This window comes from Myotis nattereri (genome assembly GCF_964212035.1).
Source record: "Myotis nattereri genome assembly, chromosome: 4".
Classification (NCBI taxonomy): domain Eukaryota; kingdom Metazoa; phylum Chordata; class Mammalia; order Chiroptera; family Vespertilionidae; genus Myotis; species Myotis nattereri.
Genome location: NC_138079.1, coordinates 28,707,430 through 28,778,008, shown reverse-complemented (window position 1 = coordinate 28,778,008; position 70,579 = coordinate 28,707,430). Strand labels below are relative to the sequence as shown.

General features: G+C 51.3%; 2 protein-coding genes across 3 annotated transcripts; one reads left to right on the top strand and one right to left on the bottom strand.

Moving 5' to 3' along the window:
• Positions 1 to 26,745: 26,745 nt before the first annotated feature.
• On the bottom strand, positions 26,746 to 27,973 carry MRPL36 (mitochondrial ribosomal protein L36). The gene is made up of 2 exons (XM_081089423.1): positions 27,844 to 27,973; positions 26,746 to 27,176 (listed from the first exon to the last, which is right to left on the bottom strand). Exon 2 carries the CDS (start codon positions 27,161 to 27,163, stop codon positions 26,825 to 26,827), a length of 339 nt encoding a protein of 112 aa, XP_080945549.1. The 5' UTR covers positions 27,164 to 27,176; positions 27,844 to 27,973; the 3' UTR covers positions 26,746 to 26,824.
• On the top strand, positions 27,970 to 35,337 carry NDUFS6 (NADH:ubiquinone oxidoreductase subunit S6). 2 transcript variants are annotated; one of them, XM_081089421.1, is made up of 4 exons: positions 27,970 to 28,179; positions 28,937 to 28,990; positions 34,243 to 34,365; positions 35,142 to 35,337. In XM_081089421.1, the coding sequence occupies exons 1-4, from the start codon at positions 27,991 to 27,993 to the stop codon at positions 35,205 to 35,207; spliced, it is 432 nt and encodes a 143-aa protein (XP_080945547.1). In that variant the 5' UTR covers positions 27,970 to 27,990; the 3' UTR covers positions 35,208 to 35,337. The 2 variants fall into 2 exon arrangements, with proteins under 2 accessions (XP_080945547.1, XP_080945548.1); XM_081089422.1 differs by having other exon boundaries at positions 28,023 to 28,179; positions 34,243 to 34,284.
• Positions 35,338 to 70,579: the final 35,242 nt, after the last annotated feature.

The window sequence follows — 70,579 nt, the reverse complement described above, 5'->3', positions numbered from 1 at the left end:
TTCCTTCTGTATTACTCTACTGCCATTCCTAATAAGCTATATTTTAATTTAAAACAGCAGTTTGCAGTGCAATTCATTTACAAGAACACAATCCATTGTGATCACAATGCCATAAATTTATGTTTTAAGTAATTTTTAATGCTTGTAGCAGCTGGGTCTCTGAAGTGTGGAAATAGCTAACATTTTTCACCTTGTGCAGCCAAGGGAAAAAGTCTCCGCTCTTTAATTATATAACCACCAAAGACAGCATGCAGCGAGCAGAGCAGGCATAATTGCAAAATGAGAAGTGATGGGCCTGAGCACGTAGCCAAGACGTGAAAAGTAAACATGGAGCCAGGATGCAGCAGGTGAAGCCGAGGCAGACACACGCATCCTCCAAACTCACAAGCAGCTGCAATTTTAAGTCACATTGATTAAAAAGGAAGCATTGTTAGGAAGATGGATTATAGAAGGGGTGGAACTAGAGGCTCATAAGCAAAAAGACTGCATCGAAGGGCGGGTGGGGGTTGATCTACTTGTGAATGCGGACATGCTCACACCTCCTGTGCTCAGCCTCACATGAGTGTCTGGGATGCAGTGTCATCAGTGCTCTCCACCTGTCCCCAGCCCTGAGTCCAGTGACAGAGAGGGTCGCTCGTGCCCTCCACCTGCCTGAAGGCCTCTTACAAGAATATGCTAAGATACATGCACAGGAACCTGTGTGTCACCCCTCCCGGCTGGCACACTCCTCCAGAGGCATCAGAATTTAAGGAAGGAACTAAGGATTCTGGCTAAGCCCCACGAAGATGCTGGTCAGTGTTGCTCAGCCTCTCAGTCCCTGTCTCATTTCTCTCTCCCCCTCCCTCCCTCTCAGTTGGGCCTTGTTTTGCAGCTGGCCTCGTTTGTCCACTGAGTCCCAGGCTGGGTTCCCGGAAGTGGTGCCCACAGGGTGGCTGGGTCCAGGTCTCCTCACGGAGCGGAAGACAACCTTCCTTCCTGAGATGTATAGACCCTGCATCCAGCAGCAACGTAACACCAGCCACAGTGCTATTTTAGCGAGAAGAAGCAGGTCTGATTCAGTATAGTCAAAATAAGAGAATTCAACCTGTACTTAATAGCTACTTTACATCTTACTGTTTTCTGCACAAGGTCTTTGGGACCTGGCCCCTCGCGGCTGAGGCGAGGTGCATGGGGCTTGTGCCACTGTCTTGGGCGCAGCTCTAGATGCTGGAGCACAGATGCTTCAGACTAAAGCAAACCCTCCCTGGTTTAACAAATGTGCGCTCACGTAGTCCTCCGCAGCTCCTCCCCAGTGACACAGACCCCAACGTTCAGTGAGAGCTCCTCGCCTGTCCTGGGTCTCCATGGCCAGCACTCACTCATGTCAGGAACTCCACAGAGCCAGGAGATAACTATGGGGGAGCAAAGAACTACCAATACGGGGTAAGGACATGGAAATTATTTTTAAATGTGCATTGTAAACTCTACCATGTGCAAAACAATTTAGCACTTTGGTCCTGGGGGATTTATTTGGGGGATTTACAACCTGAGTGCCTATCAATTTGCCAAAGGGACCAATCACTCCTCATGGCTGAGTTCCCAACAGCCCACAGCCTCAATGAGAAAATGAAAGAGCCTAAATTAAGCTCCATACCAGGGTTAGGACTCCCTGTGCCACCACTGCGCACCCACAGCCGTCTCCACCTGTCCTTCTCCGGGCTCAGACTGAGGCCACTGCTCTGATTGGTTAAGTTTGGTCACCCCAAACCTCCACACTCAGGGGCCACGTGGGCAGGGGCTCTGATCACATGCCACCTTTCATTCCTGCAAACACGTTTCCTGTAGCAGTCTCAGAGTGGTGTGAGGGCTATGCCAGCAGTTTGCTTTCCCCTTTAATATCTGTATGAAGGAAGGAAACAGAAAGGGCTAGGGCCCCTCCATCCTTACCGACTTGAGTGTGAGCTGCCTCTGTGGTTTGAGCTGGTGAAGGATTGACAGCTTCTGGCCTGGATTATCGGGAATAGGAGCCTCCAGCCTGGGACATCAGAATACAAACATTCAGCTTGGGCCATCTGGAATATGGGCCTCAGGCCTGGACCATTCAGAATAGAATCTCAGTCCCGGACCACCTGGAATACATTCTATCTGGTAAATATCCCAGCAGCCATCTTTCCTCAACTTTTGTCTCCATCCAGCAATGTAGGCAATTGTTGAGAGACCAGGGGAGGGGAGAACGAAAATAAACCCAGCATTATGTTTTCTACCGTCCTTTCTCAGGCATCTACATAATCTGCCTAAGCAACTGTTAAGGTGGAATGACCGAACGACCAGTCACTATGATGCTCACTGACACCAGGGGCAGATGCTCAACACAGGAGCTGCCCCCTGGTGGTTAGTGCCCTCCCACAGGGGGAGCGGCCACTCAGCCAGAGCTGGGCTCATGGCTGGTGAGGGCAGCGGTGGTGGCAGGAGCCTCTCCCGCCTCCAGGGCAGCACTAAGGAGCGGCGAGCCAATCCCTAAGGAGCAAGCAGGTGGGCGGTTAGGAGCAAGGGATCCTGGATCCCCCGGGGATTGGGCCTAAGCCAGCAGGCGGACATCCCCTGAGGGGTCCTGAACTGTGAGAGGGCGCAAGCCGGGCTGAGGGACACCCACCCCCCAGTGCACAAATTTCGTACACTGAGCCTCTAGTATGCAATAAAGGGCGAGTCTGCTTTTCTATTTTTGGTTCATCCTGTCTGCACTTGGGAGCAGGGTCCTCTCCAGCTTGTCTGGGCTGAAATCCCTGCACATGGTGCCCAGAAGTGGAGTGACCACAGGGGAAATGCTGCCCTGGAGCAGGCACTGTGGGACGGTGTTGTTTTCCTGTCTCCTGCCTGGTGTGGGTTCTGCAAATTCCTGCCCGGAGCACGGAATCTCCAAGGGTAAGCACACACCACAAACGTAATGTGCTTTTGTATGTAGTAACACAGAATAGACCGCTCTCGGAGGTTTCTCTAGAATGGCCTTCGTTCTATTGGAAATGGAATAATAAATGCTTTTGAAGCATTCTTTCTTCTAACGAAGAGCACTGCTGGATCCCGCACTGGGAAGAAAGACCAAGGGCCCTGCTCTGCGCTATTACTGGCCGTTCGGCGCTTCCGCTTGTCATTGATCTATGTGGCATGGAAATCAGGAACGCACGCATAACACAAAGGCGCGTAAATGACATTAGGGAGAGCGGGCGGCGGCGGCGCCCCCTTATCTGCATTTGCAGGTCCCGATCCATCAACGCCGGCGCAGCCCCGCGCAGGGATCCGCCCGCCGCGGCCGCGGGGACAGACGCCACGCACTGTGTGTCTGATGCGGGGGCTCCATTTAGAAATTCCTATTGTGGGGCGGGGGCAAAGCATCTGTAATAATTTTAAGGACATTTCCCAAATGTTTATTTAGATAAAAGATGGATAACAGTAAAACTCCCGAACCTGCAGCCTGATAACTAGGTTTTATTAATGACCTGCCATACACTGGGGCTGGATAATTAAAGTTTTTCCCCCCAAAGGAAGAGAGTGGACAAATTTATTTGATGGTTTGATAACCAGGGACACTGGTTGAAAACTATTGATATAATCGGAGCTCATTCGATTTGCTCAAGACAGCCACTCCTATCAGCTGACTTCACCTGTGAATAGTTAATTATCCTCTGAATGCATATGGGTGAGCCATTAATAAAATTTGACTATGTCATAGTTTCTTTGTCACCCACATGTGCCCTTTATCTCCTGCATCTCTTTCTTAGTCTTTCCTTCCGTTTTTAAAAAATTCCTTTCCATTCTCTCTTTAAAAAAAAAAAAAAAATAAAGCCAGGGAAGAAAGATGTGGGCTTTGTGGTGTGCAGGCTGCGTTACAGACGGGGCATGGCGGGCAGGCCTGAGCCAGCAGGAGCCCAACAAGGCCTGGGTGAGGGTGGGGGCGTTGAAGCTTCTCCATGCAGCTTCTCCATGCCTGGGAGGAGGCAGCCTCTGTTTGGACCCAGCCTCCATGTAGCTGGACCGGCAGGGGGCTGACACCAGGCCCACGGGCCTCCACGCTGGATTCCTGAATGTCCGGGCCCACAGGCGAGTCGGCACAGTGCACGCTGGTGGGGCTGGAGTGGCCTTCTCACTGCCCAGCTCCTGTGCAGGCTGGTTCCTGCGACCTGGAGCTGTAGGGAATGCACCGGGACATGGCCACCCTGGATGTATTATAACATGTTGGGACTTAGTTATGTCCTCATTGTGCGTGAAGTCCTGGGCTAGGACCTCGAGCACATCAACTAATTTCTCTTATTTTCCATTTTCTCAGATGTAAGGTGGGGCTGTTACCATCCTCCCGGGCTTTGACAATAAGAGGATGGCAGCCCATCAGCCACTGCTCCCTCAGGTGCTCACCATGGGCAGAGCCAACACCCCTACCCCATGGGGGGCTGAGTCATGGCCCCACAGGGGAAGGGACTTGAGGACCAGGACTGCTCATAAGCAGTTACTTGCTCCCCATTCTTCAGTCTTCCAAATCCTCTTCCAGACCCCAAGTTAAAATAAGGTCACAGGGTGGGCCGGATTCCGTAAGACTAATGCGGCAGTGTGGAAGTCAGGGCAGAGGTTTGGTGAGTCTCCAGTGGGCCCTCCAGACCAGGAGATGGCGAGGCACAGCGCAGAGCCTCTGCCTGCAACCGAAATAAGCCCCAGTCGTGTTGGCAGGACTGTCAGGCACCAGCTATCTCGCCGAGGTGCAGGTGCCCAGGACTTGGAGCCAGTCACTAGGCTGGCTCCTCACCCCTCGCTTGTGTATAGGAGCTGAGAAGAGGCTGGCAGCCTGGAGCCCTCGCTCAGAGTTGGAGAGGTTGGAAGATCAGGGCCTGGAAGGCCTGGGCCTCGGGACAACAGTGATCGCCCCCTCTCCTGAGCTCACGGGCACCAGGGGCCGAGGAGGGGTCAGGCTGGCACTGGAAGCTGAGCTTCCTGGGCACTATGAGTGCTGTCTCAGGCCTTGGAGGGCCCAGACAACCACTGCTCCCCTGCGATGGGGAGGTGCTGTGTGTGGTCAGCCCACCCCGCCCACTCCCTAGGCACCACCTGGGTTCTGCTCCTGGAATCTCTAGCCACTCTACCTGGGTTTCCAGCACCAGGACATTTGGCCACACATGACTTTGACAGGCAGACCTCGTTTTGCAACCAATGAAAGACAACACGAGAGATCCTCAGGAACTTTGTCAGGTTCAATGTATTTCTGTGAACAGGAGTCCGGCCCCTTTAGGAATGCCTGCAATTTGCTTTGTCTTCCTGAAACCAGTATTTTCCCCAAAGACCTGCACATGAAGGCCATTACAAACCATAGTTCATATTGCATGAGCTCTGGAGTGTTGTGCACAAATGACAAATGGAGGCTTTAGTGAAGTATTTATGCTCTGCTGTGAATGAGGTATCAGATGTCCGGTGTCCCAATCAACGCCGGGAGAGTTGCCCCCCTCTCCCCCCATCCCCCCACCCCCCCGCCCCAGCACAGGATGTTGCTGGGCTGTGTCGCCACGGAGAGGCTGGGGCTGGGCCATGCCTGGGCTTTAGGCCAGCACCTCCGTGTTGCATACACTCACTATTTGTTTAGAGACTGGGTCCAGCTTTGCTTATTATTATTCAGGGCTTATTAAAGGGAGCAGCAATAACAGAACAAGAGCCACACTGATGACAGAAACAGACAATAGGCTTCAGAATATATAAGGAAAAGATAGACGACCTAATACAGAGATGCACAAAAGACTCCCAGGGCTTATACAAACACTAAATCATTACAATGTGCACTTGGGACTAACATAATGTTATATGCCCTTTACACCTCAATGATAATAATAATAGTAATAATAGTAATAATAAGGCAGCTGACAGGACACCCAACAGGAGAACACTCACAAGGAAACACACACGGAGGTTGGCTCTGTACCCTCTTCCCTGGAAATGAAAATCTGTGTCGCAAATGAAATTTTATTCATTGTTCCCTTGAAACCTGTATCGCTTCAAACCAATGTCACCCCAACAAATTCAATTACAAAAAAAGAAAAAGAAAATCAGTGTCACAGTGAAGTTCCAGATGCGCCCACAGGCAAAACCAAACAGCGCCCCCCTCCCACCCACCTCCCGGCCCAGGCACCCCCCCCCCCCCCCCCCGCCAAGCCCTATATTAGAGCTGTGCTGGGCAAGTCCCACTGATTCTGCTGGGTTCATCGCTGGAAGTTTGCAGGGTGTGAAGCCACTACAAGGACGTGGCGGTGTGCCGTGGTATAGAAAGAGCACACGTGACATGGTACACGGTGCACTTCCCAGAGGTGCTGCCTCCGCGCCCCGCCCTGCACATCCCTCACGATGGCAAGGCCACCTTTACCTCTGGCCAGGCCCCTGACTGGGAGGAAGTGACATTGGGTGACTTTACAAAGCTAAGTCACCAAAGGCCATCCACCTTGGAACCCAGGCCAACATGACGAGACCGGGTAGGGGCTCTATCCACAGCCCCGCTGAGGACCCGGGAGCCCAGCTTTCAGCACCCGGACCCAGCCACCTGCCCCCTCATCCTGCACACTGGCCAGCAAGCTGGGCGTGGTCACCTCTGCCCCGGTGCCCCGGGCATGGGAGTCTGAGTTACAGCCACGACGTGGAATCCGTGCAGGCATCCGTGCACGCTGCAGAAGGAAGCACTGGGACACTAGGACCAAAGTCCGTGACGGTCTCCCTGGGGAGGGGCGAGTCTCCCAACAGCCTGGTGTGTGCTGGCTCTGGAGTGATCTGTGCTTTGTACAAAAGAAGAAAAAACTTGAGCAAAAAGAAGAAAATGCAATCCTGAAAATGGAAAACAGGCTAACACAAAAGAACCTAATTATGTATCAACTTGGTGACAAGACCCCGGGGAGGAAAGCATTATTTTCCAGTGACTTAACAACAGAGTGTTTTGACTGTTTATCTTCCCTGAGAAATATTGTAAGGAATTATTCTTAGGGGAGGAGCCGGGGAGACCTGCCAGATCTTCCAAAAGTGGAAGGAGAGAGGAGAGGGAGATGGAGAGAGAGAGCACGTGAGCGGGACCATCTGGGGCGAGTGCTGACAGCCAGGGAAGCTGAAGCCCTGGGAGCCCCTTCCTCAGGGCACCCCCTCCCCTGCCCCCCATGCCTTCCCCTGTCCCCTGCAGCCCTGCAAAGCCTCCTTCCCCAGAATCCTGCCTTCTCCCTGGTGCCCGAGGTCCAGCCCCATCCCAGCACCCAGGGGGATCTGTGCAGAGCCTGTCCCATGTCTGAGCAAAATTTTAGAAAACACTCCCTAGCTCCCAGCAACCACCCCTCGAACCCCCACCTCTTCCCAGTTTCCTCTGCCCTCCGGCCTCTGTCCTCTAGGTCTCAGGCTCCAGCCTGGCTTTTGCCCTGGCTGCTCTTCCTGCCTGGTCTCTCTGCCCAGGTATCTGTGACTCCCTTCTCCCCTCAGGCCTCCCTCTAAGGGCACCTTCCCAGGAGCCCTTTCTGACTCCCCTGTTGACAGTGGAAAGTGCCCCCTCCCCCCCATAGCACTCATCCCAGCTAGACTGACTATTTTATTCCTCCCCACCCCTTCTAGAAAGGAAGAACAGGGAGGGCCGGATGCTCTGGTGTCCCGACCCTTAGGACTGGCCCTGAGGGAACATAGAGGAGACACAAGGAGGGGTCAAAAAGCTGTGCCTCCTTCCTCGGTAGCTTTCCTGCGGTCACGGTGGGAGATGGGGCAGTGTTGCCACAGCGATGGGCCCCTTGCTTCTCCTAGCCCCCCATGCTGTGCTGTCCCCTGGAGGCCACTTGGCTTCCTGGTCGCTTTGGAACACACATCCCATTCATGTGCCAACTGGTCTTTGCTGCTGACCACCCTCCTCCGTCCTGAAATGCCTGCTTTTATCACTAGACGGTTTGGCCCCAAATCAAACTAATATCCCAGGGAGGGAGGTCTTTGTTGTCTTAAAAAAAAAAAAAAAAGCCTGCAGGCTACCCTTCGTTTTGAGACCACGCGTCTGACCTAGCGATCTAAACTATTATGACAGTTTCTCACTCCATTTAATTTTTGTTTTGTTTTGTGTTAGTCGACGTTTTAATTACCAGAGCAGTGTATGTTCACTGTAGCAAGTCAAACCATGTGGTGAGGGGGTTCCGTCTCCCTCCCCGTCCCCAGCCCGTCTCTCTGAGGTGCACCGCCAGAAACCCGCTATTATCCTCGGAACCTTTCTCTACATGTGTGCACACACGCGCAGCTTGACTTGCACATCCCGTGGCCTTTCTCTCTTCTTCTTATTTTTAAACAAAAGCAGGACCCATTGTGTCCAGACCTTCCATTTTCCTCTCAGTGCCCATCTCGCTGCTTCTCCGTCAACACCTCCTGCTGAAAGCTGACATGTTACAGAGCCTGTTGACAACCCCCGTGTGTACCTCCAAACTATAAAAACCCGCAGCTTCACGGGTGTAAGCACACGTCTGGAGTGCTGGCTCCGTGCCAGCTCTGTTCAAATGCTTTACAGCAGCGGTTCTCAACCTGTGGGTCGCGACCCCTTTGGCGGTCGAACGACCCTTTCACAGGGGTCGCCTAAGACCATCCTGCATATCAGATATTTACATTATGATTCATAACAGTAGCAACATTACAGTTATGAAGTAGCAACGAAAATAATTTTATGGTTGGGGGTCACCACAACATGAGGAGCTGTATTAAAGGGTCGCGGCGTTAGGAAGGCTGAGAACCACTGCTTTACAGGAATGGAAGTTATTTCAAGAACTTTTCCAGTTTTTGCCAATACGAATACTGATCTAAGAGAAACCCTGAAACGTGGATCATCCCACACGAATGCTCATGTTGCTGTGTGATAATCTCCCAAATGTGGCTGCTGGGTAAAATAATACATCCACTTTCAATTTAGACACGTGGCCCCATAAACTTCTCAAAGGGTCGTTTCAACTCCTGCCTTGGCCAGAAACACACAGGAGTGCAAAAAGTGAGTTTTGTGTCACTCTCCTTGAGGCATGCTCTTTGTTTTTGGGGCTGTGTCTGGCTGCCCCGGGTGAGACCGCGCATCTTTTCAGTCCTTATTTGGTGTTTGCCAGGGAGGCTGCGCAAACGGCTTGCTCTTTTTCTTTGCTATTTTCCCATTAGATTGCTTGTCTTGTTTTAAATAAGAAGTAAGAGGGTTTTGTATAGTAAGGAGATCAACCCTTTGTCTACCATATGATCTGCAAACGATTTTCTCAGTCTCACTACTCTGTTTGTGTTTCTGTAAGGTGTCCTTGCCCTGCAAAGATACACAGCTCAACAAAGTAAAAGGTACCTGATTTTCCTTTAAGGTTTTGGGTTTTCTGTTATAAATAAGAAAAGCTCTCCCAACTTCTGGTTATACAATATCATCTTAAAGTGTCCCTCTGATGATGTTACTGCTCTGCCTGCAATCTGTGTAACCTTTCAGCCAATGCATGTTACCCCGTAGACAGAGGTGCCGTCAGCATGTTCTGTCAGGTGGAAATCACCTCCCACGTCTTCCCTGCTGTGTTTCCCTGATCTGACCCTCAGCCTCAGTGTACAGGCACCTCGGGGACTTAAATACCCAACTTACTTCACCCTTGTCTGTCCTTGATCCAAGTCAAGCCAGAAGACTACGTATGTGGCAGGAGGACCCACTGGATGGTCAGGGGGAAGCCAGCCTCCTGCGAGCCCCTCAGACAATGTCCTGGATAGCAGGCATTGCTACCCCTTCTACAAGGGCTGCTGGTGGGAGCAGGGGGCACTCAGGTAGCAAGAAAGCTGCCTGGGGTTATTTGGATCTTCCTTTCTTCCTGGAGTCCCATGGTACGGACAGGGCTGAAATGGAATCAGGGAGCTGGAAGCTGCCATCGAAGGGATCCCGTAGGACACACAGGCACGAGTAAGAAGATGTAGTCGCTTAGCCCACAGTGTCAGCGTTTCTCCAGGACTTCCAGGAGAGGAAAAGAAAGTGGGGAGAGGATAATTGAATAAATCATAACAGTTCTCAGAGAGGAAGAGAAACAAACGGTCAGCTTGGGCTCACCGAGGGCTAAGGAGGTTAATGAAGGGAGAACCGGCCTGAGGCCACCGTTAGGCTCTGGGCCAATCTCCCAAAGCTCAGAACACCAAGTGCAAGAGAAAACCCCAATATCTCCCAGAGGAAGTGAGCAGCTTACGATGAAAGGGAGGAAAACTAAATATGCATCAGACTTCTCACCAGTGACCCTGGACGCCAGAAAAATAGAGACTTCTGATGGGCAAGCTCAGCATGACTCAGTCAAACCAATCTCATCTTCAGCCTGTTTCTAGGTAACTTTCTTAGAAACATACTCAGACACGGCACAGAAGGACATGCATGCACACGCAAGAAAGATCAGAAGAACAAACACGCATCTGTCACTAGACATCACTTCTGAGGCCCAGGTGATTTGCCGGGGGTGTAAAGATGTGCTCTCACTTTTTATTAGATGAACTATATCTTTTAAATTTTATGTTGTGAATACAAACTATTAGTCATTTAAAAAACTCCCTAATAAATTCTGCCCCTTACTCTGTGGCGACTGAGCCTCAGAAGGATGTGTATCTCCTCTGAAATCTAAGACGGCTGGGAAAGCAGCTCTCGGCCACATGGTGGGCCCAAGCGGAGCAGCCCCCCCCCCCCGACCCCCAGCTCAGCGTGGCTGGAAAGCTGGTTCCTCTCCAGGACCCCCAAGGCGGAGTGGCCACAGGACTTTGCACACCTCCTGAATTAGAAGTTTGAGGTGCTTATTTTCTGCGTGTGGGCCTGTGACCACATTCCCAAGCGGGTTAGCAGGTTTCCCTTTTCCTAGTTCCCGTGTGGCTGATGAAGGGCATCCCAGGGAGTGGGTCCATGCCAGCTGCACAGCCGGCCTGCAGGACTCCAGGCTCTGCTCTCCTTGGGCCTGGGGAGCTGTGTCCATTTCCTCTCTGTGATGGTCAAAGTGGACGTCAACTGTTCCAGAGTCTAATAGAAGGGGTGATTACAAAAACATCCTTTTCCTAATTTGGATTGTCAGGAATTGTACTGGGTCAACTAGAGTAAGGTGTGTGTGTGTGTGTGTGTGTGTGTGTGTGTGTGTGTCTGTCTACAGGCATGTTTGAGTGTCTGGGCATGTGTATGTGTGTGTATGCAGGTAAGTGTATGTCTGGTGCATCTCGCTGTGGTGCATGTATGTGTCTGCATGTGCTGTGCGCATGTGTGTATTTGTGTATGCACATACTTGTATGTCTGTGTGCGCGCACACACACATGTTTCTGTGTGCTTTTTGCCACATGCTATTCCTCTTACCAGCGGTCTCTAGCTGTATTCTCATTAAAAACCCCTGGGGAGGTTTTAGGAAACACCCAGCAGCCTATTTTCTGAGCACACTGCCCGGAATCTGATGATCTGGGTCAGCCCAGGCCTGTGGCTCCCAGTGTGCTCTTGGTGTGGACTGGCCTGGCTTTGGCCTCACAGCTCATGCACGAGTCAGATTGGGGCCCATGCCACAGGGGTGGTGAATCCCTGGTGTCTTTATAAGTAACATTTCGTTGGAACTCGGTCTCTCTCACTCATCCATGAATTGTCTGTGGCTGCTTTGAAGCTACACAGCGAGCGGAGTAGCTGTGACAAAGACCGTGAGGCCTACAAAGCCAAAAATATCTGCTCTCTGGCCTTCTAAGAACAAGTTTGCTGCCCTCTCTCTGCACCCCTGTCCTGCCTGCTTCCCTCACCCCTGCCCCTGTATCAAAGGCTGCGGGGCCTGGTGAGGTCGGGGGGCCCAGGGAGAAGCCTGCCGCTCGCTAGGAGTGGGAACCTCTGCAAAGAAGAGTGACCTTATGCTGTTTATGTAAGGAGGGTCCTATGGTGGACATTTAATTATCCTAAGAAAGTGGTAAAGCTCACAATCTTCACACATTCTGACAGCGCTGTCAGCCCATTCTAACGACAGTGTGCTTATTTTGAGAAGTGCAAAATCTTATTGAAAAGAATTAAAAATTAATATGAAGTTCAAATCTGAAAAAGGTTGTTCCATGTGGTCAGTAAATTCCACATTATTAAAACTCTTGAGAGTCTCCTTTATTTCCAAATATGGTTTTCATCCAGAATATGAACAGAGTGCTAACTCTTTACAAACTGTTATATATTTTTTAAGTTAAAAAAGTCCCTTCTTGTACAGGGTTTGGCAACAGAACAAAATGAAACCCCATCCGAATGAAATGTTTGACTGTGTTCAGTTCCATGAGAAGCCAGCAGAGCCAAGGGGACAGAGGTTCGGGGTGCGGGGGGAGGGGGGGTGAGGAGGGGGGAAAGCCACATTTGGTTTAATTTATAAGGACAGAAATCCAACCCAATGCATTTTCAAATTCATGAGATCCTAACACACAGATGTGGATGCAAACTCCATGTTGACTTCACAGCCTATACTACGCCGCTGACTTAAAACCAGGACAATATGCACAGCTAAAGTGGTTTGGGAAAAGTAACAATAATTAGTAGAAGTCAGTGTAAGAACATGTTGAACTGAAAAAGGAGAACAAAATGGCTATCCCAGCAAGGTGCCCATGACAAGTGTGTCGGCCGTGAAGTGACACCTTGGGGATGGTGTCCTGGAGCAGTTTCAAGGTGTTCCTCTGTTATAGGCCTCGGGGCCACAGATGAGGGTTTCCATCTCGGAGCCTGGCTCTGATGGAAATCGATGGAGAACACCTGCCCGCATGAGCTGCTGTGAAATGGGCGGCAAAAAGGAACAGCACCTGAAGGCTGTTTAGTTTAGAAAGTGGCCCTCATTCCCCAGGTGCCCGAGCAGCTGGAGGATGGGAGGGTGGCCGCGAGAAAGCCCGTGTGTCCGTAGAGGGCAGTCTTGGTTTACAGAAGGGATGCTCAGGCCTAGACCACATTTGTTCTCACTTAGCAGAAAGATATGCCATAAATTTGCCATTACAACAAAATCAACATGTCTTTTTTATTAAGAATGTCATAGAGCCAATTATTTGTGTTTATGTCACAGCTGTGTATGTTACTCCTTTTGGAACAAACAACACCCCTGCTTAGCTGCAGCAAGAACATGTGTTGGTTTGAAATGAAACCGAGTGGCTGAAAGTCAAACATTCCTGGACAGTGTGGAAACGGTCGGTGTAGCCGATTCTGAACGGAAGAAAATGGAGACAGCTGTGTTTGCCTTGTCTGGTTTCCCGACAGGAGAAGAGACTCCCGTGTGCAGACGTGGAGACGGTGGGAGGATTCCGTGTTCCCGGGGACATAGGCAGGAATCATGGGGTAGCGAGACCTGCCCTTCTCCCTCTCAGCCTTGGGATGAGAGTTCGTTCCCCACCTCCACTGTGCCAGCACTATGCCCCGCCTGGGCCACTGCTTCAGGAAGTCAGGTGTTGCCTGACCACAATGTGAGAGCAGGTGCTCTGCTGTTTCAGGGAGGTGCCCTTCCATTGAGAAACCGTATTAGACCCACCACCTGAACCGTCTTCTGGAGGAAGTTGTGTGCACAGAAACTATTATGAGTAAAGGGAAAGAACGTGCTTGTATTATAGGTGGGAATCTGCAAGACACTTGGGTTGCCTTTGGGGAGGGGGCGGGGCGGGGTGCGCGTTGTGGGTGAGGGAGTGTCGTCCATGTCGTCACCAGTACTAGAGAAGGCAGATCATTGGCAACACTGGGGCTGGGGACTCAGCTGTCATGCTTGCTGTTTATGATTATTTGCTGTGTTCTAAACGTTGTCCCTACTCTGCTGGGAGACTTGGCTTGTGACCCGTCCTGCCTCAGAGTGGAGGGGGAAGGAGAAGGGACTCAGGGGTCTTCTGAGTTCTTTGCCGTGGTCTGCAATCCAGAGGCCGCGGGATCACAGAGGACCACAAAGTCCAAACTGTCCCCACCCCCTCCTGTGAGAGTGTCCAGGACCGGCCTCACAGGGGGGTCCCAAGAAATCCAGTGTGACTGTTGGAGCCCCATGTGCAGACTCGGAAGTTTTTCCCCAGCTGTTTGTGTTGGGTTGTTTGCAAAGTGCTGAGATAACTTGGAAAAAACACGCAGAAGCTTTCCCATTGTTTATCAATCCCCAAAACTCAATTTCTGTTCAATTCCACATGACCTCCCAAGGAATGGGGTTGACGAAGAACTAAAATCTCTTGTTCTCACAATCATCACTTTCCTCTCTAGGTAGCCAGGTTAGAAGAAACAAGAGAACAATTTTAAGAACGAAGAAAACAATTCCTGATCGAACTGGAGGCGAATTCCTAATTAAACCTGTTATGTTTCTAGATACATGAATAATTGACTCATATACATGAAATATAATATACTTGTAAATAGAATATGTAAAGTTAATTTAGCGTAGTATCGCTGAGAAACAGAAAGTCCTAGAGCTCAAAACAAATAGAAAAGATGGTGTTTTTTAGAATAGACTCCATGTTCTACACAAAGAATTTGTTAATTAAAATTATAAAAAATCAGATGGCTTCAAAAGGCGGCTTTATTATTTTTTTCTTCTGAAGCAGAAAAATGGGTATCCCAGTTTGGCTACAATGTTATTTTGGTTGGGAGAAAAAGAGATGAAAAATTCTTTATTAAAAAGCAGCAACGCCAATGGAAATGAAATCTTGTAAAAACAGAAGCCACAGCTGGACTAACAGCTCGAGAGCCAAGCAGATATCTTTGCCTACCGATGTGCACAAAGCTGCTCCTACCTGATGCTAATTCCCTTGGCTTTATGCAAAATTAAAAGGGTCCGTTGCGAGCTCCTCCGGACCCAGGGTTCTCAGGCGGTCAGGTGCAGGGAGGCCTGCATCCTTGTGAGGGCCGGAGACACAGGAAGGACCCAGGGTTCTCAGGCGGTCAGGTGCAGGGAGGCCTGCATCCTTGTGAGGGCCGGAGACACAGGAAGGACCCAGGACTCTCAGGCGGTCAGGTGCAGGGAGGCCTGCATCCTTGTGAGGGCCGGAGACACAGGAAGGACCCAGGGTTCTCAGGTGGTCAGGTGCAGGGAGGCCTGCATCCTTGTGAGGGCCGGGGTGAGGTGGCGGAGACACAGGAAGGACCCAGGGAAGATGCCCGAGGATCTGGGAAACACGCTGTGTTTTCTGCTGGTGCCCAACCATGCGTCTCCTGTCTCACAGGTGGTGGCAGAGGGGCTGTGTCCTGGCGGGTGGAGGTGGGTAGTACAGAGTCTGGGAAGGTGGTAGTGTGGGTTCCCATGGCCCATCCAGGTAGAAGCGGGGCCCTGCTTTGGTACAGGAAGCCCCATCAGTCCTGGGAGAGGCAAGGAGCCAGAAAGGACGACAGGAGCCAGGGAGGGAGAAAACACGTGTAGATGAGGGAGCTGTGCTTAGGGCTTAGGGCAGCCGTGGGCAAACTACGGCCTGGGGGCCGGATCCGGCCTGTTTGAAATTAATAAAACTAAAAAAAAAAAAAAAAAAAAAGACCGTACCCTTTTATGTAATGATGTTTACTTTGAATTTATATTAGTTCACACAAACACTCCATCCATGCTTTTGTTCCGGCCCTCCGGTCCAGTTTAAGAACCCATTGTGGCCCTCGAGTCAAAAACTTTGCCCACCCCTGGCTTAGGGTGTCAGGAGAAATCCTGACCCCACCATTGCTTGTCCAGGATCTGTTCAGACACATGGAGGGCCGGCAAGAAAGCTGGAGGTACCAGAGAGCCCTGTTTGTCTAGAGAGGAGGACAGGACCAGAAGCCTGCCCCTCAGCAGCCGCCAGGGTCCAGACCAAAGCTGGCCCCTTGGTGCGGGGGTGACTGAGTTCTCTGTCGAAATGGGAGCTGCAGTCCTCAAAGGCTCACTTGCCAAATGGGAAAGTCTGGTGGAGTGGGATTTGCATGGAAACAAGGCAAAGGTGCTGAGTGGATGAGTCAAGGTTGGCTCAAGGGCATGGCAGAAAGCAGCAGCTGCCCGGGTCCTGATATGTCGGGCAAGGGTGGCTCTGCTGTCCCCTGGCTGCCCCCAGGCTCTGGCGATCACCTCTCAGCCAGGGCACCTGACTCCCTCGGAGAATCTTGAGGTATCCAGTGGGGAGAACAAGGCCATGGGGCCCCCCTACCACAACCATAACAAGCTCATTCTGGGCAGATCACATGTGGGCAAGTGATCACCTCCTGGAGTTATTCTGCATGGAGCTCATGTCCATTGGCCACCATAGGGCTCCATGACCACATGTAGCTGAGGGCTTCACTAGGGCAATTTAGTTCCAACGAGGGCAGAGTTCTATTCCAGCTCCCACAGCTGAGCCTGTGGCTGATGTGGAGGGTGGGAGCAGAGACCTCATACTCTTGGTGGCTGAACCCTCCCTGAGGCCTCAGTCCTCTATCCCTGCCTCTCCACTCAGCACAGACAACTCAAAGCAAGACCCCTGCTGAGGACGTGGAGAAATTGGAGTCCTCAGACATGGCAGGTGGGAGTGTAGAATGGGGCAGCTGCTGCAGAAAACAGCCTGGTGGGTCCTCAAAAGATGAAACAGGGCAAGAGAACCAGCAAGGGGAAAACATATATCACCAAAAGTCTGGTAAGAGATTTAGAAGACAGAAATAAAAAGATCTCTCTCCCCGCAAAATGGAAACTGAAATAATGGAGACAAAAAAGTGAGAAAACAATAGGTATAACAGCCTATCAAAGAATACACAACATACATGTAATGGCGTATCTAAAGAGTAAACTAACACAGTGGAACAGAACTCATATTTAAGACTATGATTGAAGAAATATAAGGAAGTTCAATTCTACATACAGATTGAAAGATGTTATCATGTACCCAAGGCAATGGACCTGGAACACTAAAAACCACATCAAATATAAAATTGTTGGGATGCAACTAAAGTAGCTTTTACAGGGAAATTTATAAGTTTAACACCAAAATCAGACATAAAGAAAAGTGTAACATTAGTTATCTTTGCTTCCTCCTTAAGAAGCTAGTAAAAGAAGAATATTAAGGTCAAAGTAAGAAAAAAATAATAAAAATAGAAAGAACAATCAATGAAATATAAAACAATGAAGAAAAATCTACAAAAACATTTACAAAGCCAGAGTTTGTTCTTTGGAAAGATAATAAAATTTATAAATCTTTGCCCTGGCTGGGTGGTTCAGTTGGTTGGAGCACTGTCCCATACACCAAAAGGTTGCAGGTTCGATGCCTAGTTGAGGCCCATACGGGGGGCAACCGATCAATGTTTCGCTCTCAAATCAAGGTTTTTCTCTCTCTCTCCCTTCCTCTCTCTCTAAACACGAATAACAAAAAACCACATATCTTTGGGTGAGGATTTTAAAAAAATCATTATAAGCCTTTAACAACACAGATACAGGTCACATTGCTTCTTTTCTTTCATGTTTCACAAAATCCTCATGGAGTCTTTCCAGAATTAAGTTCGAAAAATTGTCCTGGGCTTGGGCCACAGGGGCTTGCTCTGTTTTGGGCACATCAGGTGTCCAGGATCTAGTAGTAGCCCCCATTCCAAGAGCAGGAGCCATTTCCACAGCCCTGTGGGTTTCCCCAGAGCCCACTCACCCAGGCCTGTCTGGGCAGGGGCTTCAGCTCACGGGTCTCCACCTCGGAGACCCCGAGGGAGGCCTTCTTCTTTTCCTGGGATGTATTGTCAACTGCTGTGGCAATACAGACAGCGGTCACTCCTACTCCCTCTTGGTTCCTTCTCTCCTCTGCCCCCACTTCTGGACGCATGTGGGTGGGACAAAGTGGGCAATGCCATCTGTAAGGACTTCTCCTCTAAAGCCTCTGAGCACACACAGCCATCTCCTCCAGGTCTCTCCTGGGGAGCAGTGGACACGGAGCCCACCGTGAACATAGGCCTCACCAAGCAGGAGGCAGAAAGACAGCCCCAACCACACTGAAGACCAAAGTCTGTCCACTGCTGTCTGTCCCAAGAGAGCTCTTTGTCCCTGAGTGGGCAAGTGCATGTGTGTACACATGCATAGGTGTGTGTACATGTGCAAGTGTATGCATGCATGTGCATGTACATAGCGTTTGCATGCCCACATGTGTGTATGTGGTGCGTGCAAGATGCACACGTGTGCATGTGTGATATGTGCACGTGTGCAGAATGTGTGCATGCATTGATGTGTATGTGACGTGTGCATATGGGTGTGGGTGCATGCGTGCGTATACATGGGTATATGTGTGTGTGGTGTGCATGCACTGGGTGCTGCTGTCTGTGTGCATTTTCCCAGGAGAAGCTTGGGACCAGCCCTTGTCCCCTATTCTGAGAAACCATCCTCTGGGGTCTAGGAGCAGGATGTTGGCTCCCATTCCCTAAGCCCTGGGGCACCTGTGTTCCCCAGACACGCAGACAAATGAGGCCTCCTGCACTGGGGTAACCAATTCCCCACATGGACTTGTTTGGTTCTAATGAGTGGCTTTTCCTAAGGAGAAGCAGCAGAAACAGCAGGAACGTGAGTGGGTTCTGTAAACTTGTAATCACATGTGTCAAACACCACGCGGCGTTTCCCCTGTAAAATGGTAGCAGTGGGCAGGCACACCGAGGGGACACAGGAGACGCCGTTGCCTCTGACAGAAGTTAATTGTAAACTCAGTGTCCCTGAAAGGAAAGCGGGGACCGTTTTCACATGTCTGTCATGTGTCCTTGGAGGACACAAAACAAATATGTTTTCTAACACGTGACACCAGCATTACTCTGGTGGCCTCAGGCTATGTGCCATTTCCAGTCCGAGAGCTGGAGGAGGGGCTCAGCTCTGCACTAGGGGGGACACAGTCAGGCTAGTGGCAACTGCGCGGAGCAGGTGCTGCGGAGGACGTGGGCTAGGGCGCCGGGGCCTGATGTCCCCCCCACACTTGTCCCTCACACACACTCGCCGGGGAGGGCAAGTCTGGGCAGCGAGCAGTGGCCGTGCCTGAGACAGTAAGTGAGCCTGAGACAGGAGGTGACTGGCACATGTGTGCAAAGCCCTTGCCAGAAGCTCATCCCAGTGCTTCTGGATCAGGTGTCGTTACAGGCTCCCCAGAGATGTGTGTGTGTGTGTGTGTGTGTGTGTGTGTGTGTGTGTGTGTGTGTGAGGGAAGTGCCATAGAAAGACACGAGGGCAGCTTATCAGTGGTCTACTTCCCCGAAAGACCCACCATAGCCCAGTTTGTGCAAAAGCAAACGGTGTCACCAGAGCAGCCACCCCCTTAGGGCTGGTGCCCTGACACTGGGAGACAGCCCCTCTAAAAATCTGGAGAAAGCCATGAACCTCCCTCTGGAAGGCGAGTACGGAGAGCCAACATTGCATCAAGTTCAGGGTGACAGGACTTGGGTTCCAGAAGGCACAGCGGCGTTGGTCGTGAGGGCATCTGGGGGGGACCCCTTCTGGCCCCTATTTCATGCTCCCCAGGTCCCCTCCCAAAGGCCAGAGGCTGCTCAACACTGGGTGACCGCCGCTCCAACTTTGCCTCCGGCGTTTCCATTTTGGTGTTTCTGGCTCGCTGGCATGTCCTGCACTTTTCAGAAGAAGCTCTGTTCCCGGGAGGGGCCATGGTGTGGAACTGTTGCCCGGGTGAGAGGTAGCACTGATTAGATTTAAACTTGGGGGTTTCCTCTCTTCCTAGAAATGCATGTCAATTTGCTGGCCTTGGGGCCAAACACCAGGATCTCTAAGCTCAGAGTGCCCCCGTGGTCATTGTCTGGGACACATTGGGGCCTTCTGGACAGGGATACAGCAAGAGGCCCCTTGGACCCTGGTCCTCACTGGCCTCCGGCTGCCCCTCCCCAAACCCAATCTAGAGGGAAAGGTGGCCTGGAGCCTGGGTACACCTCCAGCCCTAGGTGTACTCTGGGCCCTGGCATCGGGGAGCCCCCACTGAATGCACCAGTCCCACAGGGGGCATCAGAGCTGAGAGGGCCCCAGGCCAGGCATGCTGCTCCTTCCACCCTCTGTCAGGGGCCCCAAGCGCAGGTCTCTGAGGCCTCCTGGACTTTCTGCTGCAGTTGGGAGGGAGTCGGGAGCTAGAACCTAAACTGCATCCACCTGTGGACCTTCCCACAACAACATTCTGGGTCTCTGGCCTCCCCCTCCTTCTTTCCCAGGTGGTGGGCCTTTCAATCAGCCCCTACCCACCCCTCCCTGCCCAGTACCTCTGATGTTCCTCACATACACTGGTTCCCAGACGGATGACATCTGTCCCTCACCCTCTCTCTCTCACACACATGTGCACACACACCACAATCCACACAATACACATGTACACATACAAACACACCACACATGTACAACATAGTGCACACCTGCATGTGCGCACACATACTGCACTCACTAAACACACACATGCACACACACATGCACATACCACATGGGCATGCAGACATCATACAGATGCGTGCACACACAGCACAAACACATGCCACATGTTTGCACACATACCACACACATGCATATATATATATACAGGTGCATATAGCACAAAGAGCATGCAGGCATCATATAGATGCATACACACATACATGCACACACAACACATATATGCACCACATGTGTACACACACAACACATACACTCTCTGCCCTCCTACAGGAGACCCAGTGGGTCCCTGCCAGCTTGCTCTCTTCATTGAGGATTGGCCCTCCTCTTGGGGTGACCCTGCCTCTGAAGTCTCTAAGCGACTACTATGAGTAGGTAATCTGCACCCGGTACTCTGGAAGGTTCCTAGAGAGGCCACAGGGGCTCTGAGCAACTCTGCGTGTACAAACATATGCTTTATGACGAGGTTTTCAAAACAGTTATCCTGTTTGTAGGTCACTCTGTGCCACCCTCGTCCAGTGTGAGAAAGGGCGGGTTCATGGGGCCAGATGACTTATTAATGAGGAATTTGAGGCCTTTGGAGTGGCTTTTGTGAGTCAGGGGCTCTGAGTTTGCCCAGGTGTGCCTGTTCCACGGGTTAACTCACTCACCTATAAATAACAGCGGTGACAGGTCCCCTGTCAGCACCCGCTGATGAACAGTCCCCTCTCCCACCATTACAGCCTTGTGACTGTGGGAAAATTAATTTAAGTGGTAGTTAATTTCTAATGAATTCCACCCAAGCGGTTAATATGGTCCCTTGGTGTTATGGTAACCTTCATGGATCATTGCATTATGTAAATAAATCCTACTTTATGCTGGTTTATTAAAAAAGAGCGCAATTGGGGAGTCCGGCTAAATCTCACCTGCTCATGCACATAGCAAACATTCGACAGGAAAACCTTCAAGGGGGAAGACATAAAGACTCCAGGACATTTCCTGGAATGCTGAGCTCCTCACTTTCCACCAGTTGACTAAACATCCCACTTTCACTGCTCTGGATAAATATCTCCAGATTTGTCTTGTATTTCAAGGAGAAGAGGAAAATTTTTACCTTAAAACCCATGTGAATTTCAAAACAAACTTTAAGGAGTGTCATCCCTGAAACCTGGATTCTGAGGACAAGTCCAAGGTGGGCTTTCACTGGGGGCCAGGCCAGGAGGGTAAGGCTAGGTCAAGGGTGAACAGGGAGAGAAAACCGCTTAGCCAGGAGATGGGTCTAGGGGCACAGGCGTGAGTGAGGCCTTGGAGGGAGGACAGGGTGTGGGTGCTTCGTCAAGTTCAAGTGCATGGAGATGGACTCATTTGCTGACCATCCAGGGCTGGTCTGTGTACAGAAGTGGCATGAGGCTCAGATCAGAATCTGATGAGGGCAGTGTGCAGTCTATACCGCAAGGACGTTCTGAATTTACTCAGTGGGCTCAGGATGACCTGTCTGTGCTTCTTAGCCTGGGCAGCTATATCAAAACACCACAGAGAGGGCTTAAACAACACACATTTATTTTTCACAGATCTGGAAGCAGGACATTCAGAGCAAAGTGCAGTGGGTTTGGTTTCTGGTAAGGCCTGTTCTGGGCTGGCAGACAGCTCCCGTCTGGCTATGTCCTCACATAGGAAAGAACATGTGCTCTGGTGTCTCTCTGGACAGGGGCCCTAACCATACCAGACCAGGACCCACACCTCATCACCTCATGTAAACGGAGTCACCTCCCATTGGCGGTTAGGGCTTCCACATGGGAATTTGGGAGATGCACACATTCAATTCCATGGCACTTCCAACCTCTTACCTCGCACTTGGTTCATGCATCTGGGGTTGGCTGGGCTCAGCAGGGTGGTTCTTGTTGGGGTCTTCCATACAGTGGCCATCAGATAGTGACTGTGGCCAGATCACCTCAAAGGCCCTTTCATTTCATACCTGGCATCTGACAGGAAAGACCTACACCTGGGCTCCTTGGGCCTCTCTCCCTCTAAATGGCCTCTCCATGTGTTGGCCTCAGGTCACCAAACCTCTTACACTGCCACTGAATGCTACCAGGACAAACACCCAGAAAGAAACCTGCAGAAGGTGTATCATTGTTTGAAAGCAGGATAGAGGCTCTGACCAGAACCCCCACACTGGCACATCCCGATTTCAGACAACCAGCCTCTAGGACTCTGAGCAATAAATGTCTGTTGTTTATAAGCCACTAGTCTGTGGTATCATAATAATAAAAGGCCAAGAGGCATCACGACTGAAATGACCAAACAACCGGTCACCATGAGGTGCATGGAGCACCTCTTGCCCTCCCCCCACCCCCCACCCCCCCACTCAGGCGCTGGCAGCGTCTGTGGAGTGTGCGAGGCATTGCAGGGCGGTGGACATGGCCCTGATGGCAGGCTAGGCCTAGGGGACCCTACACGCGCATGTTTTAATCGTGCGCTGGGCCTCTAGTTGGTTATAATAGCCTGGATGGACTAAGACAGGGTTCTCCAGAGAACAACCAACAGGATGTATTTTAAGCAATTGGCTCACGTGGTTTTGGGAAGCAGGTAACTGCGGCTTGGAGCCTCTTTCTCAGCCATGTCCTCATCGTGGGGCACAGAGGGCGGTGTTTCTCCTCCTTCCTTCACAGCTAGGGGCAGCATCTGGCAAGAAGGTGAACTCCCTGGTGAATCTGGGAGAGTTGCTTAAAAGGATAAGAGGGACCAGGGACATCATTGGTTTATCCTCTAGCTCTTTTCTGTCTGATTGCCTGGAATGTTGGCTCCACCACCATTTTGTGCCATGAGGTTGCCAGGAGACTGGAAACCAAGCACCAAGAATTGGCAGTGATGGAGAGGACAGAGGCTGGGAAACCCCGACAGTGAGTGCCTGCTGATGTCTTTCCTTGGTGTAAGTGGGCAACACACTGCATATTTTGCTTAAACCGCTGCTATTTCCAGCCCCATCTCTTGCAATAGACACAATATGAGGCATGTCATCAGGTGATCAGGCAGGGCTATCTTCATGCATGAATCCACATATAAAGCATGTATTTTGCACAGAACATGATACAAAATTAAGTTTAATAACTATTGCAGTGAATGGATAAATAAATGAAGAATCAGAGTATGACTGACTTGCCAGAGAAGACTCCTTTACCCTAGACCAGGGGTGGGCAAACTTTTTGACTCGAGGGCCACAATGGGTTCTTAAACTGGACCGGAGGGCCGGAACAAAAGCATGGATGGAGTGTTTGTGTGAATTAATATAAATTCAAAGTAAACATCATTACATAAAAAGGTACGGTCTTTTTTTTTTTTTTTTTTTTTTTAGTTTTATTCATTTCAAATGGGCAGGATCTGGCCCGCGGGCCGTAGTTTGCCCACGGCTGCCCTAGACCCAACAATGTGCTAGATAATTAAACTGATAGAAGTTGTAAGTGAAAAACTATGGCTTCACTTTAGAATAGATGATTACATGTTATTAGCACCAAAAGAACAATTATACCTTTAAACAGAAATCTGAGGAGAAAGCCTCACTCTGAGGATGAAGTGCTGGAATTTCTGCACTGCAATTCATGTTGTTTCGTATAATGGCATCACTATGTAAGGAAAAAACACGCTTCACTTTCTGAGGAAAAGACAATGAATCTTTCATAGTGTGGTCAGAGGAGGAAATCTGTCTGTACCCCACACATGGGAGCTGCTTGGCTGGGCCCCTGAGGCTCGCAAGGACTAGCTTCCTGACAGCTTTGTTCTGCATATCGACACAGCCAAAGTCAATTTCTCATGCAATGCAAAACAGCTCTCTTTGTTCTGTAAATTACTCATTTTTTTTCCATGCGTTTCAAACAGAAAAATGACAAGTAGGAACTTGGAGAAAAATAACAACTAGCCTCTAATTGGGAATTTCAACCACTAATTACAAAATAGAACAAAATGCTTTATAAATCCAAAAAGGAAAAATAAAAAATTCATATAGATGCAGAAAAATGCCCCAAGTAAGAAGTGATGCCCACAATATCGAATACCAGCTTGTTGAAGAAGTCAGGGCAGAGTGGCCTGGGAAAAGAGGATGCCCTGTGGTTGCTGGCATGAGACATCAACCAGATGTGTTCCAGGTTTAGGCTAGTTGTACAAATGGGGACAGGAATGGAATCACAGGACATGACTGAATGGGTATTTTGGGAGCTGATGATCCTGTCTGCTTCTCGGGAGAGAAATTGGATCTGTGGTTCAAGAGGAAGACTTCCACTGCATTTTCAACAAAATGAATACATTATTAACAAAAATTTAAATTGATATTATTTTCAAAAATATTCTGTACCACTTGTAGTGGGTTGAATAGTGCCCCCTCCCCCAAATTTACATCTCATAATATGACCTTATTTGGAAGTAGGGCCTTTGCCGATGTTATTAAGGATCTTGAGATGAAATGGCCCTGGGCTGGGGAGAGAATACCTTTCTGTTGCTATAAGCCACAGGTCTGATCATTTGTTGCAGCAGCTACAGGAAAATAATACACCACTTTTTTTTTCTTTCCTAAATTATCTTGGTCTCTAGTAAAGAAGTCCACTTGAAATACAATTGATAAAATGAGTTAATTTCTTCCTTGCTTTCCATCTTAAGTTTGTACCCAACTAAGTAAATATTTTAAATTTCTCATGCCATTGGGTCTTGTTGCAACCACTCACCTACCACCTGGCTGCTGTGGAGGCACAATCTATACATATAAAAGCCTAAGTGACTATTTGGCCCTTCGACCAGTAGCTATGACATGCACTGACCACTAGGAGGCAGATGCTCCAACCGGTAAGTTAGCTTGCTGCTGGGGTCCAGCTGATGGACCAATCGGGGACTGGGCAAGATGGGCTGGACATGCCTGGAGCCCTCCTGTAGTCCCCCATGCACCGGTGAGGTCCCTTGGACTAGCCTGCGCCCTCTTGCAATCCAGGACCCCTCGGGGGATGTCAGAGAGCTGATTTTAGCCCAATCCCCGCAGGCCAGGCCGAGGGACCCCACTGGTGCATGAATCTGTGCCCCGAGCCTCTAGTACATTAATAAATGAGATGGTCGTTTTCCAAAAAGACTTTATTTAAAAAATGGGTGAAGACTGGATTTGGCCTACAGAATGTAATTTGCTGCCTCCTGACCTAAACAATTCTTTTTTATTGAGCTGGAATTGTGGGGTTATAAATGCTGGTCCATCCATTATTGGGAAATAGATAAGTTGTAAGAAGGCTTGGTTGGCACACATGCTATGACCTTAGATAAAACAGAGATTCATAATCCCAGGAGAGAGCGACTTAGAAATTTATCAATGCTGTGAGAACTCCAGGTTGCTAGCAATAATCACAGGTTCGTGTGGATATGGGCCGCATTGCTTCACTACACCCAGACTGCCTGTCCCCCAATATATTCATTTATGTGGACATATATACCAGCACTGTGTCCTGCAGAGCTGGATGCTCACAAGGCAAGTATACCTCATTCACCTGTCAAGGAGAAAATAATCAAAAAGGCATGTGCTGTGCCTATGTGTACACGTGTGTGTGTGTGTGTGTGTGTGTGTGTGCAGGTACATACATATATGAAACAGCTAAAGACCTAGACAAGTCCAGCATCCAACTTCACGATCTGTGCTCTAGTGCCAGAGGCATTTGGGTCTGTTGGACGGGATCACAACCACCTCTTCAGAACAAAGTTGTGGGCTTGATCTTGCAGGATGAGCTGGTTCAGAATAGCTAGAGAGGGTAAGAGGCTGCCTGCTTACAAGGTGTGATCATTTCAGTTTACATTCCCTTGCAGAGTGCCTACTGCACACCAGACCCTGTGGCAGAGTAAGAGCAAGAGTGTGACTGAGAAATAGGTCCTCAGAACCCTGTAGGGAGGCTTCAATAGAAGCTTCTTGTCCAAGGCCCAACTCGGAGTAACGAGCAGAACCAAGGCCCTGACCAGGACGTGCGGCTGCCTGCTTTCTGCTCCGGGGTCAGCAGTAGGCACAGCACCCACCTGCCATGCTGCTGTAACCACCTCCGAGCGCTCCTGTCTTCACACTACAGGAGAGGCCTCTTGCTCGCACACAGTGGGGATGTAGTACGTACATACATGCACACAGTACACATGCACATACATCTCAGACCAAAATCCCTTCATATATATAAACAATTAATTACCCTTCACTTAAGGACTCTTATCAAGGCCTTTCCTCCTCATCCTGAAGACGGGATTGCAGCAGTATGGCAGACTGCAGACACAGGGCCAATCTGAGACTGAATCTAGTTCTTTCTAAAGAACTTGCATTCTGATGTTGGGCGATAAACTGGCCTTTCCTGGGCTCAGTCTTCTGTCCTCCTGCTAGCTTGCAAGGAAGATAAAAGGATTCGCTTCCCAGCTGGGGCTCTGACTGGACTAGATGTGGATAAAGAGTGAGATGCCTGGAAAGTAGTCAACAAAACCGGCAGGTCAACAATCTCAGAAAACAGAACGTTACATTTTATTTTTCTTCGATAAGGTCACCCAAGGAAATGGCACAATCCCGCAGGTTATTTTTATATCTGCCTCTGCTTATGCCTCGGGTGCGTTTTGCAGTAGATGTACCATCGCCCACGCCTCTTCACCCGGTAACAGTCCCGGCAACGCTTCTTGAGGACGGCCTTGTCCTTGAACCCCAGAGTCGGCTGCAGGAAGGGCAGGCGCTGGCGGGAGAGAGGAGAGGCCACTGCTGCGCTGGGCTCCGCACCTGCAGGGCCTGCAACACGCAGGGGACCCAGCAGGAGCGTGGAGAGCGCGCGGGGTGTCGTTGTGTAACTTGTCATGGTGTAACGACTCAGATGTAGGAGAGGGTTCACAGCAGAAACCACCATTTTCCTTATAAAAAGAGTTGCCATATCGTGGCTGAATCTACGCGAGAAAGAAAAAAAAGTTGTTACAGCGTCTTCCGCACTTCCTACTATTATAACTTTGTTTTCCCCACTTCACTGTGGCGTGGGCGTGGAGGGGTCAGGGGCGCCACCACCCCCTGGTGCGGCGCAAACCCTGCCAGCTCCGCGGAGACCCGGGCGCGGAGGGGGTGGGGGGGAAGCATTTGGCGAGACCGCCCTTTGTGGGAGCCCAGGCATGGCTGCGAGGACCCTAAGCCTCCGACCCCGTTCAGGTTTAGGGACAGGCAGCACGGGGAAGAGCTGGCCTGGTGTTCGGGACAGGGGGCACCCGGCACCCGGGCAGGCGCCCGACCGACGGACAGCAAGGAACCCGGCGCGCGGGCCGCTTCGCGGGAGCGGACTGCGCGGGGTCTCCCAGCGGAGGCGCACTAGCTGGCGCCCGGGCCTCGACCCCAACACCGGCAGGGGACGCTCGGGGCCCGCCCACCGCCCACCAGGTTCGGGACCCGGCCCCAAGCTGCCCCGCACCCTCTGACCGCGGCCCACAGGGGTTAACTGAGGCCGCGTCTCTAGGTCTAGTCCTTCCGCAGCCCCGACCCGGCAGGCGTCTCCGGGGCAGATCCGAGCCCCAGCAACCCGCCGCCTCCCTAGCCCCGAGCCCCTCTGCATTCCCGGGGACCCCTGACCTGGGAAGAAGCGGCCCAGACCCGGCCAGCAGCGTGCCTTGCCCCGCGCCTGCGTCCCCGCCCGCGCTTGTGCAGTGGAGCGGAGACGCCACCGCCGTGAGTCTGCGCCAGAAAAAAAACCAAAACGGCGGCGGGCCCTGCGGGCCTATGCGCATGCGTCAGCGCTGGTGCGTCGACGCGCCGGGTCAAGGGTCAGCCCGCAAGATGGCGGCGGCAGTGACCTTCTGTAGGTACCTCGGCCGGAGCGGCGCCGCGGCGCTTAGTCTGCCCCGGGGCGTCAGGTGTTTCGGGGTGCGCATCGCGCCGACCGGAGAGAAGGTCACGCACACCGGCCAGGTAACCGGTGCGTCGAGGATCCCCGGTCCTTCCGCCGTCCTCAGTGCCCTAAGTCCTTCGTGTCCCCCGGTTCCTGGTCCCTGAGAGGGACCGCGGAGAACAGGCGGCCGAATGCCGTGCGGGTCCCCCGGGTCCCCCGTGTGACCGAAGCACGGTCGAGCTGTGCTTCTGTCTCCCGCACCGAGCGGCGTGGATGAAAACGGGTGCCGCGGTGCTGGGGGTGGCGGGGCGTTTGAAATTCGGTGGGAGTGTCCTTGAACTCCGAAATGAAGCGGATGCCGGTGCAGCTGTGGTGGGGCGCTGCCCGGTGGACTCCAGGCGACCGATTGCTTCTGTGGCTCGAGCCTCGTCATGTTTGTGTGGTATTAAATAGTGCATTTAAGTAACTTGAGCGTCCGCTGTAGCCCAAAACACAAACCCAGCCTTAGACGACAGTCATACGACGAGAGAGCGAGTGCCCGTGTTATTAAAGTGTTGCCAGCAGGTGGGAGGGGACCTGCGCCTCTGCCCGAACCTGCCGCCTCTGCCCTCGCCCCCCCCGCCGCGGCCTCCCGCTCACCTTCTGCTCACTGTCACCTTCGGGGTCTCGCGGGGAAATGTCCCCGGTTGCGCAGCTGCACCGGGCCCCGCATGTGTCTGGTTGTGAATGGTGTAAATGCTGAGAAAAACACTTTTCTGTAATGTTTACGATGGAGATGAACTGACCTCTTTCAGAATTAGGCTGTAAAAATCACATATGGTCTTTTTTCCCCCCCAGGTTTATGATGATAAAGACTACAGGAAAATTCGATTTGTAGGTCGTCAGAAAGAGGTAAGTAAAAAAAAAAAAATCTAAAAGAGAGGTAAGCTCTCATAAAACCTTTATGTAACCGACAAAATATAAAAATATGTATGATTTAAACAGTTCCCCCCCCAGATTGTGACATCCTAGAAGCTCTGGAATTCTGCATTTTTGTGTGTCTGTTTCTGTTTTGTTTCCCTCCCCCCCTCCCCCACACATACACACAGTATGTAACAACATTTAGTAAGTGTAGTTCTTTTTTTATATATAAATGGGAGTGGTCTTTTCCTTTATTTCTGGGCCTTATACTCCTGAGACCCTCAGATTAAAGTAAGTTTTGTCCTCCGTAATCACTTGGAGTCAGTCACTCGTCCCCTCCGTCAGCCTGTTGCTTCCCCGTGTTAAGCCTCAGCTTTCCCTAAGTTGTGTTTCTCCTTCCCTTTGGTCTTGGTTGCATTGTCCATTCCCAGAGTCTGCTCTTCTCCTTCCATCTGCTTTGTGGGTGTCACAAGGGCAGGGGCAGTGTGCTGGAGATGGAGTCAGCAGATCAGTCCCGGAGTGCACCCTGCAGCCTGGCCCCCAGCTTCCCGTCGCGTGCCAACTGATGCTTTCGCAGGCACCTGGGCCTGCCACGGACTTTCTCTGCTGGGATTTCTCTTGTGGCCCTGGGTTCTGATCGCCGTAGCAGAGGGCAACAGGGAGCAATTTAAAAACAAAGCCAAACAAGCAGAATCAGAGCTTTTGCAGGCAATAAGGTGCTGCCAGTGTTGCCTAATCCTTCACCGCTCTCCCGGCTCGGGGTCTCTGGGCCTTTTCCTGGTTGGGATCGTCCTCAGGTCGTGAAGGTGCACAGCACACCTGTGACAGAGGAGTCGGCATTCTGCTGTGGCTTTTGCTCTTACGACAGAAATTTGGTGTTTAGTAATATTTTAACATTGTTTTGGTTTCCAAGAGACATTATTGTTTTAGAAGACTGTAGGTACTAGTATCCTGGGAAATTGCACAGAAAGTACAGTTTCCTTATGCCCCGTCTTCCCCTCACACAGTTCCCTTGTGCTATATTTTTTACATTTTGACTGATTTAAACACTGGGTGAGTATTGATATATTAGTATCAACTCAAGACCATAGTTTACATTAGGGCTTACTCTTTGCTGTACATTCTGTGGGTCTTGACAAATGCATAATCTCTTGTATCCACCAATACAGTAAGATACAGAGTAGTTTTATTGCCCAGAAAGCTTTCTGTGTTCCACCTCCTTATCCCTGCTTTGGAGCGTTTTCTCCGAACTTACTTAGTTTAAAAATTAATTTGGATGAAAACTACAGTTTTTACTGTGTATATGCGTGTGTGCACACCTATGTTTAACTAATTATAATTACTTGTATTAGTGTTAAAAACACCTGATATTCTAAATAATTGAACTGGGGCTTTTAGCTTATTTTAAACTTGTAAGTTTCCATTAATTAGGTCAAAATTTTACAAAACATTGATTATTCAACTGAGTTATTATTTCCTCTTTGTTCTAGTTTTGATATTATTTTGCAGACTTATATGTATATTTTATCTTTAATGGATTTAAGCTCGGTTTGACGTAAGGGAGTAAACTTTCCATAGGAACTGTCGCTCCCAAAAACATGGGTTTAAAAAAAATAGAACAGCTTACTGACAAATGAATGATTTAAACCTAAATATTTTTAGGCCCAGATGAATTGATCAAGAGGTAACTATAAAGATAGGTTCATTTTGTGTGTGTGTGTGTGTGTGTGTGTGTGTGTGTGTGTGACCTCTTAGTGACCTAGAGGACTAATTTTTACAGTGGTTGGGCAACTTAAGGTCTGTGACACACCATGTACTTGGGAAAACACTACATTTACAGCCAAGGGTGTGGGATGCTGTGACATGTTTTCTGTACTGATCTCCTCATGAGGTCCAGTAATTCCTTCTTTCCTTGTCCCTTCCCGGGGCAGGGCGACACGCTGCAGCCCTGAATTTTAACAAAATCGAAGCTGGGCCGTGGTTGGGTGCTGTGACTGGGCGTTGACTCCTCGGCTCTTTGTTTTCTGCGGTTGAGCTGAGTCCCAGGATGTTAATCATGGGAGGTCAGGGTCGCCCTGGAGCTGCAGTCCTGAATGACAGGGGCAGTCCCGTGTCAGTCTCAGACGTCAGGCATCAGTTGCCCTTCCCACAGGAGACAGCCTGTTTCTTGGACTGCGTGATGGGAGTTTGTTAGTGTGGCCTTTGTGACACATTTGTCACTGAGGTAGACACCGTATTATTTACACCCTGAGGCTTCATTTGTATGGCGCGTGGCTTGCGCGGGCCATCACTCACCATGTAGACCGCTGTAAGGTATGGTGTGAGGGAGCCGGAGCCCTTAGCGGAGGCATTGTGCTTAAAGGAGCTTGTAAAACACCCTGGCGGCAGCCCTGCAGATTGTGGTGTTTGTTTTAATATCCCCATATTTCCTGGTAACTTCCTGTTGTCTTTCTGAAAATAGAATTTTAAGGAAAAGCTTTATAAAATCATACTCTATCACTGACAGCGCTTTTGAAAAATAATTAGACTTTTCCAAAATGTTGTCCACATCGTGTGGGTTTAGAGCATCAGAGTTCTGGTAAGGGTGTTTGGTGTCATCCGTGTTGGTGGCAGGCGGGGCCTTCTCTGTGTGTGAGTGGTGGGAGTGGCTCTGTCTCTGGACTGTGTGTCCTCTGGACAGTCGGCTGGCTTTGGAAAAGTTAACTGAGCTTGACTGTGTTCTTCTTATTTTGAAGTTTTATTAAACTTACATCCCTTATTTGTAAGACTTTATCTACACCTAGTCTCTGTGTTCTTGTCTTCCCTAAGCAGTAGGCCTCTGGGGTAGGTGAGATTCTGGAAGCCACATGGCCCTGGGAGCCAGGACTGACCTGGCCCAGCAGTCCTCACTCATAATGATAAACAAGTATTGACATTATTCCCAAGCCCAAATCGCAGGATAACCTTGGCCAACGCTTATTAATGTGATTTTTAGCCTCGCACTGCCCCACCTTGTCTCCATTAAGCATCTCTTTCTGTAAACTTGTGATGGCCTTTGGGAGACCTGAGAGGGGAAGAATGGTGTTGCCTCTCTGACTGTCCTCTGTGTGGTGTGCTCCAGTTGAAAGATCCTCTGGCCTCCAGAGGAGGGTGACTTTCAAGGTGTGGTCTTGCTGTTGTCATCCACCCTGGGTTGGGTAAAGATGTGGAAGAGATGCTGGGTTTAAGAGGCACCATCAGGCAAGCTAATCCTTGGGAGCCGAGTGTTGGGCACAGAGGGCGACTGTAATTGCTGTAGATGGCCCCAGAAAGGAGGAAGCCTGGAGAAGGCACTGCTGGGTTTCTTCACAGGATGTGCGGTGCTTGGAATAAAGCAGCCACAGCCCTTGGGCATCGGGCTGGTGACCAGGGGGCATACGTAGTGGGGCTCTGAGGCCCACTGGGTACTGTGAGGGTCCGGTTCCCTTCTTTCCCTTTACATGCAGACACTGATGCTTCGCTTCTGCAGTTTCCCCAGCGTCATGTGCTTTGTCTCCTGTGGTCACCGAGGACAGCTCTAATTGAGGCAGGTACAGCCAAGACATGTCTCCTGTCTAGTGCCCACTTTGCCACAGTGGGGCATTGACGGATAAATGACTTGCCCAGCCAGAATGTTGGAATTGCTGTTGTGGCTATGCAGTGAGGGGCTAGTTCAGCGATCCCCTCCTCCCTTGTGCCTGGTCACTCAGTTTCCACAGGTGCCTCAGGATATTTGCCAAGACATCACGCCTGTTCCTGCTGTGATCACAGCAGCCTGCTCCCCACCATCCATATGGAGTCATCAGATCTGAAAGTGACTGTGCACACCTCCAGGAGGTGTTGACAATGACAGCATCATCTCACCTGAAACTACAGAGGTTCCTTTCAATTCAGTATCTAGGTGGCCTAAATATTCTCGACTGTGTCGTATTGTTAAAAATTTCACAGCTTGTTTGATTGAGAATCCAAATAAGTCCCATGCATTGTGGTTTCTTTGATCTTTAGGTTCCCATGACCCCCGACACATACCCAGGTTTTTTTTTGCAGTTGTGATGCGTCCAAGTTTCTCTAATCTTAGGTTCCTGTGACACACACACACAAACACACACACCTTTCCTTCCTCACCTGTCACAGGACCCGGGTGTTTCTTCTGTAGGGTCGTCCACAGCTGGCTCTGGCTGACTGCACTCTTTCCGTGCTGCTTGGCACCTCTGGTCCTCTGCGTGTGCATGCTCGGGTTGGATCCAGCTGCTTTGTCAGATCAGATTCAGGTTCTTTGTCTGTGGTAACCCTACTGGGCAGAACCAAAAGTGGTGGTTCTGGTTGTAGAGTGGACAAGTGTCTCCAAATCATTAACTCACACAGGCTGTAAGGCATGCTGTTCTCTTATTAGTAGCATAAAAAAATATACAGAAAAACAACTAAACAAACAAAAACTTTGGTTATCTGGAGGAAAGAAGAAGAAATGCTAGATTCTTTTCTGATATTTACCAGTTTTAAAAATGATGAATTGATTCCCTATAGTAAGGAAATTAAAGAAGTTTAAAAATATCATTATGGAATCATGGATTCAGTATAGTTTTGTGTTCCGGTCCTCTGCTGTTACAATTCCATTGTCCCTCAGATTTCCTATATCCATTTTATTCCAGGTTGGCGGTGTCCCCAGGTTGGCCACCCTTTTGATACAGCTGCAGGGGTCCTTGCTGGCTCCGTTCTCTCTGTCACAGACACACGTCTCCCATTCATCTGGAACATCTGTCCTGGACCTGGAACCAGCTGTTTTCAGAGTCCTGTTCCTTTAGTATGAAATGGTGGCAGAGAAGGCGTGGACTCATGCCACTGGGTTGTCATTGTTCTTACTCTTAACCAGTGGACAGAGCTGTGGAACTGTGTGTGTAGAGAAAGAGCGATGGGAGGGGAGAGAGCAAATGATAAATGGGGCAGAATGTTAACAATCTGAGTCCAGGTAAAGATGAAATGAGAATTCGTGTGATATTTTGGTAAATTTGAAATTAGATACAATGAAAAGCTAAATGTGTGCATGCATATATAGATGTATTCATTAAATTATTTGTGTGTTTTGACGATCTACAGTTATATTTAAAAGGAAGTGTACAGAATATAACTCTGCCTGTGCCAGCAGTACATGAATGTGTGGGGTGGCATATTGTCTACATAGATTTAAATTTCATGAAATCATTAAGTTTTTGTACTTATCTACACAAGGTTTTATCTTCTCGTTCCAGGTGAATGAGAACTTTGCCATTGATTTGATAGCCGAGCAGCCCGTGAGTGAAGTGGAGAGTCGCGTAGTGTCGTGTGATGGCGGTGGGGGGGCTCTCGGTCACCCGAAAGTCTACATAAATTTGGTAATGTGACCCCAGTGCTCACCCATCTTTCTTTTCTGTCCTTTCCCTACTCTTACGGTGGCCCTTGCAGTGTTCCTTTGGCCACACATTCTCCCACTTGATCTTGCCTACAAAGCCAACTGCAGGGCTGAATACAGTGGCATCTTTTCACCTGTGACGTGCTGTGCAGTGTACTTAGTATTGCCAGCGCTGACTCTCCAGCTTCCTCTCAGACATGTAGGCATCTGTCTTTCTCCTGTACCACCGTTTCTAAGCCCATGTTTCTTGATAAATACACAATTGGAGCCTAGAGAACAGGAGTACTCAGGACATTAGAGCCGAGAAGGAAGCCACAGGCTAAAGCCCAGATGTGTAGGAAGGGAAGGGACGCTGGCAGGACCCACTACCTCCCCTTCTGCTGGTGGTGTGAGTGAGCTTGGACCCCAGCCCTGTGGGGACCTACCCTCTCGAGTTGCAGTCTGTGCTCCAGATGAGACCCTGTCCCTCCTGGAGGGATGGAGCCAAGGGCAAGAAGCAGCTGTGCTGACTCTTTATGCCCTGGAAGTGGTTCTCTGAGGTGACCCTGAGTTCCAGGACAGGGCCTGAGGCTGCGGGAGGAGCTAGAGCTGTGCCCAGGCCCTGGGGACTGTAGTTCCTAGCTCAGTTGTGACTCGGGTTTTACAGGTGTTTCGGGCTGACAGTGCGTTTAGGTTTTGTGTCTACTTTCGGTGTCTAATCTCTATTGGATTTGTAGTAGAATATGGAAATATGAAATCTTCCTTTTTGAATTTTTTCAGGACAAAGAAACAAAAACTGGAACATGCGGTTACTGTGGCCTCCAGTTCAAACAGCACCATCACTAGAGCAGACCATGCCCCTGGGTCTTGGGAGGCTAAGCATGTGAGCATTTCAGTGTTCTGTTCGCTAAAGTAGGGAAGGTCCTCGTGCTGCCCGGGGGGTGTTCCTACTGTGAATAAAGGGCGTTGTTAAGGACTGCCTTCACAAGTGTGTTTCTTCCACAGAAGGGACTTTTGAAAATAGACGTCCCTTACAGGTGTGGATTGAGGGGTCCCCGCCAGGGCCCCTGCCAGGTGCTTCTGGAGCACAGCCTTTGTGACCACATCAGGCGGCTGAGAGAAACGTAGAAACTCTACTGTAATCTCTTTAGCTACAGTTTCAGCTTCCTGTCATTTACAAAACCTGCAGCTGCTATGATCACACATGGTGTCCCCAATCCACCATTTCTAACCTCCAGCCACAGATTTCTTCTTAGAAACTATATGTCCAGACACAGTCTCTGAAATAAGTGATCTGGCAGCAGCTGCGCTCAGAGCCTGTGACTGTGGTTGGGTTTTCACAGTTCAGTTGAGCCCCGGCCTCCCCACTCTGAGCATCTCTGTGCACAGGGCGTGGGGTCCGCAAAGATACCATCCAGGTGAGGTGACCCCGGCTTCCCTGCACTGAGCATCACCAGTCCTGAGGCTGTTAGGAAGTCAAATCTACTTTCCCACAGAAACGGGGCTCCGTCTCTTAACACCACCCCTCCCTTCCCACTTTGTACTTGGACAGTAGGAGCCCTGGGGGCTGGAGCAGGGGCCCCTGAGGTCAGGGAACTGCCCATTTGATGTCACCAGCCACCCCACATGACTTTTGTAATGGATCTACCCTCACATCACAGAGCAGCTCCCCCAGGTCACAGTCCGCAGCTTCCAGCCCTCCACTCTGGCTGTGTAGACAGTGAAGACAGACCCAGGAGTGAGGGCTAGGCCTCACCTAGGGCGCTGATGTCACTGATGGATTACAGGGCCCCTGTTCAGTGCTATCCTAAAGGGCACCACAATGCCCATGTGGGATGCCCTGAGCGCCCTCTTCCCTGCTGTGCCAGGGGTCCCACTGGGCCAGACACATGGGAAAGCGGCTCTGAGTTGTCACTTTGTGCGTATGCAATGCTCAAAGTTGCCTGGTGTGATGGCAAAAGGTGTTACATGCATTGCTCTATCCCATAGAGGTTGGTGATTTACAGCAGCTGTGTACTGGGCACTGCAGGCACCTGGTAGTCCGGGGAGCAATGTGCTCTTTCCTAGGGCTGCCCTTACCAACCCTCACATGCCAGGTGCATCACACACAGAAATCCCTCTCATAGAGGCCAGAGGGCAGAAGTCACGGTGTCCCTAGGGCCTCATGGGCCTAGCTCCCTCTGAAGGCACTGAGGAAGGATCTGCAGGCCTCTCCAGCTCCTGGTGGCCGCTGGCTCCCCTGTAGACACATCTCTCCATCTTCACATGGCCTTTGGCTGAGTCTGCCTTCATGTGGCCTTTTTATAAGGACACCAGTCCTTGGATTTGGAGCCCACCCTAGCCCAGTATGACCTTATTACATCTGCAAAGACCTGATTTTCAAGTCAGGTACCATTCTGTGGTTCTGGGTGGACATGAGTTTGGGGGACACTCCCCTAGAATGGGGACAGGATGCACTCACCTCTGGCTCATTCACGCACTCACTCCTCCCCCTTCACATTCCAAAGTAGGTGGAACAAAGGCCTGGATCGAGTGGCCACTGCCCACAAGGGTGCGGGGAGGCTTGTTTGGGAGACCCCCGTCAGTGCTCAGCCAAGCAGGCTCTGAGGACCTGGGCCGGCAACCTCTTGAGGTAAGTGACGTGGCCGGGTCTGGCCCTAAGGTCACTGCCCACCACCTCTCTTAGGACTCAGCAGAATGTGCACAATGAGGCAGCTTCCCTAGGTGAGGGAAAATAATTAGGGACCCCCTCCTCTTTATGAACCCCCCCCCCGAATAAACACAAAAATCGAGTAATTTATACAACAGTTACACCAACCCGTTAATACTGAGACATAAAAATGCAAGTAATTATTCCTGAAGCCAAGTGGGAGCAAATGGAAACCTGTTAGAATAGAAGCATTCAAATGCAGTATCTCACCAGCCGCACCAGATGCAGCAGAGGAGAGATGGAGGCCCCGCAGTGCGAGGCCTGGCTGTGCTCCGAGGCGGTCCCTCTCCCAGCTCAGAACCACTCACCAGTGCTCATGTAATCATGTAGCCATAAGGGACAACTAGTGTCTGAGTCCAGCGAAGGGCCTGACCTCCCGACTGCACAGCAGGCACTTTGTGTCCATCCCACTATCTGTCTCCCGAGAGCCTGCCAAGCCATGTTATTTCCCAGTTTACAGGTGAGCAGACAGGAAGGTTGGCCAGGGCAGCTCTGGGGCCTCTGCTTAGGGCACAGCTTTGTCCTGGCCCCTCTGAGACCTCAGTGGGATTGGTCGCTGCACGGACCCGTGTCCCGCCCATCCACCATGTGGACTGTTCTCTTGGGTTCACTGAAAACAAAAGTAAAAATTATAACCACTTGACTTTTATGAAGAGGAAATGTATTTGTATTAAAATGACTAGTTTTGCACAAGCAAGTTTGTGTGCTGCACTAACGGGAGATGTCCCAGCTGTGAGGTCACACCAGGAAGCCTGCCTGTAGTCAGAAGTGGCATCATCAGCGGGCTCCACAGTGGAGATCGGCACCCTCCTTGCCTCCATCCCCTGTGCCTGGCGCCTGTGCCCCCAGCCCCTTCCAGGGAAGGATGCCTTTGCCAGGGCTGGACGCGGGGAAGCCCTGCTGGCCATGAATTCCACCACAGGTCCCAGTGAATCGTGCAGAGACGTGGCCCTAAATCAGAGGCCTACTTTCCAATCACAAATGTCTCTACAAAAGTCAAGTGACACTTGAGATGAAGAGAGTGACTGCTGGAGGGCCAGCTGTTTGTGGGCGCAGCCTCATCTCTGGGTGTTCAGGAAGCGCAGTGCTGCAGATGTCCAGTGACAGCTGTTTTCACAAACATGCACAGAATGGACTAGAATGTTCTTAACCCCATGGATTTGCCGAAGGATCTGTTTTACAGCCAGTTCTTTTAGCAAAGCGCATCTCTACCCACCTAATACCAATTTTCTGCAGGAAATTAACAATACATGATGAGGAGAGAGGAGGACATGATGCCATTCAGGGGCGAAATAACGGGCCATGGATGTCCAGATGCAGATGCTGTTGGTTTTCAGGCTTTGGGAAGTCAGGGGCCAGCGTAGGAAGGAGCAGCGTGCTTGTGGCGGCCTATTCCTGAAGCTGGGGAAGCTGCCATTAGAGATGGATGGTGTCTGGGGGAAACCCGTCTCTGGTCTCGCTTGCAGCAGCAGGCGGGGAGCAGGGCAGAGCCCTCAGGGGACCCTGCACACCTCAGCCTGGCTCCCCGGCTCCAGGTCTTGAATGCCTGGGCTACACCCATCACCTTGGAGTCTTCCCCAGATATCTGCCAGGAAGGCCAACCTCGGTCTGGGAACCGGTCTGGGGCTCATACTATGTCTCAGGTCTCCTTAGGGCACTGAGTGCAGACATTGTTAAGCCCATAAATGGACAGGGTGCAGAGGCTGCCCTATGAGATGCGAGAGTAGACAGGAGCGAGCTGGGTGTGCAGGGGGAAGGCCGGCCTGTGAGGCCACACCTGTCCCACTCGGGGCCCCTCCAGCTGGTGGGGTACAAGGGGCATTTGCACTGGAGCCTCCCTGGAGTCCAGGAGAGGTACGAAGGCCATCAAAGCTGTTTCAGGAACAGATCAAAGGCGTCAGAGTGAGGGGAGGGAAGGCTCCTTTGAAGAGGATTCTTCTATGCCAGTGAGGTGGTTGGTCATTGAGGGTTGAAAAGGGCTGAGGGAGTTGGATCTTGAGGCCCCTGCTCCGTGGCCAACTCTGGAGGGGCAGGCAGTGAGGACATAGAAGCCATGGGCTTGATCCCCACCCCAGACATTTCTCTGCTTGAGGTGGGCAGGTGCTGGCGTGGCTGGGCCTACCCCTGCATGGCCCCACCCCTCCTCCCATTGGCCCATGGAGTCCCTGCTTCTTCATGTCCGCGTTTTATGGCCCAGAAATTAGGAAGACAGGAAAACAACAACAACAACTTTTTCTTGGACCTTGTAGATGGAGAGACTCTAATTTCAGACTTTTACTTGGATCCATGTTGTGCAGCCCTTTGGCCTGTAACACTGGAAACATTCTGACTTCATTGTAGTAACTTAATAGACATGAAGACCATTTGTGGTTTGATGGTAGGAGATGCAGAGAACCTGGGAGCTGCCAGGGGACCGATCTTTCATAGACAGCGCAGCGATGCATTCACAGCTCTGCACCTGCTCTTACAGCCCAGCCCACCTGGAAGGAAAGGGGACCATGCAGGGCGGAAGCCTCCTTGGCCCTGGGGCTGCAATGATTCCTTAAGGATAGATTAGAGCAGCGGTTCTCAACCTGTGGGTCACGACCCCTTTGGCGGTCGAACGACCCTTTCACAGGGGTCGCCTCAGACCATCCTGCATATCAGATATTTACATGACGATTCATAACAGTAGCAACATTACAGTTATGAAGTAGCAACGAAAATAATTTTATGGTTGGGTCACAACATGAGGAACTGTATGTAAAGGGCCAGAAGGTTGAGAACCACTGGATTAGAGGAACTCTATCACATCAGGTGAGATGCACAAGTAGCTCAGGTGAGGCACCTGGCAGTGGGTAGGGCTGCATAACCTGTCTCAGGCCCCAGATGTGCCCGTCCCACCACCAGCCAGAGCAGGTCTGTATAACAGGAAGAGCCATGCACACCGATCCTTCCCTGAAAGGCAAGTGGACACCGGCCCTGTGTCCCAGGTCTGCTGGCCAGCATGTGCTTCCTGGGCCGGGATCCTAGTGTGGGCACTGTCAGCCCCTCCCCAATGTCGTGGGCCCTGACCTGTCCACCAGAGGGCAGTGGTGCATAACTGTGTCCATCCACTGGGTCCCAGCGAGTTGCCCGAGGGCGGTGGCCACCCTTGACTGGCTGACATCCTGATGGATCTATGGCAGGGAGGCCACAACCATGTGGAAATGGTGTTGCCACTCAAACCTGCCCCAGGAAAGGGAGGATTGTTTGGGAGCCTGGAGTCATAGCTTCGTTGCATGAAGAGGACAAGGGGGCGACTCTGGGAGGCTGGTCCTGGTCTGGAGCCACTCAGGAGCCCCACTCTCAAGTGTCCTCTCGAACACCCTGCCAGGCGCTGTCAGGAAGGACTTTCTAGCCCCCCAGCCCCCCAAGGCTTACCTCTGGCCAGGCTGGTCCTGGCATGCAGTGGTCCTGGTCATGGGCAGGGAGGTCTCTGTGGAGGAGGTGACTACAGAGGGACCCCTGCTACTCCCTGTAAGGCCTGTGGGGTCCTGCAAGCCTAAGGGTGCTGGGTTCTGCATGGACACAGCCTCTGGCAGACTCTCAGGAAGCACCTCCTTACCTGGGAGAAGGTTGGCCTGGCCTAGAAACAACCTTGCCAGACCAAGAGCCCCCCAAACGAGGGGGACCCTCCTCCTGGATGAGCGAGGAGGCAGCAGGCTTGCCTGTGGCTGACTTTCGTGGCTATTAAGCATTTCTCATAAAATGAAGCCACTGACACTCTGAATCATCGAGTGACTGAACGGGAGGGTGATGCTCAGAGGAAGTCCTCACAGCCCTCAGCGCCCCTGCAGGGCTAATGGGCAACCCCCCTCTACTCAAGCCCACCTGTGCTCAGTCTGTCAGAGGCTACTATCAGTATTACAGCACTAATTTATTAGGCATGGGGGATTTTAAATTTCATTTTTGTGTAGTTATTTAAAATGTTAAATGATAACGTCTAACCCAATTAAATTTCAGTTGATCACTCTCCAAATGCACAAAGGCTTATAAAATATGAATTAGGAGTCGTAAGAACTCTTCTAACAACTTAATCTCCATGTAGATGATCTGCTTTCGGGGCTGTCATGTCACAGTGCAGACCATAGGAAATAAAGACGGAAAGACGGAGACCAGGCAGATCCAATATTGAAATTATCTCAATGGTCCACCTTCCAGTTCTGGGACTATTTCATGTGCATTAAATTTTTTCTCCTGTTTTGCAATAATTATGTTTTTCTTATTTGACTTCTCTCTTTGGGGATTTCATGCATTTTCATAACTTAGTGATTCCAGTGGGAGAGAGCCTGTCCAACCTCGAAAGAGAGGACACATCATGGGGAGGGTTTGAGGGGAGGGGAGGGTGTAGCCGCATCCTGGCATCTCCTTCCCTCACTGTCGTCACACTGAGTCTGAGTGCTCACCGACAGCTGGCCAGCGGGTGACAGTGTGCTTCCTTTTCCAGGAACACTCACGGCACACGTGGTTCCTGGTCAGACCATCTAATCAGGCAGGGAGGTCAGCCCAGGAGCACAGCCCCGACTCCTGACAGGGCCCCTCAACCAGACACAACAACACGGCCGAGTTTGGCTCTTGCAGTTGGTTCAAGCAGAACTCGAATCCCAGCTTGCTGGTGACCAGTGTGAGAGTCGCTGTCTCTGGGAGTTTTGTTTCCTTGACTGTAACATACGGATCATAAACACCTCCTCTGAGGCTGGCTGTGGACATGGCGTTGTCTGAAAGCTCAGAGCCCCGTGCCGGTCGGTGTGGGCAAGGGAACCCCAGCCTTGCTGTGAGAGGGGCAGGACCTTGGTACCTTCGTTCATCACGTCTGCAGCAGGAGGTAGGGAAGGGCCATGAGTTTAGGTTCCCTCATGGGCAACAGGAATGACCTCAACTATAAAGTCAGAAAGAGCGGAGTTAGAAATAGTTGGCCCATTCTGGATGGTGATTTGGTCAAGGACTTTCTGCAGTCAGGAAAGGTTGGGAAGTGAGTCAAACGTCAGGAGAAAGCCATGAGGGCCATGAACGCAGCACCCCGCCTGAGTTCCAGGACCTCGCCAGCCTCTGCTGTTTCTGGTCTTGTACTTTGAGGCTCGTTTGGAGAATCAGATTGTGGTATAGTCGACATTTAATTGCCGTTTTGGTTAACCGTGATGTCCCAGCGTTGCTCTGATTTTATAGGCAGGTCACGGGAGGCAGTGGTCTGGGTTTGGCTGTAGCGAAGCTGCCAGCATCAGAGGGCAGAGTCCAGACTGGAGTGCTGGGAGCTCATTCGTAACGGCTGTGCTTTTGAACATGTCATCAGCCCAAGGTCACCTCCTAGGTGCGGCAGTTGTATCCATTGGGAAGTGTAGCTGCCCATCTGACACTGGGGCCCCGAGCTGCCCCCTCCACCTGCCCAGCAGTGTGTGGCAGCCCTGGACATGCTTATCTCCATCCTGGTGTCCGGGCACCCTGTGGTCCCCCACCCTGGGCAGCACCAGACCCCACTGGGCCAGAGCCCTTCCTTGTCTTCTCAGACACACCGAATCTTTGGCAAGAACCAGTTTGATGAAACAGTTCTCTGCTAGAAGGCAGTTGGAAAGCTGTGTTATACATTTCACTTTGTCTTGATTTTTTTTATAAAACTAAACAAGAAATTGTTGATATTAGTGATCACTGTGTCTTGAGCTCAGTATTATGATGAAGATGACTAAGCCAAGCAGGACAGTGAGACCTTATCCTCAGCGGGTCCCGTGGGCACATGTTGGCCTGAACAACATGGAGACACGAATGAACTCACTTGCCAAATATCTGGAAAGCACTGACCGTGGTATTAGGCCCTGGAACATGTGGGGAGGTGTCTCCTCTCAGTGGGGACCGAAGTCAGTGAGGTGAGCAGGCATTGGACAAGTCATCACACACATATATAATAATAAAAGGGTAGTATGCTAATTAGACCAGACGTCCTTCCTGACGAAGCCGGGGCAGAGGGAAGCCAGCCCGGCTCCCGGGTGCCTGCGGCTGTGGAGGGAAGCTAGTGCTGACAGCCAGGGGAAGGAAGGCCTACTCTTGCACAAATTTTCGTGCATCGGGCCTCTAGTCTGAGATAATTGGGCCACCTCTGAATTTGGGGTGACATGTTTGAGTTAAATGGAGAAGCAAGACGAGGAGGGGCATGCTTACCAGCCTGTGCCACCTGGAAGAAGCTACAACCCAGGAGGAGGCGATGACCCAGGCGGGGAGTGAAGGAATAGCCATTTCTCCCTCCCCACCCTCCAATAAGAAAGCACTGGCCAGGGTTTCCAGGGGAGCCCCACCCAGTTGGGTGCAGGATGGGGGAGGGGCTGGGATCTGAGGGCAGTCAGGACCAGTGGTCTCATCTCGAACTCACCGCTCTCATCAGTAGAGCAGGGATCCTGGCTCCTGGGCTTTTATGAAAAGGGCATCTGATTGGATATAGCTGCTGCTCCATCCCAGTACTGGGCTGGGCTGGGGTGGGCAGGGCTTTCCCTAGGACAGCTTGAGGGACCCAGGCCAGCAGGTGGGCGCCCCTGTCTGTCCCCTACCTCCACCCATGCTGGTGGCATTCAGAGTACAGTCCCATCTCTCCAAGTGCAGTCACTTCTGCTACTTTCCCCTCCTGAGACCCCTCTTAAAGCGTGTGGCCTGAGTTCAGAGAGCTGACCGCAGCACCCGTGAGCCAGGCCAAGCAAAGGCAGGGCCAGGTATTGGATGAAAGCATGTGGGCCATTTCTCTGCAGCCCTCCTGTTCAGGACACTCAGCTCCCAGGATACCCACCCTCCCCCTTTCAGGTGGCAACTCACAGTGTCACCCTCGAGAGCCACCTGCGCCTCTTCTCACTTCTCTCGTCCTCTTTGGAGAAGGTGACTTTCCACAGTCACCGTATGAGCACAGCGCTCCCGTCTTCCCCGGCGGTTCTTCATTCCAGGGTGCGTGGCAGGCTGTGGGTCGGGGCGCTGCGTTTCCATCACTCCCGCCTCTTCCCCGACTGCGGGAGGCCTGGTCCGCAGCTCGGAGCGTGCTGATGTCTTTGATTTAGTTGTATTGTACGCTGTGGGTGGGCCGCGCTCCTTTGCATGCCTTCTGCGCCCTCCGTGTGAGTTATGGTGGCTTGTTAATGAACGGAGCTTGTTTTGCGGTTGGAATGGCCATCATGTAACCTGATGGCTTCCCAACCACGAGTGGGATGATTCCCAAACTTTGCCGAGTCAGCAGGTACCTCCTGAGTGTTCTCTGCCAGGAGACGTTGCCACTGAGGTCAGAGCCCTGCAAGTCCAGGGACCCCACAGGCAACCTCTGTGGGAAGGGTGGGGAAAACACTCCCAGGTCCAGCTGGAAATCCTGGAAATGCAGCCTCCCCATCCCCGCCCCCCGCCCCCCAAGGTTGCCAGTGCCAGGGGCCTCAAGGCTCCCTCTGGAGGGTGAAGAGGCCCTGGCAGGGGTGCGAGGTGAGCAGGTGTGGGCTGGGGGTACTTGGTAGGCCAGCTGGTCAGCTACGCTGAAACACAGAGAGAAGCACGTGGTTCTGGAAAGGGCTGCAGGGGGAGACCCTCTCCAGGACACTCCCATGCTCCTTTTTCCTGCTGCCCCATCCACCCTTCTGTGCCAGAGCTCCCGAGATCTGTCTGTGCTTGCGCTTCGCCCCACCCCCACCCCCAGGAAGCCCTTGGTCTTCCATCAGGACACTCCCAAGGTGCCTGGCCTCGGGCTTCCTTAGGAAACAGCCTGAGAGTTAAGTAGGGGCCACCCCCCCACCCCCCCAACACACACACAAATGGCCCTTGCATTTCCTTTCCTAAGGGACATGTGTCCCTGAGCATGAGTTTGTCATTCACTCTCTGGTTACTTACTCTGACTGTGCTGACTGGGGACTGACCACACAGAGGTCACGTTCTCTGGGCACTGACAGCTCCCCTCTCTCTATCCCAGCACTTGGGCCCTCCTGGGTTTCCCAGCCACTGGAGTTGCTTCCTCCTAACGGCCCATGTCTCCATCAGGGAGAGTTAGGGACCAGCTGGCTGGCTGCCATCCCCACCCTTCTGTCCTATAGCTACTTAAGGTGTCCCCATGACGTGCTCAGATGGCTGAGCAGAAAATGGGAAAGAGCCACCCTATCTGGGACCCAGGCTCTGATCTTGGGCCAGGGGCGACAGGGCTCCTGACTCTCCAGAGGCTAGGACTGCGGGTGCTGGGGCTCCGTGTGTTGTCACCTCCCCAGGTGGAAGGGAAAGGCCAGGGCTTGGAGCCCTGCCCTCTGTCTCTTGCAGGCCCTTCCCCATCCTTGCTAGTCTGGCTAACCCTGCCCTGGGCCAGGCTACAGTGGAGCGAAATCCCAGTCTTCAGTCTCCAGTAATCTCCCTGAGGAGCTGACCCCAACCCAGGGTGCCCCTGAGTCCTGCCCTGCTGACTTCCCCAAACCAGCCCTCTCCCCTTGCCCCCTCCCTCCTCCCTCAATGTATTACATGTACTTAGGAGTAAGGAGGTGGTGGGAGCTGCTAGGACAGGAGCCTTAGCACGTGGAGGAGATGGATCTAGGCTGGAAGGGGACACACAGTGTGCCCTGTTGTGGGATTCTCCATTCCTCAGGGCTGGTCGGACCCACTGGCTCCTTCTGGACTCCTGCTTCTCGGATCCCGTGATGCTCCCCTGTGCTCGGCACTGACTTGTGAGCTCTCAGGCTGCCGCCACCCAGATGCCCTCCCGCTGGGCTCCGTTTCTCGTCCCTCCATCTCCCACGGCTCCTCCTTGGCCCCAGCCTTATCTTTACAGCGGTCGTCACGGTCCTCACACCACATGCAGAACATGGCCCTGCTTTCCTCTGGACAGATGGCAGGCGATTTCCCTCCACCCACGACGTCGTGGGTCTGTCACTGAAGGGCCGCATGGCCCCGGGTTCCTCTCATTATGGCGCCGGGTCCCAGACACTTACTTGTCCTGCAGCCATCAGAGGGAATTAAAATGAACAGCCGCCCTGACGTGAGGGGAGCCGGCCCGAGACGCCATGGTTACCCACTCACAGCAGGAAACTCGCAATCAAATTCTAACAAAAGGTCACATTTGCAATAAGTAAAAAGGAAATGTAGGTAATTGGTTCTGGAGCCCGTTAATACCTCTGCAGCCCTGAGAGGCAATCTGATGGACTTGAAACCTTTTTGTTCAGGTAATTAAAAATGAGATTTCATTATATCATTAAAAATGAGGGCACATGAGCTGTTTTCTCAGATTCTATAATGTTATCAAAAGAGGAAAGTAAAGCCACACACTTGGGTTTGGGAGTAACTGTAAGGCAACCAGACTCACAGGGCCCCACACCCTCCTGGCTGGGAAGAGGCAGCTCAGTGGGTGGGGGGGACACCACCAGGTCCTGCTGGTGGGAGAGTTAGACCCGCTGTGGCGTCTCAGGGGAAATTGGCAGATGGGACTGTAAACATCTCATGAGCTGCCTCTGATCCAACGTGAGAAATTATTTGCAGACCCGATGACAAGGAAAAGGGAAGGGAGATAAAAGGTCCACCTCCTTCAGCCTCATCTGTCCTTCCCCAGCAGAAGTGACGTGGGCTGCGACTGCACAGCAGCGGTGTTCGTGGCCGGTTCTATGAGGGGACTGCGTGGCTGTGTCCACGGGCCTTACACAGATGCTGCTGCACGTTCTCCAGTGTCACCACAGGCCCCCCATGTGTCGTGGAACCTCATCGTTTATGTAAACCAAGGTGAAAGGCCACATCTAAAAAAATACAGACATTCCCATGAATCACCTTTATGTGTGTAATTTTTTTCTTTTTTTCAATCCCAACCATGAAATGTTTATAGGCACTTTTTCCAAACCCTAACGTGGCCGCTTTGTAGAAGCCCGGCAGGAGGCCGATTGTGTTTGAATTGGTGTGTAGAGCTTCACCTTGCTTTGGTGTTCCCATTCCTGCGAAGAAATGTCCCGGTGCTGGCTGGCTACTGCGTGCGGGTCGTGCGGGTCGTGGGCACTGGCGACGCTTCATGGCCCCCACGTGCTCTGATGGCCGCAGTCCCACTTTAGTCTTGCTCACATGAGGTCCTGCCTGTGTCCTAAAGGCCAGGAGTAGTGAGTCTCCATGTAAACCACCCTCACCAAGGATCAGGAGCTACAAACCCAACCATCACCTTTCATAGGAGATAGCCTTTCTTTCTTTTTTTTTGTTTGAAAGAAGAAAAATCACGATATACCAGGTCTTTATTTTTTATGGTACATTTTCTTGGTAAAAATATTCATGAGGCTCATTTAGTTTGAAAATAGATCAGTTAGTTTCCACCTGAATTTTAGGATTAAAAATTAGAAATATTGAAGTAGATTTGTTTTTGCCCTTAACAAAAATACTTATCAACTAAATCCCAATTTTATGTAAATAGAATGCTACACCAGAGAAATTGTGGTTATTTCCCTTATATTTCTCTTCATAATTTGAATTTTCAGCATTCAACCTCATTTTTAATTGAAAAAAAGAAACACTCCATTTAAAGTTTTGTCTTTGTATTTATAAGTTGTTTCTTTAACCAGTGGGTGGAACTAGCTGCCAAGCTTGAAGAAGATGGCAAACTTTACAGAGTCATTTTTGTCATTAAAAACCCCACACAAGTGAATCACAATTTCCCAGTTATTTCTGAGAGACCAGTCGGGAGCCGAAAACCAGGATTACAGGCTTCATTAGGGGAAAAAGACCTGTCGGGCTGTCTTGAAATGGGAGAGCAGCAACCCGTGCAAAGGTGAGCACACCTTTTGAGAGGAGGAATGGGAAAGAATGGGGGCTTAGTGTACTCGGCACACACTGATTGGTGGCTTAATGTATGGTCCATATAGGAATAAGGGCTTAGGGTATTTGGCAGGTGTTGATTGGTGGTTCAGTGTCTAGTCCATATAAGGTACCTGGTTAGTCACTCAGGTATTTCTGGGCTGCAGGTTACGTCATACTCCACCCACCAGTTGGGGGAAGGGAGGATCTATCAATTTCCATTGCCCTAGAGCAGCGGTCCTCAAACTACGGCCCGCGGGCCACATGCAAATACAAATATTGTATTTGTTCCCGTTTTGTTTTTTTACTTCAAAATAAGATATGTGCAGTGTGCATAGGAATTTGTTCATAGTTTTTTTTAAAACTATAGTCCGGCCCTCCAACGGTCTGAGGGACAGTGAACTGGCCCCCTGTTTAAAAAGTTTGAGGACCCCTGCCCTAGAGTGTGTTATTAGTTCCACTGAAACTTGGACTTTGCAATAATAATGTTGATTTGCCGAAGTCTCTGGCTATCAAAACTCCATCCCAGCCAACGTTGGTGCCCACCCCTCCCTAGCCTGGCCACCCATCATGCACGCTCTGGTCTAATACAGTGCCCTCAAGCTGTTAGTTTGTGGATAGAGTCTCCTACTCACTGTCTTGCTTTATCAGAGGGCTGAGCACTAAGGGATGGTAGGCACTGCCCCCTCAAAGCCTGGGCTCATGGCCTGCATTTCACTTTCCCACGGAGAGAGGGGGGCCAGGCCTCAGGTCGCAAAGGCTCAGAAGGGCCCAGGAGTTTGGTTGTGCCATGTGCTCTGGCTCATGGGATTCTGGCCAGGTGGGGGCTCTTTGCCCATCAATACATGGATGTGAGGGCTCTGACCCCTGGAAGGAAGGGGTGCCCTTTTAAATTCACCCACTGGAGTACAAAGAGCAGGCAGCCACCCAGGCATTCAGTGTGCAGAGGTCTGGAGGCAGCTCTCTTCTCCCACCTGGCCTAGGTTTCCACGGACCCCCTTCAGGTGGCCCTGGGTAAACTGGAAGGAGAAAGGGGGCGAGAAAGGATTCCCAGGCCTCTGCATTCAACACCTGCCTGACCTTCTCCTGCAGGCCCTGACGTGGGGGTTCTGGTGGAGACTGATCCAACCCCACAAGCTGCTCCCCATTGCCCCTTCCCTCTCCCCACCTGGCTGGAGGCTTGCCTGCTGCCCCACAGGAACGGCTCACTGCCCCATGGGCTGCACAGTTGCTCACATTTCTGCGGGGTGATCTAACGTACCAAGGGCTTGGCCATAGTCTTAAGATTCTTTGCAACAAATACATTAAGTCATTTTAATTAATGTTTCCTTTAACCCAATCTTAAATTTCGAAGTATAAATAAGAGAGAAGATAGAGAGGAGGAGGGGAGGTGGAAAAGGGCATAGAGGAGATAAATGCTGATGGAAAAAATAAAAGAAAGAAGTAGGTTGGAATACAATGGTCATCGTGAAAACTCTCTTGAAAATATCTGTAATGCAGAATTACTTGTGCAATATAAGAAACCAGTTTGGTCTGAGCACTTTAAAATTGTGAATGGAGCATTCAGACTTAATACTTGTATGGTATTGGCCATTGTATTTCAATATATGACAATAGTTTATGATCAGCTTTCATATTATCTCCCAATAAAGAGAATAACCCTAAAAAAAAAGTAGGTTAGGAAAGAAAAAAATAAAAGAGAAGATAAGTTTCAATGAACAGGCACATCTACTTGGCAAGTTATGTCCACATGTACATATTTAAAAAAATTATTGAAGATCAAACACCGCTGGAACTCCATTAGCCTGAAGGAAACCCAAGCAAGTAGAGTATATTATATAAAATTAATCCACCTTCCTTAAGCATATTATATTGATCATTTCAAAATGGGAACTAGTCTCTGTGTTAATAAGACTCAGAATCAAGATAACTTGCTGCTTACATGAATATAATACCCAGTAGGCAATCACCATCATACAACCCTACCCTGGCCTGGTCTGCACAGTCTCCAGGAGATTATGGATTCTGCTAGGCCAGGCACTCACGTCTAGGCAAGTTCCCCTGTTACATGGGCATAGAGTTTCTATATCAGGTCTACTGCTGTCACTCATAAGATCTAAAGAAAATCCATATCTTTTTAATATTAGAAAAATTATTTTTGTTTTACTGTGAATCACAAAGCCTATTAAAATCAGTTCTCATGTTTCATGTCCTTGTTATTTTTTACCAGAGAGACTTTGAGGACAGGCAACGTGGGGGGACACAGTGCCTCTCCATGTGGACCCAGGACTCAACCTAAAACAACCAGGGCAAGCACTCGGCGAGACGAGGAGGCCCCGGGACAGGGGCTGGCAGTGCACTGGTCCCCGAGGAGCTCGTCTTACAGGGGAACTGGCGAAGTCCAGCTGCAAGGTTTTGAAGCCAAATTCATCTGAATCTAAACCAGCTTGGTTCGGAGTCTCTCCTTAGGAGCCTGGAGTAGCAGCTCCATCCTGAAGGTGGCTTTCTCAAAGAAACCAATTGGATTTTCCTCCCCACGTGGGACTTCCTCTCAAACCATGAGAAGTAATTTGGACAGTGACCTAAATAACTTGTGAGATAAAGAAGGCATGATCGAATCACCGTGGTAACTGCAGCGTGGCTCACAAAGGCATCGATCTCACATGTGACACTTGCGTGTGGAACCACCCGGTTGACTTCTAGGAAGGATGGCACCGCAGTCCCACCTGTGCCGCTGGCGGTGATGACAAACCATTTTTGATGGGTGATTTATTTTTCATGGCGACGGCGTTCTCTAGTGTCTGATTAGAGGAGTGGCTCATTCTTCCTGTTTTCAAGTGGAATAGATTTTTGAGGAAGATTTCAGCTCACCTGGGGGTTTGGATCAGAAAAATTCTGTGGCTTATAAAGTCATTTGTTCTTTTGCTGTGATTGTATTCACAGCAGAAGGGTGAGCGAAAGGTCAGCAATAACTCTGCTGTTGCATTTTAGCTGGAAAAAATGTAATATTGATCCATAAGGAAATGGAGAAGCTCAAGTGTGAGAGGCCTCACTTGATCTTCTGCGACCTTTCCCCCGCCATGTTGATTTTACACTTAAATGTTATGTCTCCTCTTTAAAAGGTTTGTCCTGTTTAGTCTCCTATTTAATTAGTAATTCGTCGTCTTCACTCTCTCTAATGTGGCAACAAGGTGTCTCCTTGGTTCCTTGTTGGACCATCGTCCTTGCTTGATACTTTCTCTGCCACTGAAACTGGCTTGTACAGAATCCCACCAACGGCACCTGACACCTCTGTCCTCTTGCAGATCATTGGAATAAATAGCAATTTCAGACAAGAAAGCCCCGTGCGGTGAGGGCCCATGGAGAGGCTGGCCATGTGCGCTGGGGACGCAAGTCTCAGAGGCAGAGGTTGGAGTGAGGTGGCCACAAACAAGAATCACAGGGAGCACTGGCCACCTGCCTCCTGGTGAGGCCTGGGTGAGGTCCTCCCCGAGAGCCTCCCGGAGGAACCAAACCTGCTGGCACCTTGATCTTAGACTTCCGGCCCCCAGAACTGTGAGACCACACACCTCTGTTGTTTTAATCCCCCTGGTTGGTGAAATCGAATCAGGGCCCAAAGAGCAGAGGAGGCACTGAGGCTGTCTCCATGATAATGAGGGGTGAGGGCAGGCCTCTCTCTCTGTGCCCCTCAAACTCCCCAGTGGCCACATGCACAACACTGCCAGTTCTCCTGGAGGTCATAGGTCACACACAGGAGCTGAGGGTGGTCTGGTCAGTCACCAGGGGACCTCTCATCAAGTGGGCTCATGCTCCAGGCTCTGCAGGGCCTACAAGGCCCTGACACCACCTGTTGCCCTGGAGGGTCCCTGCCCCTGTGCAGACCAGGCAAAGCCCCCCGCAGCACAGGGTCAGAGTCCTGCACAGGGGCGGCCCGTGGGGGTGGGTGGGGGCTGCTCCCTCTGGGTCTCCTCACCCCTAGGGGAGGCTGAGGTCCCTTGAGTAGGTCGTCTGCCATTCCAGGAAAATCACCCGTGCTTGTCATCCTGCCATACCCAAGGCAGCGTGAAGTGAGAATTACTGATGTGCTGGGCCTGTGTGGGCAGGAGGAGGGCAGGCGGGCCACGGGCTCAGTGGGTGCGGAGGATCACACACACTGGCCTGAGGCTGCTGGCACCCTGACTCCTGTGCGGGCCCCTCCTTGCCCTGGCTCTCAGCTCTCCTTTGCGGGCCCTCTGTGTTTTGTCCCTTCTCAGGGGACAGCAGGGGAGGAAGGACAAAGATAAGGCCTCTTGCAGCGGGTTATCTGGTTGACCCTTGGAGAGGCTGAAACCGGAGTGTTGTCATGCCCAGGGCACAGAGGGGTTGCTGGGCGGGGAGCAGGCAGGGCCCCGAGAAGACAGCCCAGCGGGGCCTGACCCGCTGTCAGCGCCGTCAGCACCGCCGAGGCTCCCAGACACGCAGACACCCTGCCGGGCATGCATGAGTGCGCGCGTGAATTTGCCTCTGAAAGGAGCTCGGAGCAGTGACGCAGCCCCGCACAGGGAGCAGCCAGGCCTGGCGCTGGAGGGAGGGTCGCAGGGAACAGGCGCAGAGAAGTTGTTGTTGTTGATGTGGCGTCCCAAATAGTAACAGAGACAGGAGCCACGCTGCGGGGCAGTCCACGCGCAGCCTTCTTCCTCGGCTTTCGCCAGATCCAGAGGCTCTCATTTTCCAGGCAAGAATATGGGACGGGCAGATGCGGCTTCTGAATTTAAAAATAAAGATGCGGTTCACTTTCCGCGGGTTGTGAATTCATTTGTAAATAAGCAGGTTCCTGTGCAGGAAAGACTCCAGAATAATCTCTTTATTCCCCCCACAGCCCCCCCCCCCGCCCCCAATCCCAGAAGCACCAGTGCTGGTTTCATCTGATGGATGGGGGGAATCAGAAGGCAGGTTCTCCCCACACAGTCATTGCTTTCTGAGTTCCTGTGATTGATTTCACAGTCTCGATGAGAGGACAATTCAGTGCAATGGGACAGCCTTAAACAGTGCTTTTCGAAAGTGACTTCTGTGCAGAATTGCCACATGGTCATGTTCACACTTACTGTGCATTCAGTGTAGTTTGGAAGCACCCTAAAATGCATTGTATTTTATTAAGCAACCACACTTGTGTGGCATAATTAATTCTTAAAAACCACTTAACAATAAAATGACTTAGGTTCCTCATTGGGATTATAACGGGTTTTATATCATTATAAAGGTACCTTGACAATATTTTATAAGGTACGTTTTATTATTCAGACCTTACACATGTGTTTCCAAAGTGAAAACAATTGTTCAGGGTCGAGGAGTTGTGATTTACAATCTTTTAAAGAGACGTTTTCTAGATTATAAATTCCATTCTAGCTTAAAAATTTATCAAAATAATAAAAAAATGTAATATCCTGATAGGCAACTTGGGGGGGGGGAGTGTTTTTAACTAATATAAATCTTTAAATTATGTTCTGTAAACTCCACTAAAAAAAAAAAAATGACGGAATTCACATTACCAAGAAATGTGTTTGCTATTTACACATAAGAACAGTTGTGTTGACCAAGCCCTGGAATAATGTGGGAACATGGCGTAAATCCTTAACCATTGTAGGAACATTGATAAATTTAAAAATAGAAATGGTAGTTTCTGTTATGATGCGGGGGAAATAAACAGTGAGAAAAGTAAACCCACACACTGACAAGCCAGATGCCCCCCAGTGTGGGCCGACCATGGGCGCCCAGAAATGAGCGGATGCATAGTTCAACCTGAGACGCTTTACTTCTGTTCTCTGAAGGCTACACATGACAATTCAGTGCTGTGTGCCCTTACGGTGGTATTTTGTGTTTGGCCCGTTTCTCTGTGAATCCTTGCTTTTATACAATAGCTCCGTAGAGAAGCAAGACATTAGGGCAGTTGAATGGAAATGTAGGTCTCTGGGCAGTTTCTCTGGCCCTTCCTGGCTGTATCTCTCTAGTGACTCTCTCTTTCTCCTTCTCCCCCAAACAGAGTGGCTTTTGCGTTTCTACTTATGGAAGCAGTAAGATGGCCATGTCTTTTCCAGGGGGAGTCAGAGCTCATGAGATTTGATTGGCAGCTGTAGGTGCAGAGCACCGATGTCCATGTCTCGTGCTACAGCACATGCAAAGCTGTGGCCAGAACCCTGGAAGGTGCTGAACCAGTGACCTACACGCCTTCATCCACTGGGCGCTCCCATCATTGCCCAGGTGCTGAGCCAGTTCTAAACATGTTCTGGAAATTCAGAGAACAAATAATCCACAGGAGTGCCCCTCTCTCTCCCGGTGCTGTTTGCTTTATATCACTGTTCCCTGAAAAGGGGAGAGGCGGTTTTCTAAGTTTGAAGAAGACACCTGCACTGGTAATAGGGTCCCTGACCGAACGGTAGCATTGCTCTAGGTTATTAATAATTACCCCACACCGTCTTAGTTGATCTGGCACCTTCCACGTCCCAAGCATATGAACTCTCTCTTTCCTTAGGTTGCTTTTTGCAGTTATTCCTACAATAGCACACAGCTTTAAGGTCATGGACTAAACCACTGGAACCACGCCCATCAGATCCAAGGTGCTTGAGGAGTGAAGGCCTTGACTGCATCAGTCTGGGCCAATAGAGGTCTCCTTTGTGGTGTCTGTTTTCTGACAAGGAGCAGAGTGGTGGATGCAGGTGTAAGACTGAAGGCTCCCCCAAACTTAACTTTCAGAGCTGCCGTTTGTGAAATACGTGAAGTCTTCTGGAAGATGCACAGCGCTTCCCAGGGTTTTCCAGTTCCCTCAGAGATGCTAAGGACCTTCCCGTGCTCCCGCCTGTGTGACCCCCTCCCCTCAGTGTGCATGGGAGCCAGGACTCCTGTTTGTCACGCTGAATAGGATGCATGTGCCATATTTGTGATTACATGTGTGTAATTACACTGCATGACCACATACACGATGACATTGTGTGATTGGCTGCTAGGCGGTAATGTGTATGTGTTTACATGGAGCAGTCACGTGTACCTGATCACACATGCACATGGTTACATGACTGATGATCTGCATAGTAGCATGAAAATTAGATGCACATGATTGTCTGCACATGGTAGCATGTGTGTGATTACATATCTGTGATTACATGACATAAGATTGTCACGATGTCTTGTGAGGACACTCTCCCTGCCGGCTCTGAGGAAGTTCCAGTAGCCAAGAGTCGAGGGCCCAGCATTCAGTCCCCACAGTCAGTCCCACACATGCACACTTTCACGCACACACACACTTGTTCTCACACACACGCTCACACATTCTCGCAAACGTGCACACACTCATGCATACTGCCTCTCACACACATGCACTCTCTCACGCTCACTCACCCAGCACTGCACAACTCGCAAGGACAGATGTCACTGACCTCTGTCTGCAGAAGTCTGGACGCTCGGTCCTGCATCCTGCAGGGTGGGTTAAAAGGCCAGTTTCGAGCCAGATCCAGAAGATTGTGCTTGAGAGGGGCAGGTCTGTGAAAAACAGACAGGGCTCTTGCTAGTTTATGAGCAAACTTAATTACTTTTATAACACAGATGATTTTCTCGGGGCAGCCAAAGGTGTGAGCTAGGAGGTACCGTTCAGCAGGCACTGGCTAGCATAGACTCCCATGGTGTCTGGACACAGAAAAACCTGTAACACTTGTGTCACCAACTCTTTCATTGTTCAGATGGACTATGGGATGTGTGTGCGTGTGTATGTGTATGTGTGCATGTGGGAGCTGTGCATGGAGTGTGTCTGAGTCTGTGAGTGTGTGCATGTGAGCACATGCATGTGTGTGCATGCCCTGTGAATGTGTGCACATGTGTAGCCACATGAGAGTGTGTGTATACATGTTAATGTGCATGCATGTGTAATCACACTCTGTGTGCCAACGATTGACCAGGTGTTTGATTCTTGGGTCCATTTGAAGGCTGTGGACTAAAGGCCACAGAGAGGAATTGAAGTGTGGGCACAGTGGATGTGCTAGAATATTCTGCTGCTGCTCTTGGGCTGGTCTCCCACTTCCCGGAAACCAGCAGGGTCCCACAGAGCCCAGGCGGCTCTCCAGTAATGCCAACTCCACCTTTCACCACTGTCCATGGCTGCCCCTCATGTCCCATCCCAGCCTTGCAGTGGCCCAACCCCGAGGGACTTGGAGGGAAGGAATACCTCCAAGCAGCATACCTGGACGGGCCATGGCCTGGGGCCAGCCACACCCAAACTCAGGGCCCCTTTGCTGAGCTGCTGCAACAGGAAGGGTGTGAACAGAGGTGCCCAGGACATCAGGACCCAATGGTCCTCCCCTTCTCTTCCTTCCTCTCCTCTCCCTCCCTCATCCTCTCCTCTTCTCTCCCCACTCCTAGTACTGCCCCCCCCCTGCTTAAATGGCCCTCTGGTCTCAGTTTCCTCCCAAGGTGAAGAGGACTCGAGTCCCCAGACTGCGTGGTGCCGAGGGGTCACTGTGTTACACATGCAGCACGTGCACCTTATTGTGAATGTGGATCTGGCCTTTTCTACGAGGAGCAGCCACGCTGTGAGGCCAGGACATCAGACATCACCTGTGGGCTCACCCACATCACAAGGTATTTCATGTACTTAGGGACTCGCCACATGGCACCTTGGAGAGCTGCTTCCCACTGTGCACTCACACACATGCATAGACAGCATGCACACACACACACGTGCACACACACACATGCACACACACACACGCACGCATACCACCTACGTGCTCTATCGCCTGGGTTTGTAATACCTTGGTTCTCCTGGGACTTTCTGGAGCTACATGGAGGGTGTGATGTGACATTCCCTGGAAGCTCTAAGTTGCCCAGGGAAGCTCTGTTCGTCCAGACCTGCATTTCTTTCCTGGGTTACCCTGGGCCTCAGCCGTGCTGGCAGTGACAGCTGGGAGGCCAGGGAAGTGTCAGCGCAGTAACCTTTCCTCACCTCTCCCTGTTGCGTCTGACCTCTGCCACTGTGGTATTTGGAAGCCCCCCCCACCATGGGCCCTGATTCAGGATGTGAGCCAGCGGCTGCCAGATGACACACGTCAGCAGCCAGAGCGGCGCTTGACCTCACAGGCATGCGCTGGGGGGGATCCACAAGTGGGGGGTGGGGGTGAGTGCCACACTCAGCAGCCATCTGGTACATTCCAGAGGCTGTGGTGACCTGGGGGCGTGACAGGTGACACCTCGCTCATCTGAAGGCCCTCCCTCTATCTGAGAAGAATCAGTCCTGAGCAGGGTCCTGAACATTCACATTCACCAGCCACCAGCTGGCCAGGCCTGAATGTGGAAAAGCCTAAAACCTCCCTCCACACAGGAACAGGAATGTGAGCCTCCCTGATGAAGGTGGAGGGCGGCAGGGCCTGTCAGGGCCTGTGCAGGCTTGCTGGCCTCTCCCCTCCTTTGCACCTGGCTCAGGTGCCTCCTAGCACTTCTTAGTGCCTGTGTCACACATCATGGACCTGCCAGCATAGAGGGCCTGAGATCACACCCAGAACTTTAACTCTTCACAGCCCACCCTGCTCAGGCCCTGAAGTTCCCTGCGCAGCGGGGTGAGCACAGGCGATAGCTCTGGACTTGCAGGGAAGAGGTCTGCAGGAAGTGCCCAGATGGTCGCAGGGCCCCTCAGGACGAGGGCCAGCTGGGAGTCGCACTGCCTGCGGCCTACTTTCTAAACTGTTCACATTTGCATGCAATAGACACATGGTTTCATAATGAAAAAAAGGACAATACAAATTCTAAAAATTAAAGAAAAATAATCATGTATGAAAACATTAATTAGCAGTTTTTGCATACTTTTTCGGTGCATAATTTTTACTTTCTGTTATTAGATGCATGATCTAATGTTTTTATTAAATTACCATGCAAATTTACCATGCAAAGTTGCATAGTGATTGGATTTGTTTGGTGGGTATGAATAGGAGAGGCAGGTAATCTACTGTTATGAAGGTATTTTCTCATGTAAACGATGGCTTACTATGGCTATTGTGGTGTGTGCTCTCCTCGCTGTATGATGATGAACATGTAGAGGGAATATAGGTCAGTGATAACCCATGGCTCCTTCAGAGGGAGCACTGTTTATAGGCCATGAGCTAAAAACTATACTTCAGCTATGAATTTGTTCATAATTTAAGTTTTTTTGTCTTTTATGTGTCTTAGAATGGATGGCTTTGAGTTCATCCTCGTTGGGATTTGTTGAGCTGCTTCAATGTTAATATTCATGTCTTTCATTAAATTGGGGAGATCTCAAGTCATGATCTTCAAATATTCTGTCTGCTGACTCATCTGGCCTGGGCAGGGAGTAGCCCCCTCCTTTAGGGATGGGGTTGTGAGGGATCTCACTGTGCCCTTGCTTGCTAGCTCCCTTTTATTTCGAGTGAGAAGTAACTTCCTCTAAGCCAGGCTAATTTACTTAATGGGCATGAAGATATTTTCACATATGGATTCATATCTGGATTCATGGAAATATCCTCAAGATTGGAGACAAGGTGGAAGCTTGCAGAGGCTCTCAGACTTCTGGTTGCACCTGCTCACATCCCATTGGCTAAAGTACAACACATGGTCCAGCCCACAGTCTGGACTCATGTTCTCCACATGGGAATGGGCTTCCCCCAGGAGGGGTCTTAATGCACCCTCAGAATTGGTGCAAGGGCGCAGTGGGTCACTATGAGAAAAGTGTTTGCAGGTCAAGACCTGCTGGTGTGTAGCCTTGGGCTGATGTCCACGTGAACACAACTTTATGCAGCATCTCCGCGGGGTGAAGAGGCTCACTCACATCACACTTTCCTTTAGTTATATAACTTAAATGTTGAATTGACATCATGCTTGCTCACTAGAACTAATAACTCCTTTTACAGGTACTTGCATGTGAATAGCTTGCAATAAGTTTAAATGGATTGATTAAAAGAAGCAATTGGTGTGTATTTAGTTTTAATCACATATTTTAGGTTGACTTATTGGCTGTAATAGGATTTCAGAACTCAGATGGTGGGAGCTATGGGGAAGGAGGTGGTTCCCACTGGCTTTTAGTGGATGAGGCCTGTAGTCAGACCTTGGGGGACTTCCTGCCCACAGACGGGAGCAGTGAGAGGGGGACTGAGGCTGGTGCTTCTCCTGCAGGAAGTGCCCAGTGGGTGGGCAGCATCTCAAGTGGGACTGGATGCTGCCTCAGCCTCCTGCAGGCCTGGACACAGAGCTAGAACTATCATTACAGTGGTGTGGGCGGAGGCAGGTGCCGCCCCAGCCTTGCCCACCACTGATCAGTCCCAGAAACAACCTTGCTGGACACACTTGATTTCTCTGAGGTGCGAATGATCAGAAATCTCTTTTAAAAAGCTCAAAGCTGTCCTAGTCAGTTTGGCTGAGTGGATAGAGCATCGGCCTGTGGACTGAAGGGCATCCTGGGTTTGATTCTGGTCATGGGCAAGTACCTCTGTGCACGCTTGATCCCAGCCCCAGTTGGGGAGCGCATGCTGAGGCAACCAATTGATGTGTCTCTGTCACATCGAGTTTCTCTCTGTGTCTTTCCCCTCTCCTTTCCACTCTCTCTAAAAATCAATGGAAAAATATCCTCGGGTAAGGATCAACAACAACAAAAAAAGCTCAAAGCGACCCAGTGGGAGGGTCACCCAGGCATTTTCCTGTACCCTCCGGGATGTGGCTGATGTTTTCTCGACTGAGAGGCAGCCTGAGCCTCTAGAGACACTCTCTGGTGGTCCCATTATAATTTTCTCCTAGAAATGCTTAGTTTTCTCATGGAAGGAAATGCTGAAGACTACAGATAGGCAGAAGAAATGGCGAACGTCCCAGCAGTGAGATGCTGGAACCTGCAGGGCCGACCTGCGTGTGGGCTCCTCTGCATGTTCCCCGTCCTCTGTGACTCTGCAGAGACCGGCATGGACCTGAGGACAGCAGAGAGCCACAGAATGGGTGCTGGCTGTGTCCGGGGGAACACAACTAGTAATGCCCTGCAGGCAGACCGGGTTTTTCAAATTTGTTCTCCATTCCTGTGCTGCATGGCAAGCTGTGATTCTACGGTTTCTCTGACGGGTGCAGCGTGTCCAGGTCCCTTATCACTTGGTTAGTTAGAGTGCTGACTCATTCCATCTGCCCGAGGGACACGCATTCGCCCTATTGGAGCATCACCCCTCAGCACTGCCGCTTCCATTTCCCATGATTTTCCTGCCCCAACTGCCTCCAGCTCTGGCCATTCTCTCCTCACGGCACTGACCCCAGTGGTGACCCACAGGGAGTGGACATGGCTCATGACGTGGCCCAGGAGGTGTCTGGGAAGGGAAAGGGGTCAGGACCTTCATTGAACTATCAGGACAGGCACAGTCTCTGCGCCCAGGAGACTTCTTCAGAGGGACAAAGGGGAAGATGGGACACTGGTGACGGTCCCCTGTTGGGCTGCTTGAGTCGAGGACCAGTCCTTCCTTCAGAGGCTGGGGTCAGGCTGGCACCCCGGGAGGGCTGCTGGGGCGTTTTCTCCGAGAAGTAGAAGCCAACAACTTGAACAGCCACTTGTTGGGGATCCAAGACCTTGGGGTCTCCCTGGAGGGAGGAAAGGGTAGCTGCCTCTCCTTGAGGCGCACTCTCACCGGGGGACGCTCTGTGGTCACTGCGTGGTGACTGCACGCCATGGCCAGCCGGGGTGAGGCAATGTGCTGCCCGCACCCTTTCCGAGGGCCGCAGATCACTCCCGCCAGGGCCTCGCAGCCCGGGACTGGCAGCCACCGTGTGGCTGACGGCACTGACTATCACTGCAGAGGAGATGAATGGCGATTTCACTTTGCAGTTACATGTACTTGTGCTCGGACTGTGTCAGCTTCAGGTTTAATTGGTGTGTAGGCTGCGAGGCATGCATTTCAGCATGTGTAATTTATTTAGGCAATAAAATTTACTGTTAACTGAGAGGAAAATAAAGAGAAAAATAATATGCTTCACACTGTAATTACATAATAAAGTTTGAATTAGAAATGTTGCTTGGCGCACAAGCTTCCTCCGGACTGGGAAAACTTGCAGCCAAGCCCTCTCAGGAGGGTGCAGTTCTGACGCCACGTGCCGGATGGACAGATGGGGTGCGTTTGAAACTGGAACCATCTGGAAGGTGGGCAGGCCCGGTGGGCTAAAGAGGGATGGAAACATAGGGGCCAATGAAGATGAAGTCAACTTTCTTCTGTAAAAATGAATCTGTGTGAAACAGCTCATTGGACAGGAAGGTCTGACTCAGGAAGGACAAAGAAGACCAAGGGCACCGCTGTGCCCTCCACGCTTGCTCTGAAGGGCTCTCCTAGGCCACACGTGCTGACAATGCCCCTCCGATGAAACGCAAACAGGAGGTCTGGCTTCCGCGTGACGGTTCCAGCAGAGAGAAGCTGGGTGATTTTACTCATAATCAGCACAACTCTGTAAAGGACTAACACATGTGACTGCGGTGACGCCAGACCTAGGAATGAAAGGAAACTGGGGATGTCTGGGCAGTCAGGGTCCCCAGCCCTCCTGGGTCTGCTGGGGTCTCCGCTTGTGAGCAGAAGGGGCAGGGCTCACTGTGGACACTGCTCCTCCATAACCCAGCTGACCCCTCATTCAGGGAGAAGGGCACGATGCCCAGCAGGGCCCTCAGGCTGTAAAAGTCATTTTACAGGGACATTTCCACGTGTGCTGTCAGGGGTTGATGGTCAGGGAGGCAGCCACAGGCTCCTGCTGGGGACAGGGTGGGAAAGGACCCTGGGACAAGGTCCCAGGGGGGGAACCCCAGCATAGCCCCAAGCCCCAGTCAGGCCAGTTGGTTTAGGGCACCTTCTGGGCATGGGCAGGCAATGCTGCAGCAGGACATGTTGACGGAGTCCCAGCCACCTGCTCATGCCACTTACCCAAAACTTTCTACTTGCTCATACCTGCCAGCCTGACCGTCTCTCCCAGCCTGACTGTCCCTCCCGGCCTGACTGTCCCTCCTGGCCTGATTGTCCCTCATAGCCTGACTGTCCCTCCTGGCCTGTCTGTCCCTCCTGGCCTGACTGTCCCTCCGGCCTGACTGTCCCTCCCGGCCTGACTGTCTCTCCCAGCCTGACTGTTCCTCCCGGCCTGACTGTCCCTCCCGGCCTGACTGTACCTCTTGGCCTGACTGTCCCTCCCGGCCTGACTGTCTCTCCCAGCCTGACTGTCCCTCCCAGCCTGACTGTCCCTCCCGGCCTGACTGTACCTCTTGGCCTGACTGTCCCTCCCGGCCTGACTGTCCCTCCCGGCCTGACTGTACCTCCTGGCCTGACTGTACCTCTTGGCCTGACTGTCCCTCCCGGCCTGACTGTCCCTCCTGGCCTGACTGTACCTCCTGGCCTGACTGTACCTCCTGGCCTGACTGTCTCTCCCGGCCTGACTGTACCTCCTGGCCTGACTGTACCTCTTGGCCTGCCTGAGCTCCATCGCCCACATGCCACTTGCACTTGCTGGCAGGTTGCAGATCTGCTCGCTGGGGCTCCTGGGAGGTGGTTTGGCACGGGCAGCCATGTGGCAGGTCAGCTGATGTCTTCTGGTCTGTCACTCGGTCTCTCTTTATCAGACACCAGTAGGAGCCAATGATCGCTTCCCCAAAGGGGCATAACTTTCTGCTGGTGGCATCCATTTGTTCCTATCCTGACTGCACGCCAAGATGCTGCTGTGCCCCTTTTGCCCCAGACATGGGAAGGGAGGCTTCTCTGGATCTGCTGGGCTGATGACCAGTGGGGGTGGGCTGGGCAGCCTGTACCCCAAAAGCCTCTTGGCTCTGCGGCAGCTCTGTGGGTATGTGGGTCGGAGGGTCAGGGCTTCTCAAGAGTTCGCCGTGGTCAAGACACCAAAAGGAGCATGTGGTGGGGAACCTGGTGGCCCCATCCACATCGTGGTTCCTGGATCCAGCTGGTGCTGGAGCGGCTCCATTGATTCCCACTCTAATGTCACAGGAAGGTGCTGGGGCACTGGCTTCCCTCGGGGTGGAAAGTGCAGTCTAGGCTACTGTTGCTACAGCCAGATTGATGGTCCAGTAATTAAAACTAAAACAAAGAGGTAGCCTGTCATTGTCGTTTTCTGAAATACAGCGTCTTTGCCAATTTTGTTCAGAGCTGACTGCTTTCCACACGTGCATCCAAGGAGTCTGAACTGCTCAAGGAGTTGCCCATCTCAGTGGCATTCTAGGGCCAATCTTGTTGTAAAATGAAATACTTTCCCACAAAATGCCTAACCACTTCTTATGTGACATGCTTGTGAGCTCCACACTTTGACTAGTTGGTTTGCTTGAACCCGGCTGTCTCAGCCTCAGCACTTTGGGCCCCGGGACTCTCTGTGGTGGGGCCCAAAGGGTTCTATAGAAAGACCTCAGTATTGACCTCCTAGAGCTGCCGTAACAAAGCACAAGCATGTCAAACTCGCGGCCGGTGGGCTGGATGCCTATTTAGATGAGGCATGTGGCCTGCCGGCCGTGAGTTTAACATGCTTGTACTACACGCTGGGCAGCTTCCAACACTAGACATCTAGTTTCGTTGTCCTAGAGGCCAGAAGCCCAAGCTCAAGGTGCCAACAGGGCCGGTTCCTCTGAGGCCTCTCTCCTTGGCTTACAAACGGCAGCCTTCTCCCGTGGTCGGTCCTGATCGCCTCTTCTTGTAAGGACACTGGTCAGATGAGATTAGGGCCCACCTTAGTGGCCTCATTTTAGGTTAATCACCTCTTCAAAGAGCTTGTCTCCAAATAAGGTTGCTCCCTGTTTGGGTTGCTTGTAACTTTTCTTCAGCCACAGGATAGAAGATTCCTTGATTTCAGGCTTCTCCTCCCGTCCACAGGTAGTAGCAACCCACCACCCCCTTTGTAATCAAGAACAGTCATTCAGTGTCCCTGAGTCAGTGAGTGAGCAGCCTGCATGTCCAAGGCCATCACAAACCCTCTGGGGAAACAACCTGTGTGATGTCTTCACTAACGGCGGGGGGCGGGCGGCGGGGGGGGGGGGGGGGGAGTAGGGACAACATGCTCTCAGGTCATTAGCATGTATTGGTAACAAGGAATGTGCTGACCTTTTCCACTAAAGAACCTACAGCTGGAACATCAGCTGAGGAACAGTCACTGCCCTCATGAGTTTGTGATAATTCACTCAAGACCCAGCTGTCCCCTGCACAGGAGAGGGTGCAAGCACCTGGTGGTTATAACGACCCCTGTATCTCTCAGGATTTTGATGATGACTAGTCCTTGCAGTCCCTTCAAAATAGAACAACCTCAGGTACCATTTTGTGGGAAGAGCAGCTCCAATGCTCCCACTTGCAGGAACATCAAGGCCCTCATCCCGGAGTCTATGCCAGCCCTGCACCCCAGAGCCAAGGAGAGAACAGGGGCTAGAACCAGGGACACACAAGGCCACTGTGAGAAGACCCTGAGCCCACTTGCTACACTGTCTGCCTCCAGGAGTTCCTACCCTTACTATGGAATTTGGGGTTTCCAGGAATTAGTCAATGCTAAGCCACTGTGTAGAGGTCACCCAGAGGCCTGGGTATGTCCTGCTACCGTGCCCAGCCCCCCTGTTGAATGACCCCTGAGTCGTCCCCCGGGAAGGAGGTTTGCAGTTAAATTTCTGCTGGGCAGTGTGTCCTCACTCAGCAGGTCTGGGTCTCTCAGTCATCAAGCGGGGCCCTGGGTAAGAGGCCCTGATTCAAGCCCAATCTCTGTTTATCAGACTAGGAGGTTGTTTTAACCTGTTTTGGAGATTGTTGGTTTTGTGTTTTTTTTTTGCTTGTTTTTATCCCTTTTATTATACAAATTGGGTAAGGTTTCAGCTGCCTACCTACCTGAATGCTAGAAACATCATGATTTGCAGTGTCCTCAAAGATCTCTGTGAGTCCAGCCATGCTTGGGTAGCCCTGCTACCCTCTAGGTCCAACACCCACCCACATGGTCTCTGGTGGTCAAGACCCAGCCCTTGGTCCTGCTGTTCTGGGAGCCTCTCCCCCATGGGGCTGAGGCCACACTGGGCACAGTATCTTTCAAGATCACAGTTATGGCAAAGTCTTTAGAATGGAGGTTCTCTCTTCATCCATCCATTCCCAAACCTGGGAAGGGGGTGTGCTCTGCACCTTTGAGGGACACAGATAGGAGGTGAGCAGGCCGTGCACAGGGAACCCACTCACTGCAACAATCCCATGTCTCTATGCTGCTGTCCTTTGCTGCCACCATTCTGACGTCATTTCAGGTGGGCAACCATTGAGTCCATGTTTTCATCTCCCAGTTAAAAACCAAGAGCTGCTTCAACTAGTGCTGAGAAGCCAGTACCCAGCATCATGGCACCCAAACCCATACATTTGTCTTGAACCAACCCAGACACCTTTCAGCCGGGCCTATCACCCTTAGGATCACTGCTGCACCATTTCCCCAGGTTTCTGTCAATAAAAATTGTAAAACCTTGGGGTTCATTTTGTGTACCTGGCCCTCCTCCTGGGTCATACTTTGTGCCTGACCCTTGGCCCCTGGGACTTAAGGCTGGTCCTGGGTTTCATAGTCATGAGAGGTGAGAGGCTGAAGGTTCTTTCTGGTGAGGAGCGGGCTGTATGGGAAGGGTGGTGGGAAGTGCAGAATAATTGGAGGGTCCAATGTTCTTAACCCTGTGGGCTGTGAATCGACTTGCATTGCCTGTTGGCCTGTGGCAGGTTCAGCTCAAGAATCTTGTTTCCAGAAATTGTGATCCTCTGGCTACTGGGGATAAGGACTTCCTTCATACCAGCGTGGAGGCCCTATGATCAGTTGGGAATTCAGTGCCTGGGGTGTCAGTGCTGGGGTGTGTGCAGCAGCCTCTTGGTCAGCAGAGTCTTGTCCTAAATACGTACCAGCTCTGGATGACCACAGGTGATGGTGAGTAAGGATGTTGTTATGTGGGTTATAGACCACCCTGCTCTGGTTACTATGGCGACAGGGCCATTAATGCCTTTTGATCTAATCACATAAGGAAGCTCATTCCACATTTTTGTCCTGAGGTTCTAGTCCCTGGGAGGAGCAGCTGTGATGATTATTATGTGACCACAGGACAGAGCAGAGGAATTTGCACTTACACAGCAGTGGGGAAGCTGGGGTCACAGGACCAGGGAAATGGCCCAGGGATGTCAGCCTGAGGTCCTGGAGTAGCAGGGGAAAGCCCTGGTCACGGATGCTTGTGGACCCTGTGGTTTTGATTTCTCAAGGTGTCCTGCAGCCTGCTGGCTCTTTCCCTTGATCTTCTAAAAGGCAAGGCATCCTCTGTTTCTGCTTTCGCAAATTCTCGGAGCTTCTGTGATGACACAGGAGCCTGGGCCCTTCAGGGGACTATGGTGAGTGGTGTGAAGGCCCACATGGTGGCTCAGAACTCAGTCTGAGGCCCTCGCTTCCTTTGTTCCCATTTCTCTTGGAGCACATGCATGGCAGACTTCTCCAAAGGTAACCACAACACTGTGTGTGGTTTGCACGAAGCATTGTCTGGACAAGGATCTGTTGTCCCAAAGGTGCTATAACACCTGACGGGGCCTTACTCCCAGCCCTGCCTGAGTAACTCGGAGGTGGTGGCTGTTGCTCAGCCGTGAGCACAGGGTGGCCTCAGCAGGCCCTGAGCGGCCTTGCACATGGGGCTGGACCCCTCGTCATGGTCCCAACTGCCCATGCTCCCTTCCTTTATGCCCTTATCTCATTAAATATCACATACCAAGGAGGGTGATCGCTGATGCTGTGGACTACTGGTGTCACTTTACAGTAAGGACATTGATTACGTCCCTTTTCAGAGCACTGGTGATGAAGGGGAGACCCTGGAACCCAAGAGAGGAGGAGAAAAATGTAGGTTCATGAACCAGTCCTGGGTGTTGGAGCTGCAGGTGGTCAGTGAGGTCAGTGGAAGACTGGGAGAGGTCAGGGAGAGCAGTGGGGACCACGCTTCTTCCATATCTACATGTATCCCCTACATTTAAATGACAACTTGCTTTTATTTTTAAGTATCTATTTCTTTGTATCTCATGCCTTCACAAAGGAATATGATCTCCACATCCTGCAATCCATTCATGTCCTGCCCACCCAGATTCACCAGAAGCCACCAGCAAGCAGGTCAGGGTCCCGGTGGGTAAGAGCGATGGATGTTGACGCAGTGAAAGATGCAGACACATACCCACAGCCTGGGAATTTTTCTGTGATTCAGGCTTTGGGAAGCCAAACTCTGTTTTAAAGACAAGGACAGCGTTTTGAACTGAACTTAATGGCTAGGAGGATGCAGCAGGAAAGAAGAGAATGTGCCTCTCTTTCAGTGTCCTTAGTTCATAGATTTCCTCAAGGAGGCATGTCTATATCGAAGGTATTCAAAACAGGGCGGTTACATTGAATGAGGGAAGAAAATGTTAAATGTCAAAGATAATAACTTATTTTGTACACGAAACCAGAAGAATAAAATGAATGCTCTCTGATTGCCAGAAGCAGGTGAAGGAAAACATAACATCGTAGTTTGTGTCATTAGAGAGAAGAGGAGGGGGCTCTTTGGAATGGAGGGCATGAGTCAGAAGGCGGCCCTGCCCTCCCAGCCTCCACCCCGTGACTGTGTGACTGCGTGACTGTGTGACTGCTGTCCCCCCTGGCAGCCTGATGTTGGCTGAACAACAGAAACAGGTGAAACGTTATAAATGTGCTGATAACCCCCAATCAGCCTCCTCTGCCCGAAGCAGTGGGTGAAGGAACAGGTTAGGAATGAAACCAGATAAGAGCAGAAAAACGGGCTGGGGGTGGGGTGGCCGGCCTCATGTGGAGCAGCATGAATGCCTGAGCCAGGGCTGTGGTCCCTTTAGTAGAGTGCAATCCTGCATGGCGGTGTCCTCAGTCCACGCAGCCCCTGCCTGCCTGCAGCAGGCACATCTGTGGGTGCTTCCCCAGGGCTCAGCTCTCAAGTCCTCCCACAGTGGACATTCTAAGCTAGAATACTATTGAGAAAACAAAGGCTTGAGCAGGAGTGTGAGTACTTAACACGGTCTTCACCCTTCCAATCCTCACCCCTGCAGAGCCCAAGCAGGATGAAAGCAGGATGAAGTTAGAGCTGCAGGCCGCCCCCCCCCCCCGCCCCCCCAACCGCCACAAATCTCCACAGTGCACCTGGGCATGGCCACACTCACCTTTTAACTCCCCTCCAACCTCCAGGCACCTTCACCCTGCCCTAGGGCGCCAGCTCTGCAGATGGCCAATGGGCTGTCCTGAGGGCAAGAGGGAAGGAGAAAACAATGGCCAGGCCACCGATTTCCTCCAGGGCCTGGTTGCTTTCCTGAGTCCTATGGGCTCAGAGTGGGCATGTGTAGCTCCTCTTCCCACCCCCCTTGCTGCCAATGCAGAGCCCCCTTCCTGAAGGCCATTTCTCCCAGGTGGCCTGACACCTGTCCCTGGAACGATCCCCAGGCACCGCCCCAGGAGTACCCACACATTCAACTGATTTTTCACTAGGCAAATGCCAGGAAGGAAGGGCCAGGTGTGGACTCTGATTTTGAAGTTTTCCCCATCCTGGATGTCCCCTCTTCCCCTTCTTGGCCACATGGTCACAGAAATGGGGCCACAGCAGAAAGGAAGCAGCCGCTAGAGGCCCACAGACCACTAGAAGCAGAGGTGAGCCACCCGCCGTGGACTCTCATGACCCAGAGGTGCAGGTGACAACATGTGCGTGCACTGGAGCCGTCCACCCCCCCGCAGAAGGTCTGTCCCCAGTGCTGGGACAGCCCTCTGCCTGGTGGCCCTGGGGGCCACCATCACATGAGCAGTGTACCCACCTACTTGTGTGACTTAAATTATTCCCTTGCCCCCGGCGAGTGCTGTTGCAAACCTGGAGTTTGTGTTCAGGCTGATTACTGTGAATTCACTCTAATGTTCCATGAAGAAAATGTCTTCATCATTAATGCATTAATTAAGGTCCCATTTGCAGCCTGATTGTGAATGGGAGTCACCTGTGTGAGGGACGGGCCCTGTTCCCTGCTGGCGAGGCCTCTATGAGCACGCAAAGGCTCCGGGTGGCACAAAGCTGGGAAATCTGTCCTCTGTTCTCTGATTCCAGGTTGGGCGGGGTCACTTGGACACTCTTAGGCTGGAGTGTTGGCATGGGGTTCCAGGGCCAGGTGGGGTCAGGAGGGCATCTCTCTCGCCTCAGGTCTGCCTGTTCAGTGCATTGTCACTGGGTACAGGTGAGGGCTCATTTGAGCATGGCCCAGTCCCGGCACACTGGGTGGTGCTCCACTGCCTCGTCTTCCCCTTCTGCCCCTGCTCAATCGCCCCACACCACTTAGAGGACGAGCTCCCACTCTGAGGAGGGCAGTAAGGGCTTCTTCTGCATCCTTCCCCCAGACAAAACCCTCTGAAGGCAGGGGGCCTGTCTGTCCCCAGACTTCTGACAAACCTCCTGCCTTCACCCCAAGAGTCAAGGTCCTTTTGGGGAAATGCATACTTTTTTCCAGAAGTATTTCTCATGAAGAAGGTGGTCTCCATCTTACCTTCCACTAGATTTCCCCTCCCTTCTGCTCCCCTCCTCTCTGCCGGCCTCTCTCCCCTCCCAGCCTTTGCCTCTCCTCTCTTTCTCCCTCCCCTCTCTCCTCACCCTCCTCCCTTCTTCTCCTCTCCCATTCCTCTCTCTCTTCTCCCCCACTTCTCCCTCCAGGGCCCCATCTTTCCTGTGCCTTCCAATCGGACCTAGACTGGGATCAAGCTAAAAGGTCCCTGCCTTCCTTCCTGGCTTTGCTGCTTTCCCTGGGTATGAGCTGGATAAGGGCTTTCTGGCTTCTTCAACTCAGTGGTACCAACGGGAATAAATGCTGTGGCCACTGTCACCTTAAGGGAGGGGACAGGGTGAAAGGGAACGGGCTCACCCCAATGAAGGGCTTCCGTAGAGCTGCCCGGAGGAGATGGCATCTTTCTGGAATGTTGGTAGAGAAGACAGCACTGGGCTGGCGGGGGAGGAAGGGGAAAGTGGGGAATACCTCTGCCTCCATGGTGTCAGCCCTGCAGCCTGGGCACCCGCACCCACTGGAGAGGCCGCCTCCCAGCACCAAGGCACAGAAGACAGGGTTTGGTCAGCTAGCCGCCTGTAAGAGGGCCCGGCTCAGTTTCCCTTATAGGAGACGGGCGCCCACTGCAACAGGTGACCGTGGGTGGGAAGGAATGGAGCACTGAGAGAGCTTGTTGCTTCTCCCCAGTTATTCTCTTTATTGGGTGTGGGGTGGGAGAGAAACGGAGAGGAAGAGGGAGGGAGAGGGAGGGAGAGGCCAACCAGGCTGCTTGCAGTGGCTCCTGGCAGGCAGGCAGGCATGCCCACGGTAAAGTAGGTGGCATAAATCGCCTGCGCAGTCTCAGCAGACGACCACTTTAAATCTTAATTGGTTGCCTTTTAAATATCACTTAAGGGCCTGTTTCTCTCTCTCTCTCTCTCTCTCTCTCTCTCTCTCTCTCTCTCTCTCTCTCGTTAAGAAGGTGTCGTGTCAAACTCTATTACCTTGCTGGCGGTCTCTTCCTTAAGCTAAAAAAAAAAAAAAAAAAAAAAAAGGAGAAAGGAAGAAAAAAAAATGGAACCATCAACAGCGGTTTGAGGGTCGATAAAGCTTTTAGATTTGGAGGTTTCCGGGAGCCCATTTCCCGCGGCTAAGAGTTGTTAATGGAGCTTAAGGAATTATCTTAGACCGCGCCAAGCCCGCCGTATATTTCCCGCGCCTGTTCCCCTGTCGGCTGCGGA

What these genes read in the sequence shown, in the direction of transcription:
- MRPL36 (XM_081089423.1), bottom strand. Translation starts at nt 27,163, where the DNA reads ATGGCAACTCTTTTTATAAGGAAAATGGTGGTTTCTGCTGTGAACCCT.
- NDUFS6 (XM_081089421.1), top strand. Translation starts at nt 27,991, where the DNA reads ATGCGCATGCGTCAGCGCTGGTGCGTCGACGCGCCGGGTCAAGGGTCA. An exon ending in AGGTCACGCACACCGGCCAG is followed by an intron (nt 28,180 to 28,936) that starts GTAACCGGTGCG and finishes TTTCCCCCCCAG; the next exon opens with GTTTATGATGATAAAGACTA. An exon ending in TTGTAGGTCGTCAGAAAGAG is followed by an intron (nt 28,991 to 34,242) that starts GTAAGTAAAAAA and finishes TTCTCGTTCCAG; the next exon opens with GTGAATGAGAACTTTGCCAT.